The following is a 60,948-nucleotide window of genomic DNA, read 5'->3' as shown; positions in this document are numbered from 1 at the left end:
ACCAAAAGCTCTATACAGATTTAATGCAATTCTGATCAAAATTCCAATTACATTCCTAATAGAAATAGAAAAGGCAATTATGAAATTTATCTGGAAAAATAAGACACCTAGAATAACTAAAGAAATCCTTAGCAGGAAAAGTAGAAGCAGGTGGCATCACTATACCAGACTTTAAATGACACTACAGAGCGATAGTAACAAAAACAGCATGGAATTGGCACCAAAACAGAGTGGTAGACCAATGGTACAGAATAGAGGACACAGAGACTAACCCACAGAACTACAATTATATTAGACAAAGGTGCCAAAAACATGCATTAGAGAAAAGATATCCATTTCAACAAATGGTGCTTGGAAAACTGGAAATCCATATGCAACAAAATAAAATTAAGCTCCTATCTCTCACCAAGCACAAAAACTCAACCCAAAATGGATCAAGAACTTAGAAATACAACTAGAGACTCTGTGTCTAATAGAAGAAAAAGTAGGCCCTAATCTCCATCATGTGGGATTAAGTCCCAACTTCTTTAATAAGACTCCTGTAGTGCAAGCTTTAAAATAAAAATAAGAGATAAGAGAGCAAATACAGGTAGCAAAAGACTCAAACTAAAAAGTTTCTTTTCAGCAAAAGAAACAATCTGTGAGGTGAATAGAGAGCCTACATGTTGGGAGCAAATCCTTATTCCTCACACATCAGATAGAGCACTAATCTCTAGGGTATATAAAGTACTCAAAAAGCTAAGCACACACACACAAAAAACCCAAATAACCCAGTCAATAAATGGGCCAAGGACCTGAACAGACATTTCTCAGAAGATGATATACAATCAATCAACAAATATATGAAAAAATGTTCATCATCACTAGCAATTAGAGAAATGCAAATCAAAACTACTCTAAGATTTCATCTCACTTCTGTCAGACTGGCAGCTATTATGCAGACAAAGAACAATAAGTGTTGGCGAGGATGTGGGGAAAAAGGTACACTCATACACTGCTGGTGGGACGGCAAATTGGTATAGCCAATATGGAAAACAGTATAGAGATTCCTTGGAAAATTGTGAATAGAACCACCATTTGACCCAGCTATCCCTCTCCTCAGTCTATACCCAAAGGATTTAAAAACAGCATACTACAGGGACACAGCCACATCAATGTTTATAGGAGCACAATTCACAATAGCTAAAGTGTGGAACCAACCTAGATGCCCTTCAATAGATGAACGGATAAAAAAAATGTGGCATATATACACAATGGAATATTACTCAGCAATAAGAGAATAAAATTATGGCATTTTCAGATAAATGGAGGAGTTAGAGAAGATAATGCTAAGTGAAGTTAGCCAATCCTCCAACCAAATGCCAAATGTTTTCTTTGATATAAGGAGGCTGATTCATAGTGGGGTAGGGAGAGGGAGCATAGTGGCATAGGGAGAGGGAGGAATAGATGAACTCTAGGTAGGGTCAAGGGGTTGGAGGAGAAGGGAGGGGGCATGGGGTTAGAAATGATGATGGAATTTGATGATCATTATTATCCAAAGTACATGTATGAAGACACGAATTGGTTTGAATATACTTTGTATTCAGAGATTTGAAAAATTGTGCTCTATATGTATAAGACTTGTAATGCATTCTGCTGTCATATGAATTTAAAAAATAAAATTAAATTAAAATTAAAAAGTTTTTAAAAAAAGAATGGTGACATGGCTTAATTTATGTTTTGACAACTCCCCATGACTGCAGCAGGTAGAATGAATTGGAGATGGTAAAAAGTAATAGTTCCTGCCAAGCCATCAGTGCTTACTAAAATCCCACAAATTTAGCCTATAAAATGACCTGCGTGTTTGTAGAAATGCTTGAAAGAGTAAATGTCGTATGCTTGTTCTTGAACAACAATAATGGGAAGAGCTGGAACTCTTAAACATGTTTCTTTTTCTTTTCCTCCCTCCAAATTGCCCACAGTATTATTGCACAGAATTCTTCTCTATGGGGACAAGAGGTGAGGCTTTACCTCTTGTCCTCAGGAGGTAAAATGGCAGGAAAATAGTTTTTACTCAAGACCAACTTTGATGGAAGATAGAGGAAACCTTTTCATTTTAAATTACCATCTTCAGAAAACTCAAGGGCAAGGGAAGATTTTACAAGGGAAGTGATGGCAAAGTGGGACAAAAGGCAGTAATAGATTTTAATGGTAATGGAGTATAGATTTAGCTAGTCAGTGTTATGTGGGGAAGTTAGAAAAACTTGGAGCTTTATTTTTCAGTATGATAAAGTTGCTCTTACTTTTAGAGGGACTGTGTTTCAGCACTGTGTGCCTGCCTGTGAACTAACTGGGAGGTATAGGAATTTTCATAATAGTTTTTTTTTTCCATTATCCTCAAACACTAGACACTACTGAAATGTTTATCAGCACTTGCATGGATAAATATTATGATATACTTACAGATGGAGTACTTAATGTCAATGGGAGTCAGTGATCCTCTAGCCATGCACAAAAGTGTAGACTAATGTCAAAAGCAGCATATTAAAAAACCCTAAATATAGTTGCTGGGATTGTGTCTCAGTGGTAGAGCGCTTGCCTAGCATGCATTAGGCACTGGTTTTGATTCCTAGCACCACATAAAACAAACAAACAAAACAAAACAAAACAAAAACTAAATAAACAAAATAAAGGTATAAAACCCTGAATACTAAAGAGTACATAGTTTATTATTTATTTAGATAAAGTGCTAAAGTAGGGTGGTGCTGCACTCCCAAAATCTCTCCAATTTGCACAATCAGCAATAATGTTAAGAAATAGTTATATCATAATGTTGACTTGAGATGATTGTGGTTTAGAGATAAAGATTAAAGGTGAGAAAATGAAAAATAACAGGTGTGTGAGAAGATTCTTTGCCACAGTCTGGCTGGGCACAAATCACGAGCCACTCAAGCAGGAACAAACTTTATTTCCAAACTCCACCAGCACACTCCCCGGGAACTCTCCCGAACACCACCCACGGGGCTCCTCCAGGAACCACCAACCGGAAATCCCTCCTCCGGCACTTCCCCAACCAATGTGAACTCTCCAGGAATCCCTGCGAGAACTCCAAAGTAGCAGGCCGAGGTGGATAGTAAAGATCTAATATATAATTGAATCAATCCAGCATCATCTTAATGGCTCGCCTCTCAACCAATACTATTGGCAAAATGCCAGGGGCCATTCCGACTCAGCTGGGGCTCTCAGCAATTCTTCATTCACTTTGGCTTTAAGTCATAATCTGTCATCTGTTATAAGACAATGTTACATGGTCCCCTCTGGCCTTCCAGAGTCCATGTGGGCACCAGCAGAGTGGGTAATCAGCACAGGAGGCTTTGTTACATTTGGGTTAGGTTTGAGAAGATCCACCTTTCAAGATAATCCTGAGTCTTATGTGAGCTCCAGCTGTCCATGGCTTGCCAGAGCTTTCACATCTTTCTTGAGCTAGATTCTTGTTTTAGGATTTCTCTTCATGTAACATGTTTAATATCCCATTTCCTTGCAGACTTGTAACTGTGACTACTTAAGTCATCCTCTCTCCTGGAATGGGGGTGTAAGTTAGATTCCCTTGGAGGGGATGAGTCCTGATTGCACTGACTGGACTCTTGGAAGCTCTGAACTCTTCTGGATTCCCAGTGTGCCTGACATCTGCCCCTGAGGGCTCTCTAGCTTTTCACCTTAGTCCTTTGAATTCTGCTGTGCTGACTAACCACGTGGCCTATTATGAGATGCTGGGTTCTTGTGTTGATATTTGTAGTCCCTGGTGCTTAGAAGTCATGGACCATGGATTCCCAACGCCACATATTTGACAACCTGATTTTCAATGATAGTCACAAGAGCTTCAGATTAAATTTTGCCAATGATGTACACATAGAATATGACAGGGAGGTGAAAATGTTCACAGTACATCTGTAGCCTAGAGAGGTGCTTCCTATGAAGCAAGACTCAGTCCAGCATGGATGCTGTAAGGTCTATGGTGGGATCTTCTGTGGAATGAGTAGAGATGGGTCAGGGTTTGTAGTTTTGGATTGTGTACAGCTGGCATGAGCAGATCTGTGCCTGCCGTGCCTCCTGCCTTTTCAGGTCATATATTTTTTTTTTTTTGGCCTTGCAACCTTATCAAGTGCTTGGTTTCTGCTCACACCATGAGGGTGAGAACAACTAATCATCTAAGTAGCCTTTCACATCAGCCCATCTCAATGTCAATAATTCAGATGTACCTAGGTATGACCTGCTGATTGTCTGAGTATTGAATGTAGCCAGTGTCTATGGAATACTTTTTAGCACATAAATGACCAATTGCATTGCAACATATGATATATAAAACTTGCCCAAAAACTATTACTTGAAAGAAATAACTTTTTTGAATTTTGCTACTAGAAATCTTAAGTTTATTACTTTTCAATTCCACATTCAGACAAAAATTAAAATGTATGTCTACAAGGAACATTATTTCCTTTGGAAATTCAGGTTATCCACTAGTCTTATGAATTCAGTTCTCTAGTAGATTAACACAATAAAGATGCTTTGATTATCTGCTTGTTTCTAATTGTTAGTATAGTAGAAGATTTTCTAAATCATTTTTATATCCTTTGCAAATAAAGATGGCAATTTGTTGCTTCTTTGTGTTTTGCCAATTCCACTAATGTTCATCGGACACCAGATTTTGCATGCTTTGATTCTCTCTTTTGCATATTTGTTTTCTTATTCATTAAATTTTTCTCTCAGATTTATTTTTTTCTCCTACTTTTGGCTTAGTTTTCATAGTCCTTGATTGATAGTGGCTTTTAGATAGCCTTCTGCTTTAATCCTGTGGAGAGCAGCCTGTGTCCTTCTGTGAGTCCATCCATGATGAATAATAGAACACGGTTTTCAGGTTGTGCCCAGCTCTGAATCACTCCATTTTCTGCAGCAGTGGTTTGCCATGTGTTGTTCCGTTTTGAGCCCAAGTGCCAACATAGATTGACTCCTAATTTTTGCAAGTAAACAACCACAAGTTGCCTAGCACCACTATAAAGTACAAACGTATTTTTTTTTTTTACTTATAAGCTGGAGTGGAGGTGTGTAGTCCATTTGGACTGCTGTTTATTAGCCACCCATAGACTGGCTAATAAACAAATATGTAAGTTCAAGATCAAGTTATCAGCAAACTTCATCCTTAGTGAGTGCTCACTTCCTCACAGACTGTTGCCTGGTTTCTTTAATATGATTTTGATGCACTCATGAATCCATGTACTTCTGATTTAATTTTATTCAGAATTCTGTACTGAAACTACTTCAAGTCTGTGCTTCTCTGGAAGGGCTGTGACATCTGTGGTTTTGTGGTTCCCTCATCAAGCTTTGAGTAGTGTGATAGTAAACAAGAATTCCCACCTGAGGATTTCCACCAAACTCCAAAGCTGAGTACAGGCACTAAGATAAATGAATGAATAAAAATAAAGAAAATAAAATTTTAAAAAAATCACAATTTCTAAACAATGATGTTGGCTCATCTTTTGTAGAGTTGTCTTACTAGACCACTGAAACATGAAAAAGTTCATTTCAGTTGTAAGTCTCATTCCATCAATTTAAGAAATCATTTTAACAATACTGTCCTTCCCCCAATATTGTATACTTCCGACAGGCTTACAGAATTTTTTTTTTAAGTATTTTTCCTTGAAAAAGTTACCCACCATAAAATCCAAAAGATAAGCTCCAAATGTGTTTTTCTTCTATATTAAAAAGAATAATAACTAGAATCTTCCACCAAAATATATATAATAAATAATAGTTATTAAAATATGATAAATACTAATAAAATAGCAATGCTACAAATTTTAACTTAAAGACTAAAATAACAAGTTTTATATTCTTCATTTCTACAATTGTATCTTTTAAAACTCATGAACAAAATAAAAAAAGAAAAATAAGAGCAAAAGACAGAAGGAGAGAGAGGGAGAGAGAGACAAAGAGAAAGAGAGAAAGACATTTGATCGATCTGCTGAGAGAGAATTTGGATGGAGGCTTGTTCCTAGGATTATCCCCTACTATTCTGTATTTTCTGCTGTAAAATATATTTTCTTCAAGATCTTTTTGCTAAACTCTGAGTAATTTTTCAAGATCCACTTGATATCCATTGCTTTTTGCTATATTTTATTAGGTTTTTCCCCATCAGTATACAAACTGATTGAAATAATAATCTTGTTTTTTTTCTCCATCTTTAAACACCCAATAGCAATGAGTTCCACATTTGTATTATCTGTATGAGTAATTGTACTCCTAAATGTTGCAGGCAAAAGAAGTATGGTTCAATTAAAACAAAAGGAAACAAAGATTATTTATGAAAACTGATAAAACTCATTTCACAAAATAATAGTGTATTTTAACTGTGAAATTAGGAGGTGCTAGTAATAAGCTCATATAAACATAAACTTTCAAATTGGTAGCACTTCAGGACACATCAAGGAAAAATTAGAAGATTCAAAATTACCATTTTGAAGTTTATCTTCTGATATTGTATTCAAAGTAACAATGTTGGATAATTGTTATTTTAGATGATATTATAAAAACGGAGCTGTGACTTCTAGCTATCAGTACTTAGTTTTTGTCATGTTATTGTCAAAAAATAAATTCTACACAAATATACTGCTGAAAATGGGAGGGACACTCTTGATATCTTTTTGAGGAGCTCAGAGCATTCTAGGTAGAGAAATTAGCCAATGAAACATCCACATCTGTTTTTTTTTTAATATTTATTTTTTAGTTCTCGGCGGACACAACATCTTTGTTGGTATGTGGTGCTGAGGATCGAACCCGGGCCGCACGCATGCCAGGCGAGCGCGCTACCGCTTGAGCCACATCCCCAGCCCCCCACATCTGTTTTAAGAACACGGTGTCTATTTATTTGCACCTAGAACCATGAAGGCAGCATGTACAGGCAAAGAGTAATCTGATTATATAATTTTGTCCTATGATTTAACACATCAGACTTCCTTCCTTAAGTTAATACATTTTTAGTTGTTTAAATTATTGCTCATACTAAAATTTAAATGTGAGAAGAAGTTACTTAATCCAAGATAAAGACAACCAACAGATGATATTTGTGGCATTTGTCAGCTTTAGAAAATTGCTTATGGTTATGATTCTTTGCTAATTTTCAAGAAGTAGTCCCCATTTTTCTTTCTTTTTTCCTTTTTCTTTTTTTTTTTTTGTTGGAGATTGACCCCAGAGTCTAACACTGCAGCCCTCTACCACTGAACTCTCTTCTCCTACAGACATCACTAATCATTTTTATTTTGTGTTTTTGTCTTTTATTTAAAGCAAAGATCCAAAATATATACATTCTAGGTCTTCAAGACTTAGATCCAATCTAGTGGATACATTGGAAGACTGTTTCAAAGGAACAGTAATCATATCTGGAATGTGAAGTTGGAGGACATATATCCGTCTATCTATGCACACACACTACACGTGTGTGCATAGATAGATGGATATATGTAATTTTATTGCTAATGAAGAAATGCTGATACTCATGAGGAGAATACTTAAAAAAACTGAGTGAGAGGGAGAGCAAGTGATGAGGGAGTAAAAATTTAAAACAAACAAAAAATTATTTTCCCTCCCCGAAAAGTACAACTGAGAGAGAGGGTATTGAAATACTCAGTCTCTGGTCACTGTTTTGACATTCCTGCCTGTTGTTCTACATCTATGGTGGGGCCAATGACACCTAAGCCACCTGGGGAGGAGGGACATGCCTTGGCTTTTGAAGCCAAAGTCCTTGTGTGGAGAAACAGGGCACAACCCGCCTGGCCTCAGCCACTCACTGAGTTTCCAGCCAGGGGTGAAAATGTATAAAACAGTCAAATCCTTGAAAAGATCTTGTATTTTGGAATGCAATTTTCTTTGTCTCAAGTCAGCCATCCCTTAACTAGCTGGCTATAAATCAGATTTGTTTTCCAGTTTTTGAAAATCCTGGGTTTTGGAAATAGCCAGACACAGAACTTGTGGAATCAGGGTGGCTGAACACTTGTCCCCAGACTTTGTTGCCCTGGCCAAGTAAATCTTCTCCTAAGCTGGCCTTCCATTCATTAACAATATTGAAACCCCAAGTGCACACTCAGCACGTGGGGTGAGGAGCCCATATTGGAGGGTGGGTGAAGGCAGCAGAAGGACAGCACAGGTGGCAGGAGGTTGCAGCCTATGTTACGCTGGGCTGCACTGGGTTGTGTGTGTTGGTTTTGTAAAGAGGTAACTGCATAGCGAAAGCACATGCCCTGCATTTCCTTCCTGTGCTGCAGCTTCTCTGACATCCACCTTGGACTACCCCAAAGAATTTCTGCATGAACGATTCAGCAGTGATTTACATCCTCATCTGCAGAAAAATGGGTTTTTTAAACCCAGGGACTGAAATTCAGCAGCCTAGCTTGATTTAATTAATTTATTAAATTAAAGTTGTGAATTTGAATCTTCTCTTTTTCTTTTGTTTAATTTGATAAGGGCTTATGAATCTTGTTTATCTTTTCAAAGAACAAACTCTTCATTTCATTGATCCTTTTATATTTTTTTAAAACTTTCAATTTCATTTATTTTAGTTCTGATCTTATCTTTTTCTTCCCCTTTACAGATTTTGGAATTGGTGTGTTCTTTTTCAAAGGCCTTAAGGTGCATCATTAAATTGTTTATTTCAGATTTTCTTCTGTGAGCACTCATAGCTATACACTTTTCTCTTAGAATTGCCTTCATGTTGTTCGAGAGGTTCTGGTTCAGCTTATGACTGTCTTTGTCAGTATTCTCTTTGCTTCTGAGAACTTTCTAATTTCTCCCCTATTTCTTCTATCACACATTCATCATTCAAAAGTGTATCATTCAAGCCAGGGGCAGTGGTATACGCCTGTAATCCCAGTGGCTCAGAAGGCTAAGGCAGGAGGATTGCAAGTTAAAAGCCAGCCTCAGCAATTTAGGAAGGCTCTAAGCAGCTCAGTGAGACCCTGTTTCAACATAAAATATTAAAAGGGCTGGGGATGTGGCTCAGTGGTAAGCATCACTGAGTTCAATACCAAACCAGTCTCCCCCAACAACAATACCAACAACAAAAACCAAGTGTATAATTCAATATTCACACATTTATATAGATTCTGCAATGTTTTTTGGTATAGATTTTTAATTTAATTCTACTATGATCAAAAAAGATGTAAGGAATTATATTTTTTTTGTATTTTATAAGTGTTTCTTTGTAGTATCAAATATGGTGTATTTTGGAGAAATTTTTGTGAGCCACTGAGAAGAAAATGAATTCAGCTGTTGTTGGATGAAATACTCTATAGATGTCTGTTAAGTCCATTTGGTTCATAATTTTTTCAAATTCAAAGGGTCATTACTGAGCACATGTCTGGATGACCTATTTATTGGTGAGAAAGGTGTGTTGAAATCATTCTATATTTTTGGACTGGAGTCTATGTGAAGCTTCAATTTGAGTAGTGTCTCATTCATGTAATTGGCTGCATCCATATTTGGGGCATAAATATTTATTATTGTTATATCTTCTTGTTGGATTGTTCTCTTTACCAGCACGAAGTGACCTTCCTTGCCTTTTCTGATTAGTTGTGGCTTGAATTCAGCTTTGTCAGATATGAGAGTAGCCACTACTCCTTGTTTTCATATTCCATGTGCATGATATATCAATTTCAACCCTTTTAATTTCAGCTTATGACTGTCTTTGCCAGTAAAGTGGATATCTTGCAAAAAACATAGTCGTGTCCTCTTTTTACATCCATTCTTACATCTATGTCTTTTAGTGGGATAGTTAAGATTATTTGTAGTTAATAAAATTATAGAGAGTTGTTTATTGACTCCTGCCTCTTTGATTTATTTCTAATGTTTAATGTGATCCTGTTTCTCATTTACTTGGCTGTTTTTGAAATGATATTTGTTCACTTGTGAGCTCTGGAGTTTGCTTTTGATTTGAGTGAAGTATTTTCTTTCTTTTTTCCAGTTCATTTCCCTGTTTTTTAAAATTTTTTTTACCACCTTTCTTTTGTTCTATTTTGGATATATGTAACTGTAGAGTATATTTTGACATAGTATACATACATGAAGTAATGAAATATAACTTATTCTTCACTAGGATTCCATCCTTGTGGTTGTACATGATGTGGAATTTCACTGGTCGTATATTCATATATATAGCATAGGAAAGCTATGTCAAGTTCATTCTACTGTCTTTCCTCTTCCTAGCCCACTCACTCCCTTCATTCGTCTTTGTCTAATCCAATGAACTTCTATTCCCAACCCCCATCCCCCATCCCCGCCTTTGTATTGTGTCAACATCCACATATCAGAGAGAACATTTAGCCTTTTTTTGGCGGGGGGGATTGTCTTATTTCACTTAGCATGAGAGTCTCCAGATCCACCCATTTATCTTCAAAAGTCATAAAATAATTCCTTTTATGGCTGAGTAATATTCCATTGTATATAGATACCATATTTTCTTTATCCATTCATCTACTGAAGGGCATCTACGTTGGTTCCACAGTTTAGCTAATGTGAATTGAGTTGGTATAAACTTTGTTGTGGCTACATCACTGTTGTATGGAATCCTCCTCCTCCATCATCATCTCCTCCTCCTCCTCCATCATCATCTCCTCCTCCTCCTCCATCATCATCTCCTCCTCCTCCTCCATCATCATCTCCTCCTCCTCCTCCTCCTCCTCCTCTTCTTCTTCCTCTTCTTCCTCTTCTTCCTCTTCTTCCTCTTCTTCCTCTTCTTCCTCTTCTTCCTCTTCTTCCTCTCTTCTTCTTCTTCTTCTTCTTCTTCTTCTTCTTCTTCTTCTTCTTCTTCTTCTTCTTCTTCTTCTTCTTCTTCTTCTTCTTCTTCTTCTTCTTCTTCTTCTTCTTCTTCTTCTTCTTCTTCTTCTTCTTCTTCTTCTTCTTCTTCTTCTTCTTCTTCTTCTTCTTCTTCTTCTTCTTCTTCTTCTTGGAATTAAACCCAGGATCTTATGCATGCTAGACAAGGACTCTACCAACTGAATTATATCCCAGCCCCTATATGCTATTTTTAAGTACTTTGGGTATATACCAAGGAGTGGGATAATTGGGTCAAATGGTGGTTCCATTCCAAGTTTTCTGAGCAATCTCCATACTGCTTCCAGAGTGGTTGCACCAATTTGCAGTCCCACCAGCAATTTATGAGCATACCTTTCCCCCCACATCCTTGACAATATTTATTGTTACTTGTATTCTTGATAATTGCCATTCTGACTGAATTGAAAATAAATCTCAGTCTAGTTTTAATTTGCATTTCTCTAATTGCTAAAATGTTGAAATTTTTTTCATATATTTGTTGACCTACTATATTTCTTCTTCTGTGAAGTGTCTGTTCAGTTTCTTTGCCCACTTTTTGATTGGGTAATTTTTGTGTGTGTGTGCTAGGTTTTTTGAATTATTTATATATCCTGGAGATTAATGCTCTGAGGGGCAGGTGGCCATTTTGTGGACTCTCTCTTCACATTCTTGATTGTTTCTTTTGCTATTAAGAATCTTTTTAGTTTGATACCATCCCATTTATTTATTCTTGATTTTACATCTTGGGCTTTAGGAGTCTTGTTGAGCAAGTTGGTTCCTAAGCTGACATGATGGAGATTTAGGCCTACATTTTTTTTCTAGTAAGCACAGGGTCTCTGGTCTAATGCCTGGTTCTTAATCCACTTTGAGTTGAGTTCTGTGTAGGGTGAGAGATTGGGGTTTTGTTTTATTCTGCTACATACAAATTTACAGTTTCTGAAGACACCATTAAAAGCCTATCAACAAAGAAAAACCCAGGATCAGATGGATTTTCAGCTGAGTCCTACCATCTTCCAAGAACTAATACAAATTCTCCTCAAATTATTCTATGAAACAGAAAAGGAGGGAACTCTTCCAAACTCATTCTGTAATATTAGTCTCACCCTTATACCCAACCAAACAGACACATCAAGGAAAGAAAACTTCAGACCAATATCCTGATGAACATAAATGCAAAAATTCCCAGTAAAATTCTGACATATCACACACAAAAACATATTTAAAAGACAGTGCACCATGATCGAGTGGGGTTCATCCCAGGGATGCAAGGTTGCTTCAATATATGGAAATCAATAAATGTAATTAAACACATAAATAGACTTAAAGACAGGAGTCACATGTTTATCTCAATAGATGCAGAAAAAAGCATTTGACAAAATACAGCATTCATTCATGTTTAAAAAAGTAAGAAAATTTGGATAGTAGGATATGTCTCAATATTGTAAAAGCTATACCTGTTAAAACCAAGGCCATCATTATTCTAAACTGAGAAAAATTGAAAGAATTCCCTCTGAAAACTGGAACAAGACTGAAATGACCTCTTACATCACTTCTATTCAACAGAGTCCTTGAAATTCTAGGCAAAGCAATTATACAGAAGAAAGAAGTTAAAGGGGTATGATTAGGAAAAGAAAAGCTCAAACTGTCTTTATTTACTGATGACATGATTCTATATTTAGAACCCCTTCACACACCAAAAAAAAAAAAACAATCTCCACCAGAAAATGTCTAGAACTCATAAAGGAATTCAGCAAAGTAGTAGGATAGAAAATTAACACCCATAAAGCAATTGCATTCCTATACTAATGATGAATCAGCTGAAAAAGAAATTAGAAATGCTATTTCATTCACAATAACCCAAAACCTACCAAACCAAAACAAAAAAAAACCTTGGGTATCACTCTAACCAAAGAAGTGAAAGATCTGTACAATGAAATCTACAAAAGACCAAAGAAAGAAATTGAAGAAGAATTTAGAAGATGAATTTAGAAGATGTTCTTGGATAGGCAGAATTGATATTATCAAAATGGAATATTATCAAGAGTGCTATACAGATTCAATGCAATTCTTATTAAGGTTCTGATGACATTCATCACAAAAATAGAAAAAGCAGTCATGATATTCATTTGGAAAAATAAGTGGAATGTCTCCTTATATAAGTTCTGCAGTACTGAGTTAGTAGCCATGAATTCTTTTAGTTTCTTCTTGTAAACTGTTTATTTTTCTTTAGTTTTGGAAGAATTGCTTTGTTTTATGTAACAGTCTAGGTTGACAGTTATTTTCTTTCAGGACTTAGAACACATCCTTCTGTTAGGGTCAGGCAAACGTCGGAGGAAGAGACCACCAAGAGACTTGTCTCATGCAAAAGCAAAGGGTTTATTGCGGGGGAGGGACCAGCATGCTGGGGCCCAGAGTTCTCCTGAGAGAAACTGGAGCCCTGAGTACAGCTAAAGCAGAGTTTTTATACAGTGTTTAAACAGGGAAGTTTATATGGCAGTTAGGGTGGGGTTGTTACAAAATAACCATTACAGAATAATCATGCGTTTTGGCAGGGGGTGTTGGGCCAGGGTACATTTTGACGTAAGTAACTGTTTTTAACATAAGTTTCGGGTTCCAGGAAAACAGAACTTAAACTTACAGAAAAGCAAAACTTAAACTTAACAGGAGAGAAAAACTTTAATTTAACCTTTACACTTCCAAATCTATCTGTTGAGTTTGCTGAGGAATCAGATGGCTTGATTCTAAATGTGACCTGATGTTTTTATTTTGAGGTTGAAAAATTCTATTCTTGTTCAGTATATTTTATAATAATGTATTGTGGAAAAGTTATTTCCTTCCTTCCTTCCTTCCTTCCTTCCTTCCTTCCTTCCTTCCTTTTTTCTTTCTTTCTTTCTTTCTTTCTTTCTTTCTTTCTTTCTTTCTTTCTTTCTTTCTTTCTTTCTTTCTCTCTTTCTCTCTTTCTCTCTTTCTTTCTTTCTTTCTTTCTTTCTTTTCATATCATGGAATTTTACCCAGGGATGCTTAACTTCTGAGTCCATCTCCAGCTCTTTATATTTATTTTTTTAAATTTTGAGACAGGGTCTTGCTAAGTTACATAGGGACTTACTAAGTTGCTGAGGCTGTCTTTGAACTTGTGATCCTCTTTCCTCAGCCTCCCGAGCCACTGGAATTATACATGTGTGCCACAAGCGAGAGCTTTTTTTTATGATCTTATATATTTGTGGTTCTCAAATATCTGGCTGTTCATCTCATTTCCAAGATTTGGAACATTTTCTGTTAGTATCTTCCTGAAGAGGTTGACCTTTCTATTCACCTATATCTCACACCCCAATTCAATTCCAAATATTCTTAAATCTGATCTCATAATGTATCTAAGAGTTCTTTTAAATTATTATCATGGTGACTTATTTTCCTTTCTTTAATACGGTTTGAATGTTCAATGCTGTCCACTTTACCTTCCAGCTTTGAGATGTTGTCTTCAGCATGATCTACTCTCACTCAGTAGTTTTTTTTGTTTTCTTAGAATTTATTGATCATTTTAATAATTATTCTTTTGAATTCTTTATCAGGTACTTCATCCACTTCGATACCTTTGGAGTCAGTTGTTGGTGAATTGTGACCTTTAGAAGTTATAATTTTACCTTGTTTTTTTCATGTTTCTTGTATACCTGTATTGTGTTTTATGCATCTTTTGTGATGAATTTCTTCTCTACTCTTCTATATGGACCTTTTTAGGTCACAGACTTTTCCTATTAAAATGTCCAAGAGTGATCTAGTTTGAGACCCTCTCATAGGTATGGTATCTACAACTTTTGTGTTACTTTTTTTCTGTTTTTGTTGTAAGAGTGGATGTCCATGTATGGGTCCTGAAGGCCCACTTCTAGGTATTCATACCTGAAGCCTCGTCATTAGTTTGTGTTTTTGTTTTTTCTATCCTTTTAAATAAGATATAGCTGAATCTTGAGTGCTTTTAATTTGTGTGTAGAGCAAGATCCAATGTTTTTTTTTTTTTAGCTGAATTTAGTTCAGAAGCAGAGTCTGTACCCTATGAACTTGTAGTGTTCCTTTTATGATTCCTAAGACCTCACAGAAAAGGGGAAAACCAGCAGTATGAACATCCAAAGCAAACAATAAACAGCATTAAAATAAATACCCAACATGTATGGTGACTTCTACAACACTAGCTACCACCAGAACAGCAATGATGAAGCCAGCAGTTGTCAACAGCAAAAACCAGTAACTGTGAACTAAATCTGGTATTAAAGTGAACAGCAGGCTTCAATTCTGTCATCTACAGCAATAATAATTGCAACAACTTGAATGCTGGGGGCAGGAGTTATGTAATACTAATCATTCTGGAAAATGGTGAAAACACACTTCAAAACAAAATTGCACGTGGCTGGACACATTTCCAGGAGAGGATGAAAGCGTTTAATACTACTAGCAATAGCATAAGTCAGATCAACAGGAAAAGTCTGCTCACAAGAATAGGAAACTAGAAAGCATGAGACTTGAACCCCAATACCTACACATTAGTGGAGAACTTCTGCCTGTTATCGCTGAGGGGCTGGACACTCATGTGCTTTATATTCTTCAAGCTTCCCACTCACAGTAGCTACCCAGGAATGACATCACTATCTTTAGTTCTTAGCAAAACTATGAGGTTTACCATAGTAAATACATGCCATAATCATGCAAACCTCACTCCTACCAGAGTTCTTCTCTCAGTCCAGGCTAGTTCTGAAATATAGCTTTTCAGTTTTTTATTATTATTCCTAATAATAATAAATATTATTATTCCTAGAGCTACGTAGTGATACAGAGAAGTTGGGTTCCTCCTGACAAACTCATGCATGCATGGAAATCTGTTTCAGTTCTTTCCCTCCTATTTCCCTTCCTGTCCTCACTTCCCTCTCCCATTCTCTTTCCTCTACTCTACTAGACTTTCTTTTGCTCATTATTAATTTGTATTTGTGTTATCTTTCTCTTCCCATTCTCTTTATTTTACTCTGGCTTCCACATATGAGAGAAAAATTTAGACTTTCGAATTTCTGAGCTTGGCTAATTTCACTTAGCAAAAATTCTACATTTCTATCCATTTACCAGCAAATGCTATAATTTCATTCATTTTTTTTGGCTGAGTAGAACTCCATTGCCCGTGTGTGTGTGTGTGTGTGTGTGTGTGTGTATTTATATATATATACCAGTATTTCTTAATCCATTCATCTATCAAGACACATCTGGATGGATTCCATAATTTAGCTGTCATGAATTGTGCTGCTACAAACAGTGATGTGGCTCTGTTGCTGTACTATGTAGATAAACCATACATTTTATATGAGGATCAAATTCTCACTGAAAAGGATACCCACAGTGTAAGAGGGATCTGCATGTTGTCCACAGAGCCACAAGACGACAACATTGTGAACTCTCCTTATTTCCTCCTTTCACTGAGGTCCTAAAAGCATGCCTCTGCTTTCCTCGGGATTTTAAAGTAATGTTTAGTTGCCTTCCAGTTTCCCCACCCCAAAAGCACTGGCAAGGGCTGGAGTGTTGCTGTATTGAAAGAAAGCGTGACTGGCATATGTGTGTTCTGTTTCCAGCATCACAAAAGGGAAAAAAAAACAAACAACACACACACACACACACACACACACACACACACACACTTTTCCCACTGGCAACAGAAGGCCTGTGGATAGCCAGTCGCCAAGGACCTGCTTCTGTCAATCAGAGGAATGCCCTGAATACTGCACATCTGGATGGTCTGGTCAAGGGCAAAGAGCACCAAGAACTCTGGTGCCCTATCACCTCTCCCCAACACACGTGACCATCAGTGGAATATGAAACCATCAATCAGGAAAAGTTGGTATTCAACTGTAGCTATTTCATAATACAATAATGAAGGATTCAGGAGTGAGGTAAATAACAATAAAAGCAAAGTAATTATTCTCCTCTCAGTTAAGTTAGGGCATAAGTTATCATCTTTTTGGTTTGTGTGTGTGGTGTGTGTGTGTGTGTGTGTGTGTGTTTGTGTACATAAATATGTGTTTGTATGTATCTATCTATTTCAAATAGTTTTCCAAGCAATGATCTCTCCTGCATTTGAAGATTAATAAATAGTTGTTGAATTTTTGAAGGTACAACAGATCTATTTCAAATACCTTCTCAACAATTTTGTAGGAAGACAAATGCACACCCAATCCTCTACATGGTATTTAGCCATTTCTAAAACCCCTTGTGCATATTCTCAGACTGTATCCACAGCTAAACTTGCTAGTGCCACCTTCTCATGTGTTGGGCTGAGTTTGAACAATCCAGAATTAACCAGTCCTTTGGGAAACTCTCCTGTTGTGGAGTAGAAGTTAGGGCTGGGAAATCATTAAAAATATAAAGAAATGTAGTCGACCTCTGTCCCAGAGAACTGGAAATAATGTGAGGAAACAGGTTAGTTGAGACAATTGCACAGTCTCCTTCTGGACTCCTCAGTCTCAGATTACATTGTGTCACAGAAGTATACATCCTTCAGAGGGAGGAACTAAGAACATATAACCAAGCTGTCTAATCCCAGTGAGAGCCCTCTGTGAAGCAAAACCTCACTCAAGGGGGATTTAGGAAAGTTCTAAGGCAGGTTCTCTGCCTCAAAGTGAGATCAAGAGCTGCCTCCTTTCTGGAGAGAGGAAGTGGGCAGCAGCTCTAAACCCTGGAACATGGCACAACTGCCATGGGCTTGTAGGACTGTGGTACCTACACAGGCTTGTAGGTCATGGTCATGAAAGTGAACAGGCACCTGCTTGCTTCTCATAAATAATCATGTCCTTTCAAGCTGATTGGTGTCATTGCTTCTATCATATCCTTTGCAAAGTCTTCAAGCCTTTCTTGTTTTTTACAGAGAGCAGTGATTCCTGGGCTAAATCATCTGCTATTAAGGTGATCACTTCAGATCAGGCCAATTCATCTGCTCATTGACCGCCTCATCGCTGTAGTTTGAATCGGTTTTAAACAGCTATAGCACAGCACTTATTCTGTGCAATGGACTGACAGTTTATGTTGCCCCAAATGGACATGTTGAAACCTGATCCCCAGTGTGATGGTACCAGGAAGGGAGGCCATGGGAAGTGTTCAGACCATGAGTGTGGAGCCCTCAAGAATGAGATTTAGTGCCCTCCTGAGGGCACTAACTCCTGTACCCAGGAGAACAGAGTTTTTTCCTTCCACCATATGAGGATGTAGCTAGGAGCCACCATCTGTGGATCTGAAGGTGGGCCCCACCAGACACTGCATCTGCCAATGAGTTGATCTTGAACTTCCCGGACTCTAGAACTATGAGAAAGAATTACCTATTGCACAAACAAACCCAGACACTCTATGGTATTTTGTTCTAGCCACCAGAAAGGAAGGACTAAGGTCCCTTGAAATAATTTAAATTATATTTTTACATGGACAAAATAAGAATTTAGGCTTATCTTATTTGCTCACCAGGAAGACAAAAACCAAAAACATCTTTATTGTCTCCCACAACTATACCAAATGAGTCTAGATTCTTTCTATACGGAGGGAATGAGTATAATTTATCTTTCCAGAGAACACTTTCCTATGGGATCCGAGACACTCTGTGTGTATAGAAGTTTATTTATGAATATTATTGTTGCAAGCAGTCTCTTCCAATTGGAAGATTCTAGTTGAGAAATTGTGTCAAATCTTCCTCTTTATGATTGTTGAGCAAATGCTTCGAATTCAGTACTTTCAGTTTCCTCTTCCTAGATTTTTGCATAGTTTGCTTTATTATTTAAAGGTTTCCTCATTGGGCCACTGGAAGAATTGGATTCAGTACTTTCAGTTTCCTATTCCTAGTTTTTTGCATAGTTTGCTTTATTATGTAAACGTTTCCTCATTGGGTCACTGAAAGAAGTCTATAAAGTCCAGGAAGTCAGCGCAGTATATAAGCAAAGTGACAGGTGAAACAGAAGGGGAGGAGCTCATCAGCACTCATCACCTCCTGAAAGCAGCCTTCTTCCCAAAGGATCCTTCTCTAAAGGAGCCTTGCTCCAGGTGAGACTGGGACACAGTTTACGAGGTGAATTCATTCTTTCTGAAATAAGCATCTCCCAAGAGAGGCTGCTCCTGAGCCAGATGTGGGATAGGAGCTCACTTATAATCCTGGGGATATCAGGAGGCAGCTGTCCATTAAGTGCCCACTGCTCTTCCTGTGTTGAATCTGACTCCAGCAAAGGTGGAGCCCACAAAGGGAACTGGGAAGGTTTTAAGATTGTCATTTCTTTCTTGACACTTAAATTACCTAATAAAATTCAAATGAAATCTTGCTTTATTGATTATTTTCATAGCTCTAGGTAGATAAAATTTAACAACTTGGAATTTGCCTAAAAAGGCCATTGTCCCAAATTTGGGAACTTTTAAAATCTTGTGCAGACATTTTTTCTGGGCCAGTTTATTAGCTTGGTGGTAATCTCGGTGGGGAATTGTAAGAGGAAATGGGTTCTGATCAGAGAAAAATTAATGGCTTTTTTGTGGTGGGGCTGGGGGGAAGACTTGGGAAGCTAGAGTGATTGATTAAAATGGAACAAGTCAGAAGTAACCAACATTTTCAAGTTAAAGAATGAAAACTCGGGTGCTTATGCTAAATATTTGTTTGTATCTCAAAGAATTTACTCATTTCATTGCGAACTCTTTGAGTAACAGGGATTGTGGTGCTGACAAAAAAAATCAGTAAGTTAATTCATTAATAATGGAAAAAATTTAATTTCTAATATATTCTAGATGTATTAAAATTTATAAATACATTCTAGATATATGTAATTTTTAATACATTCTCAGTGGTAAGATGAAGTGACATTTTTTCCAACTAAATCTTTTTGAAAACTCTGATTTCCCCTCTCCTTTTTTGGTACTGGGGATTGAATCTGGGAAGTTTTACCAGTGAGCTACATCCCCAGTCCTTTTTGACTTTTATTTTGAGACAGTGTCTCACTATGCTTAAAGCTCTGACTTATAGAACCGTGGTGTTTCACATAGTCTAAAAATAAACACATACTGAAAATTAATGAATACACCAACATATGAAGAAGGCCCAAATGAAACAGAAACAGTAATGAGTGAATCTGAGTGTGCTACAAATGAATTGAGCACACCTCAGAAAGTAAAAAGTGGAAGAAATTGTCTAAGCAACTTTGGAATATAGTGTTCTGATCATGTGCATAAGTCTAAAGACAAAAAAAAAAAAGAACTATCTGCTAAAAATGTACTCTAGTTAGTAAATGTATTTTTTTTTGTAGAGTTCTGAATCATCAACTTTAAAATTACTTTCCGTGTGTGCTAGATTGGAGCAAATAGGTAAATTTATTGTGTATAAAGATAAGCAGCCCTCTCATAGTCAGAAAAATGAGTTAAAAATGAAGAAGGGGAAAGGTTGAATGAATTCAGTTCTCTTTCTCTTGGAGAAGAAATCTAAATAAAAACACATTATCCCCACATGAGCTTAAGAACTTAGGCTTCTTTCACCATCCTGAGACAGGAATTTGGGAATAAAGGGTGAGATACCGAGTCTCAAATGAACTACTGAGATGCAAAAAGTGCCCAGGAAAAATCATAACTCCTGAACACATGCCCTTGGCTCATGCCCTTGAGCCATGCCCTTGTACCAGGAGGGCAGAGAAAACTGGCACAAACGTATGTAGGTCACTCTGGTTTCAGCTCTAATCCAGTCTCTAGAACTGGGCCTCTAAAAATATTAGCACCCCCACCCACTAAAAATATTAGCACTCCCCTCTGGAGAGAGCCTTCACTCTCCCTTGAATGTGCATTCCTGCCTTTACCCAAAAGGCCTCTCTCTTGAGATTATCCCCATTCTCCCTTGAATGTGGATCTACACTGGCAGGGACTGAAATAAATAGATAAATTTTTTCCCATTTAAAAATGTTTTAAATCCAACAAGATAGTAATTAAAATAATAAATGATAAATTAATAATAGATGTTAAAATATAATAAATACTAGCAAAATAACAATAATAAAAAATGTAAAGGCAAAAGAATTAACTAGTCTTATATTTTTCTTCTCTAGAATTAAATCTTTTTAAGCTTGTGAACAAAATATAAAGTAAAATAAGAGCAGGAGTGAGGGGGAAAGAGAGAAAGAGAGAGAGAGAGAGAGAGAGAGAGAGAGAGAGAGAGAGAGAGAGAGAGAGAGAGACTTTGATCCATTTGTTGGGTGCCCATATCTCACTTTATATCACCAATCTTTGTGTCTGAGGAAGTTAAGGCCACTTTATTAGGTCAGCAGTTTCAATTCCTTTCAGGATTTTAAAAAAAATATCTGTTTCTGATACTGTTGTGCATACTTGACAGTTATGACAGAATATTCAGCTTTAAATATTGTATGGTTCTATTTTATAAGCTGAGCCCAGGCAGAAATTGGATTTTTTTCTAGCTGCTCTTGCAACTGAGTTGTCCTGGTGATTATATTTATACATGAGATTTCATCAGAATTACTTTTATGTTACTCTGTAGGTCTTATCTAGAGAACTCTGAACCATTATTCAAGCAGTATCTCTTTTCTGTTCCTGTTTACTCAGGATACCAGATGTGGTAGCAGTCAATCTTTGATCTTGCAGATGAATGCAGTGCTTTAGTATGTAGGAAACAAGGGGGAGGCAGGAATCTGAATCTCTGAATGACCATGTGAAGCAAAGCTTCCACTCATGTCTAAGGTGGAAGGGTTAAACATATCTTTCAAGTTGTATCAATACCTCTTTAAGCAATCTGTGTCACCAATGCCATAACCTTATTCTCTGTTTCTTCCTCCTATTAGAAAGAAGGAGCTCCAACACAGCTGAGTACCTAGTAGTCTTGAAAGTCTCTTCCTGTGTGTGCAACAAAGCCCAAGACTGGGGTCCCCAATGATTTTTCTACTTCATCCTCAGTAAGCCTGTTCCACTGGCTGCATTGGACCCAGGCTGTTTCCCAGCCTTTAGCTCCTACCATGGTGGATCTCCTGTTCTAAAATATATTTTCTCCAAAATCGTTTTGCAGAACTCCAATTTTTAGATCCAATAGAAATGTCTCTTCTGTGAAGCCAGCTATAATGCTTACAACTAAAACTATTACTTGGGTAGAGACCACACCTTATTTGAATCAACATTTTAACATCCATTGCTTCTTGCTATATTTTACAATATTTTTTTCCTATCAAGACAGACTGGCTGAAGGAAGAAACTTGTTTTGTTCATCTTTAAGTATTCAATAGCAATAGGTTCCACATTGCTATTGACTGAATGATTATATGTCATCTAAGTATTGAAGAAAAAAATAGCATTTCCCATTTAAAAATTAAAAAAAAAACAAGTAAAGACAATTGATGAAAATTGACCAACTAATTTCACAAACAATAGTAAATTTTAACTGGGAAGTTAGGAAGTGCTAGAAATGAGCCATAAAACCACAAGTATTCCAATAAAAACACTATCTATAGCGTTGCATAACATAGTGAAGAAAATGAGGGGTTTTGAAAAATTCACTTTGAAATTTATTCTTGTACTGTATTCAAACAATAGTTGTGAATAACTGTTATTTTAGCAATTTATTTTGATGAAGCTATACAAATGGACATCTAGCTGTTGGTACTTAGTTTCTGTCATGTTATTGTCAAAGATTCCATTCTATTCAAATATGAAAATGGGGTGGATACTCTTGATGACTTTTCTAGCAACATAAAACTTTCTAGGCAAAGAAAAATACCCAATGAAACTAAGTTGACAGCAATTCTAATAACCCAGTGCCTAGTTATATGCATTCAGAAGGCAGCATGTATAGCAAAAGATGTAATGTAATGTAATATATAATCTTATATAATTTGATTACATATGATTTTTTCCTATAGGTTAACATAGTGAAATGATTTAAATTACTACATTGTTTTCTGAATGATTGCTCATACTGAAACTTAAATATGAGAGGAAGTGCCTTAATTAAAGATCAAAAACAAGAAGTAGAGATGATATTTGTAGTATTTGTCAGCATTTTTTTTTTTCTGTACTGGAGATTGAGCTCAGGAGCACTTAATCACTGAGACACATTCCCAACCCTTTTTATTTGTTGAGATAGGGTCTCACTAAGTTGCTTAGGGACTTGCTTAATTGCTGAGGCTGACTTCAAACTTGTGATCTTTCTGTGTCAGTCTCCCAAGCCTCTGGGATTACAGATGTGTACCACCACACCTGGTGCATTTGTTAGCTTTTAATTGTTCATGGTTCTGACTCTGTTAATTTTCAAAAGATAATCACTTTTTGTGTGTGTGTGCTAAGAATTGAACCCAGAGCCTAACACTCTAGTCCTCTAACAATGAACCAACACCCACAGCCCCAGTAATCACTTTTTAATTAATATTTTGTCATGTTTACTTAAATAAAACACCCCAAATATATAAATTCCAGGTTCCCATTGTCTAGATTTACTCTAGTGAAAAAATTGGTAGAATAAGCTTGGAAATAATAGGAATGAATTTGGAATGTAAAGTTGGAGACAACATACACATGTATGATTTTAGTCTTAATGAAGAGTGCTGATAACACTAGATAATAATAACAAGAAGAGAGAGAGAGAGAGAGCAAGTGAGCAAGAGATGAACAAGTAAAAATTTAAAATAAACATCAATCCTTACCCTACTAAAAAAGTACCACTGAGGTAGGATGTTGAAATGCTCTAGTCTTTGATCACTGTGGTGACATTCCTGCCTGCTGTTCTATATCTATTGTGGAGATCAAGGATCTCTAGGCCAACTGGGGAGAAGGGACACACCCAGGGTGTTGAAATCAAAGTCCGGGTGTGCAGCAACAGAGGAAGGTTCACTTGGCTTCAGCCATTCACTCCAATTTCCATTTTGGTTAAAATGCAATGAAAAGCCCCCCAAACAGTTGAATCCTTGAAAAAAAATCACATACTTTTGATTTTGATTCTCTTCACCCTGACCTTAACTAGAGACCAAAATCCAGCATTCTGTAGACAGGTGGCTGTGGAGTAGCTTCCTCCTGCCCATTCTCATTCTCTAAAGTTTCCTGACTGTACTCTGTTGACCACTGGGAAAACAGTGAGAAAGATGATCTTTAAGAGAAACTACTGATCTTAAGAGATTGTAATTATCTGTCAGTCTTTTAATCAACAGTTAAAATAATTATTATTAAGATTTGGATTATATGGTGTCCCCTAAAAGCTCATGTGTGAGATAATACAAGAAAGGTTAGAGGTAAATGATTGGGTTATGAGAGCTCTAACCTAATTAGTGCATTAATGCAACTGAATTGATTAACTGAGTGGTATCTGTACGCAGGTAGGGTGGAGAAGATAGGTCACTTGGGACGTGCCTATGGGTTTGTTGCTGGTGAGCAGAGGTTGCTCTTTGCTACCTAGTATCATGACCTGTGCTGCTTTCCTCCTGCACACTTTTCTGCTATAATGTTCTGCCTCACTGAGTTCCAGAGCAATGCTGTTGGCTATCTAAAGGACTGAGACCTTTTGAAATTGGGAATGCCAATCAAACTTTTCCTCCTCTAAAGTTGTTTTTGTCAGATCTTTTGGTCACAGTGGTGAAAAAGCTAATGAAAAAAATTACTAAATGGTTTAAACTTGTGGTTTCTCTCAATGTGTCATCCAAGCAACCAAACACAAAAATTACTTTCACTTTCAAGTTCAGTTTTTCACTCTGTTTTCCTTTGTGAGAATGAAACAAAACAAAACAAAAACATCCTCAGTATGTTTACATCTTCTATAAAATAACAACAGAAAATTGGGTGGAAGAAAGGGAACAAGATGAGTGGACAACAATTGGCAGTTTTTTTGGATCACACTGCCCTGCACAGAGAGAGAGCAGAAATGCTTATTCAAGGACTTTCTTTTACATATAATTTAGTCTTGAGCTTAAGTTCCTTAATTTCTGACTTAAAGTGGCATATGAGAAATGGGGAAGTGAGGGAGAAGATAGTCTGATGGCCTGGATTGCAGGGTGCAGTTGCTAGCTTTAGTTGTTATTAGTCTAAAAGCTAGTCTCACTGCTAGTTTGGAAGTAACAGATGGGAGACTCCTCCCCTAAGATCAGGAATAAAACAAGGATGCTCTCTTTTTTTACTTCTTTCCAACATAGTACTGGGAAGAACTAGCTAGAGAAAATAAGCAAGAAAAAGAAAGAAAAGACATCCAAATTGGAAAGGAAAAAATTAAACTTTTCTGTTCCTAAGTAATGAGATGTAGAAAACTCTGGTAATTTCATAAAAATGTATGTAAAGTGGCAGGCTATAAAATCAACACTCAAATATTAGATGCACTCCTATATATTAACAATGAATATACTGCACAAGGAAATTTTAAAAATACAATTTCATTTACAATGGCTTAAAAAACTGAAATAAAAAAACACAACAAAATATTACTGAAAGAAATAAAAGAAGACATAAGATAAATAGGCAACCTAGAGAATGGGAAACAATATTTGTAAATTGTATATCTAATTAAGGATTAATATTCAAACTATATAGTGAACTTCTAAATCCAGCAGTGCAAAACTAAACTGAAGCAAAAATGGCAGTGTATTTGAATTAACATTTTTCCAAAGACAATATACAAATATACAATGAGAACATGAAAAGATACCCAGGATTACAAATTATTATGAAAACATAAATCAATACTACCATGAGAAACCACCTCATACTCAGTAGGAAGGTTATTCACATAGAATATAAGGATTAGGGATGTAGCTCAATGATAGAGCACTTGCTATCATGAGTGAGGTCCTGGGTACAATTCCCACCCCCCACCCCTCACCCCGCAAATGAAATAAGTAAATTAATAATAAAAGTTAATAAAGGGAGACAAACACACATATACACAATAACCAGTGTTGAGAGGAATATGGAGAAACTGAAGTGCTTCTGAGCTCTTGGTGGGAATGTGAAAGGGTATAACTGCTGTGAATAATGATAATGATGGTTCCTTAGAAAATTAAAAATGTAATTATCATATAATTCATCAGTTCCACTTGTGACTATATTACTACAAGTATTGAAAGCAGGGTCTCAAAGAGACATTTGTTCACCAGTGTTCAGAGCAGAATTATTTGTAATGTGTAAAACATAGAAGCCACTAGTTATTCATAATTATGCATGAATTAATAAGCAAATCGTGGTATATGTATTTGATAGAATATTATTTAGCCTTTTAAATGAAGAATATTCTGACATATATTATAAATATGAATAAAGCTTGAGGTCACAGTGCCAAGTGGTTTATTTGCCAGTCACAAAAAGATAGTTGGTGATTCCTTATTTGAACTATTTTGAAACTTCAAGTATTATAAAATCATAGAGACAGAAAATAGAATGTAGTAGCCTAGGGATGGGTAACAGAGATGTGGGATTATATTGTTTAATGGATACAGAGTATTAGTTGTGCATAATGAAAATCATCTTGTAGATGGATAGTGGTTTTGGTGCAAAAACGACATAAAGATATTTGAAACCACTGAGCTGTATGTTTAACAAGGTTTTATGTTGTTAACTATACCACAATTGAGAAAATAAAAAAAAGGAAAATTTTAGTTTTCCTCAATGACCTTCCCGATCAAATAGCATCCCTCACAAAGATGGTGGTTTGCAAATACAGAGAAAAAAGAGTTTGTCCCTAGTATTCTATCACTATTATCATTGGAAAAGATTGTTTCTTATTTATACTGGTGGAAAAATTAAGTACCTACTACATCTATTCCCTTTAGGTCAAATAATAGCTCTGTAGTCAAAACTGAGGTTTTTCTTTTTCTTTTCCATAGATTTATTTTCTTTAGGGATATCAGGATTAATCTAAGGTAATCCAATGTGTATCAATGTGTATGTACCCCATGTGTGGTGACTTTTTTACACACATTGATTCTTTTTGGGGGGTGGGAATGCAGAATCAAATTCAGGGGCACTCACTCAACCACTGAGCCACATCCCCTCCCTTTCTTATATTTTATTTAAAGGCAGGGTCTCACGGAATTGCTTAGTGCCTTGGTGTTGCTGAAGTTGGCTTTGAACTCATGATCCTCCTGCCTCAGCCCACCAAGCTACTGGGATTACAGGTGTGTGCCACCATGCCTGGCCACACATTGATTCTTAAGTTTGGGAATCTGGGTTTTACAACCACTCTGAGTGATACTCTTCTGTCTTACATTTTGAAAAAGACTTTCTGAGCAAGAGTGAAAAACATTATTCTGATAATGTGAAGCTACAATTTGGGTTCTTTAATAATAGAGGCATGACAGGCCTGGATTTTATAAATAAATTCTGCTATCAAATTCATATAATTTTGCAGTCCCCTTAATCTGCTCCTTGAAAAAAGGAAAGGAAATCCAGAATTCTAATGTGGCCAAAAGGAGTTCTTATTTTCCATATTCATAGATCCTAAAGGTTCTAACAAAATAAACATAAACATAAACAATGTTCTAACAAAATAAACATAAACATAAACATAAACATAAACAATTAGCCTACTAATGTCTCATTCCAATGAAAAATTTATTTTACACTGTATGTCTCTTTAACTTGCATTTACAGAATATTTTGAAATACATTATCTGGTAGACCAATCTTCATGGTAGTTTTTGCAGATTCATCTTTTTAAAAATTAATTAATTAATTAAATTTACAATAGAATGCATTTTGACATATTGTGCACAAATGGAGATTAATTTTATCAAACCAACAATCTGTTGATTAAATAATGTTACAATAAAGGTTACATCATTCCATTTAAATCTCAAAACAAACTTGAGGTAGGAAGAATTTTTTTTTTAACCTGTAACCCTCATAAAATGACGAATGTGTTTTGTTTTCATTCCTTGACACCCAGCTAGCTTAAGCTCTTTGCACAAGTTACATGGGTAGATGTGTTAGTCAGCTTTCCAGTACTATAACACAGATCTGAGATTATCAGCACACAAGAGAAAAGGTTTCTTTTGGCTCACAGTTTTGGAGCTTCCAGTCAATGTCAATTGGTTTCATTTATTTGGGTCTATGATGACACTAGCATAACACATCATAGCAAGAGTGTGTGGCAGAGCAATACTATCCTCCTTATGGCCAAGAAGCAGTAGAGAAAAAAGAGGAAGTGGCTGAAATCTGCAGTTATTTTCAAAAGCACACCCCAGTGACTTGAAGACCTACCATGAGGCATCACATGTTCAAGGTTCTACCATCTCCCCACAGTGCTACCTTGGGGAGCAAGCTTTAACACATGGGCCTTTGAGGCACATTCAACATACAAACTGTAGCAGTAGTAAACTGTGGTGCTGAAAAATTTTGAAAGTCATAGATACATGCTAAATATGTAGCATTTAAAATATAAATATATTTGAGTGACTTCAACAGAATGTTCTTACATATTAATACAATAAAAAATTGGACATATCATAGAAAGCCACTGATATACAAAGCTAAATAAATGCTTGCCAAGAGATTCATACAATTATAGTACTTTTAATGCTTAATAAGCTCTAATTAAATCTTTGTTTTAAAAAAATAATTCTGAATTATAGAGAAAGTTTAAGACTACATGAAAGTTCAGATATTTCTTCTCTTAGATTCATTCCTGGTGATATTTTGGACATCATTTATGTGATTTTGTTTTACAAATGGAAGCATGGTTTTTCTATTTTCATTCCTATTCCAATTTTTAGTTGACAAAATAGCAGAGAACAAGACCTCTCATGTGTGCAGGCCTGACTCTTTGTGGTATGCAGGCCTGACTCTACAGGAATAAGTGGAGTCCATTCCATCACCCTAATGGATCAGAGCATCATGCTGTTGGTAAAGGAGTGTCAATGGAAAGCCCCTGTATGTTACTGATTAAGGAGCACAGGAAGCAATGTTGTTGACAAAGATCATTCTGCCAGAATGAGTGGTCACAAAGCATGGTGTAGGGAAGTGACATTCCTGGCTTCAAACGTTGGGACTCCCACTATTCACTAGATATGATGAAGCAAACTCCTCAGTCTTTCTGAACTTCATCTTGTACATATGCAAAGTGAGTATAAATAGCATTAACTTTCAAAATTCCTGTAAATATCAATGAGCTCAGGTATGTAACACATACGTGACAGCTTTGTATAGACTGTCAATGCATGATAAACATTGCTTGAATTTTATTTTTATTATGGAAGTAAAACCACTACTTCATTACTTCAGATTTTTTCATTTTACTTTTAACTTCAGATTTCTAGTAGAGGAAGCCCTATGCAAATGATATCCTACATTTTGTGCCATAGAAAAATATGGAAATCCTCTGAGCTCCCTCCTGTCATAACATGTTTGATTAAACTTCAGGGCTTGGGGGAACTAATTTGCGATCTTATTTCTACAGTGAGGCCCTTTTATTTTTGTAGATCACCATGACGTCTGAACCAATTATGTTGGTCCCAGTGTGTCTGGTAGAAAACAACAATGAGCAGTTAAGGGTGAACCAGAAAGCCTTGAAGATTCTTCACAAGATTTCTCAGCCTGTAGTGGTTGTGGCTATTGTAGGGCCTTATCGCACAGGAAAGTCCTACTTGATGAACCGTCTTGCTGGAGAAAACTTTGGTGAGTGAGGTCCCTCGGCACGACTGTTTACTTCAATCCAGCTCTATCTCAGTTTGTCACTGCATCTTCAGGGTAACAAGGAGGGAGATTCTGAATCTCCTCTCCAATAAATCTAATTTTTTTCAGCAAAATTGCAGCCTTGTCAATGTGTCCAATGCTTTGATTTACATCTGTCATTTCAGCTTCCTGTAAAAGGGATATCCTTCATTTCTAGCAGCTTAGGACCTGAGCTCTTACAATGACCTTCACCCACCCGTGGTTTTCCTTTTTCCACTATCTTATTCTTATTAACTTGATGCTCTCTCTGAATTCTGTATCTCATTATGGCTGCCATATCACTGTTTTTTTTTAAACTCTATCACAAGCAAAATTATATTGTCTCAATTTCCTTTTTCTACTTTCTTCCCACTTTTCAATCAACTCCTCTCTTTTCTTAAAACCCAACATTCCACTGAATTGCTCTTTCTCTTTCAATATATACCAATGACCCTGTCTTTTCTGATTCAAAATGTCTCTTTTTATCCATCCCAGACCCTTGCTTAGCATCACTTCTCCTGTTTCACCAGCTTGCTCCTAAAAACACTTTCCTTTCTTATTATCTCTATACCACACACTCTTGGTTTCTTTCTATCTCTGAGTCTCCATCTCCATCTTTTCAAGGTACTCACAGGCTTTAGCCTCAGAAGGGCAGGTATTTCAGCCTCATTCAGTCCTATTGTATCTCCTGGAGCTTTAACTTATCTATAGTACCTGGAAAATAATAGTTACTTAATAAGTAATTGTTGACTAAATTTCTTTGTTTATTCCTCAGATGATTAAAAGGACTTGATCTAATTACAATACCATCACTAGCTTAACTTCCTTTTGAAGTCAGGGTGGTTGGACAGCTAAGAATCAAAGCATCTTTGTGTGTAGTGTAACTTCTTTCAACCAGTGCACTGGTGGGCCACACCAACAGGAAGGCATATTTTCTTACAATGGGAAGAGGAATTAGAAATTATGAACAAACCAAACTTTAAAATGTGGGAGAAGCTGACAGAAAAATATGAGGTGTTTATGTGACACTAAGTTGGATATCCTCAAAGAACAGAGAAGCATCATCTTTTTTTTTTCATTGCAATAAGTATTATCATTGTAAAATAAAACATAAATATACTATATGCAACAACATATCCACACCCACTAAAAACAAATATTCACACACACACATATACGTATGGATATACATGCTTATACTTTATAAATATATGAAACGTACATGTAAATATATAAAATCAGAGAAGTAGTATCTCGTATCACCGGCTCTTATGATCCTACAAGTGCGATTGATTCTGTAGTTCAGGAGGTTCCTGAATATCTGCTCTTTGCTTGCAGGCTTTCCTCTGGGATCCACAGTGCAATCTAAAACCAAAGGCATCTGGATGTGGTGTATGCCCCACCCCAACAAGCCAAACCACAGTCTGGTTCTTTTGGACACTGAGGGCCTGGGAGATGTGCAAAAGGTGAGGAAGAAGCTCAGACAGATCTTTTTTATTCTGGTATTTTTTCTTAGCTTTCCATGATACTTTTTACTTCAACTTCTGTATTTCATTCCTGAAATCCCCAAATGCTACTCTATGGAATGAGACTTACTTCGATCTCTTTGAATTTATACCATATAATGTGATACGTTAGGTAAAATTGTATTCCTGAGAAGTGAATTGAACAGTTTCATCCATTTTAGTAAGCCTTTATGGAGAAGCTGAGATATAGGGTCTTGGGCAAGTACTGTTGATGAGGTAAAGGTCCTGCTCTCTCAGAGCCTTCAACTCTGTTGAGGAGATGGTTTGTGTAAGTCAGCTAGAATACCACGTGATCACTGCTTGGGTGTGAGTGAACCAGGTGAATTTCCTAGAAAGCAGACTAAGAGACACCAACAGGCAGGAGGTCTTTTAATTCAGGTTTTAGTTTGCCTATTCTTATGTTAGAGTGAAATTAAGATACCATGTCTATTTCTGTATCTGTCTCTCCGTCTTTTCCTCCTTCCCTATTTAGAGATTAAATTGGAAACAAGATCTATATTTCTGTAGGGTTCATTTCCTCCCAAGTTTAAGCAGATATTCTGTCCTTACTTATAAAACAACATACCAAAGATACGGTCTTGGTGCCAAAACCTATTGTTGTTTCTCTAAGTCCAACTTGTTCTGATCTCAGTCAATTTACTTCTTAAATAATTAGAATTTGGGAAATGCAGTATATTCATAATATTTTTTTTCTTTTCCAAATTCCCATATTCTGGATTTGAATTTCAGGATTTTCATTTCCTCAAGCAGGTAATAAAACATATCAGAGTTTTACTACAACTGACTGCTGGCTTCAGTGATTCAGTCAACACAAAAGCAGCTTTGCCTCTTCAAGGCTTTCACCATCTTGCCACAGAGTTAGCTTTGAAATCACATCTTCTGTATCTACCCTTGGCTCTGAGACAGTCAGACCTAAGAACTCTATGCTTATTTAATTCTAATGTTGATTTGGCTTCTGCAAGTATTTCTATTTTGCATACCCTTTTGTTATGTCCACATTTTACAAAAACTTCAGCACTCAGATGTAATTTCCAGTTATATTCTATGTCACATACAGTCATTTCCTACTTTCAGTAACTTTTGTTCTCATTGACACTTTCATTATTTTTATTCAATATAATAACTGTTCTTTTTACTTTAGATCCATTACTAATATGTAAATGCTTTAATTATGTTATTATCCTTGTTTGTCATTGTTTTTAAATTAATGTATTATTAGATAATCACATAGATTGTAAAAATTGCTGTTCTTAAGTATGTTTTTCACCAAATAAACAAGGTGAGCAACATTTTTTAGTAGCCCACACATATGTATGCTCTGTGGATTTGACTTAAGTGCTCAGTGGTGATTAGCACAGCATGGATTATGTGGCCCTCTTATTGTTAAGTGAGACTTGGTCTCTTACTACTAAGCAACTAGTTGCAATTGGACTCTGTTTTTTCAACCTGTATTTTCTTATTTCATCTCATTCAGAAAAAGAAGGATCATTTGAAGAAAGTATTGTTAGAATACTTCCATAGATGAGGAAACAGAGGTCACAAGAAATTTCTTTGCTAGAGTTGAGATTTAATTTTTTTCATGTTTTTTTTTCTTTGTGTCAACACTGTGCTGTCTGTAATAACAAATGAAAAATAACTGAACAACAACAACAACAACAACAAAACCTGAATGAACATTGAAGGAAAAGATCATTCAGTACTTGTTTTAACATGTTTTCCAGGGTGACCCTAAGAATGACACGTGGATCTTTGCCCTGGCTGTGCTTCTGTGCAGCATGTTGGTGTACAACAGCATGGGCACCATCAACAATGATGCCTTGGAGAAGATGCAGTATCCTTTCTAGTTTATTGAGAAATTGTGGAGGGAATGGAGACCCAGCTGAATCCTTCCCCCAGTGGCTGAGTTGCCTTTGGTAGGGCAGAGAGGACCCAGGGGAAGGGAGAGCAATTGTAATAATTTTTTAAGGGGAACAAGGAAATTCTGCTTGGCCGCTCCTTTTCCTTAGCCAAGTCTTAGTTATGTGACAGAACTCACAGAACTAATCAGGGTGAAGTATTCCCTGAGACTTGATGGAGTAGAAGATTCCACAGAATTTGTGAGTTTCTTTCCAGACTTTGTTTGGACTGTACGGGATTTCACTCTGGAGCTGAACCTACATGGTCACCCCATCACAGAAGACGAGTACCTGGAGAATGCCTTGAGGATGATTCCAGGTAGGTGAGCATGATCTGGGTGGGGAGCTGACTAGTAAGGGTTGATATTTGATGAACATTGTCCATCATCTCTGGGGTTGCATTGTACTTCAGACTAGCTCAGGTCTACAGAAATGACTGGGTTCTGGGTTATTACTCTTTGATAAGTTTTAATGACTAGAGTTAACTTACCCAGTGACAGTAGGGCATGAATGTTTACAAAGTTATTCCAAACCAATTTTCACTTAAAATAATTTGTACTTTAGCATTTAATTTATGTCAGGCACTAAACCTTTCCAGATACCTGACATTGCTCTTTCTTATGCTTCTCCTTTTTTTTTGTGGAAAAACAATGAGAAAAACAATGTACTAGTTAATTGTTAGTCATAGAATTTCAAGGCAGAATCTACTTTGTTCAGTTTTATTTATTCTCCTTTCAGACATTGTTTTAGTCAGCTTTTTCACTGCAGTGACTAAAGGTCCTGACCAGAACAACTGTCAATGAGGAAAAGTTTATTTGAGGACTCATGGTTTCAGAGGTCTAAGTCTATAGAAGGTCAGCTTCATTCCTCGGGGCTTGAGGTGAAGCAGAACATCATGGCAGAAGAGTGTGGAAGAGAGAAACAGCTTACATGATGATCAGGAAGCTGAGAGAGAGACTCCACTTCCCAGATACAAATATATACCCCAAAGTCAATCCCCCAATGCCTACTTCCTCCAGCCACACACCACCTGCCTTCAGCCACATAACGCCTGCCTCAACTCCATTAGGTGATTAAATCACTTATAGATTAAGGCTCTCGTAAACCAATGATTTCTCCTCTGAACCTTATTGCATTGTCTCACTCATGAATTTTTGGGGGACACCTCACATCCAAACCATAACAGACATGTATTAACTTTTCAGAGAATGGCTAGTTATGTCTTCCATAAAAGCAACTTTACACTCCAAATAGGCCTCAACAGTCCCTTCCAAACTTTTTCAATACTTCTACTGTCTGCCAGAGCCTTCATTTGTTTCCCTACCATGTCATTCTCTTCATATTAGCACCTATGATGATACTGTTCTCAGTTAATAAATTATTCTAATGTATTGCATTTAGGTGGGTGAGTGTCTGATAAATCCCATGAGTTAATTAAGTAGAGACAAATTATATAGCTTACATTTTGAGAGTTTATATTCTTTAGAGTTTATACCCAAACTACATAATCCTATTTGTTGTGTGAATAACCGTGATTACAGTTTTCCTTAACAATGTGTCATCTGTCTTATTTTAGTTATTGCTCTACTATCTTTATTTGTGGCTCCTCTTCATTCAGTCTTACAGTTGGACTTCCACTATCAGTACTATCATACCAGAAATTGATATGTAACCATCTACCAATCAAATCACTCCTGAAAATCTTATAAGCCAGGTGCTGATCTTGGTTCAGTGGATACCAGCCCAAGTTTTTTTTTTTTTTTTTTTATTCCTGGGCACATGCCTCCCACAATTCATTTACAGAGATGCATCACTGATATGAGTTTGATTTGCACTAAGCCATTGAATGAATATATAAAATTGGAGCTTTAAGAAGATTCCAATGAACAATAATTCCAAGTCATGATATGCTTGAGATGCCTTGTCCCTAGTTTGTGCTCAGGGTGACTCTGCTTTTCCTCTTCCTCAGGTGATAATGATAAAGCGAAAAATACTAACACATCAAGGAATTGTATTAGGCGTTTCTTTCCCAACCGGAAGTGTTTTGTCTTTGACCGGCCAAAATATGAAAAGGAGCTCCTAGCTCATATTGAGGATGTGTTGGAAAATCAACTAAATCCTGAATTCCAGGAACAATCAAAAAATTTACGTTCTCACATCTTAACCCACGCAAAGATCAAGACCCTCATGGAAGGAGTCAAAGTCACTGGGAATCGTGAGTTTACTTTTCTTAAATGATACTAATGTGTGTCTAATATTTGTTGAATCATAGTACATGCTATTCAGTTTTTTATTTCTCTTTATACAGAAGCGTATAGACTATTTATCAATATTCATATACCACATGAAAATGTGTAAGTGTTCATGTCATAGGATTTACAAAATCCTATTATTTATTTTATTTTCCAAAACTTCAAACATCACTGGTATGGACAGTTCCTACATATATGAAGGGACCCATCTTGGATGAAATAGAAGTGATAGGGTTAAAAACAGACTGCATTGTCTTTTCACGGCAGGTCCTGTGAAAAGGGAGACTATCTGGCAGTTTAAGCCAGTTCAAAATAAATGTTAGCTTATGAGGCCCTGAAAATCCTTTGAATGCTTAATAATTAGAAATAAATGATTTTTGGATTCCCCTGCCTCCTTAGTCTATCTGTTTATCCTACTTTTCTCTTCAGGTATGTAAACAAAAAATAGTTTCTTTTTTTTCCCTGAACAACCATGATTATTTTATTTTATTTTTATCTTTCAAAAGAAAAAGAAGAATCACAATATTATGGTATTTGTAAATAATCACAATTCATTACTAATGGGATGTGGGCTTGAGGAACCTGCCTAGATCCTACCTCCTTTAGTCCCTTGTCCACATTGATTTTCATGGTTTAATTGCTTTCATCACCATAACCACTTAAAACTAAGCTTTGTAAAGATCTCAGACCATATCTTTAAAAATTTTTAGAACATTATAGTTAGTATAGTAGTTGGGTTCCTCCCAACAAAATCACACATGCATCGAGTTCAATTTCAGTTCATGTCTGCCCTTCTTCTCTTCCCTCCTCCCTTCCCCCATTCTCCTTCCTCTTCTCCACTGATCTTCCTATCACTCACCTATTTATTCATATTTGATTAATTCTTTCTATTTATATATAAAAGTGAGATTCCCTGTGGTATATTTATGAATGTACTTAGCATGATTTAAAAAAATTCATTCCACATTTCTCTATTTCCCATCTCTTTTCTCTCCCTCTCAATTTCCTTCTTCTATTCCATGATCTTCTCTATATTTTTATATATTTAATCCTCCCTCTTTCATTTCTTTATTTTTCCCTAGCTTCCCCATATAAAAAAAATTTTGACTCTTGATTTTATGAGACTGACTTATTTCAGTTAGCATCATGTTCTCCATTTCCATGAATTTACCAACAAATGATATAATTTTATTTATTTTTTGTGGCTAAATACAACTCCATTGTATATATGGAGTTGTATTTAGCCACAATAGGTATATATACACCATAATTTCTTATCCCATTTATTAATTGAAGGATACCTGGTTTGATTCCATAATTTGGGTGTTGTGAATTTTGCTACTATAAATATTGAGGTGGCTGTATTGCTATAGTATGCTGATTTTAGTACTCTTGGATTAACACCAAGAAGTGGGATAACTGGATCATAATCATCTAAATCAGATTTTAGATGAAGGTTGGTATTCAATATTTTAAACTGTTAAGTCCCAGTGAGTAATAGAATGAAGAAAAGGTGTGAAATTGTATGTACTGATAGAAAAAGTATGCAAGGCATGTGTTTGTTTATCTTTGTCCTTTGGACTATTATTTAAAAATATCTTAAATTGGGAGTATGAAACAACATACATTTTTTTTCTCCAGGTTTTGTAGGCTGGGAACTCCAAGATCAGGGTGCCAACATGGTAGAGTCTTTGAGAACTCTTCCAGGTTGCAGACTGCTGAGTTCTTGCTGTGACCTCACATGGTAGAAGGGGCAATTTAGCTCTCTGGGGTCTCCTGTAACATACTAATTCTATTCATGAGAACTGTTCCCCCATTGTCTCTAATCACTTCACAGAAGGCACCACCTCCTAGTTCCATCACCTTCATGGTGGGAATTAATAATCAGTCCATGGTGTTATGTGTGATTTTAAAAAGTCTCAGACCCTTGTATCCTATTGAGTGAGAACTTGACATGCATACCTATTCTCGGCCTTATTCAGGGCTGGGGAGTTTGGTGGAGACCTATGTGAATGCCATCAACAGCGGAATGGTGCCTTGTTTGGAGAATGCAGTGACCACTCTGGCCCAGCGTGAGAACTCAGCAGCTGTGCAGAAGGCAGCCAACCACTACAGTGAGCAGATGGCCCAGCGGGTGCAGTTCCCCACAGACACACTCCAGGAGCTGCTGGAGTTGCACGCAGCCTGTGAGAGGGAAGCCATTGAAGTCTTCATGGAGCACTCCTTCAAGGATGACAAGCTGGAGTTCCAGAAGAAGCTGATGGTAATTAACCTTAGCTTATACCTTTCCTGATCTTGTCCTGGAATAAGGTTGATAGTCTTTGTGTGTGTGTGTGTGTGTGTGTGTGGTGCCAAGGATGAAATCCAGGGCCTTAAACATTCTAGGCAATCACTCCACCACTGAGCCACATCCCAAATCCCTAGGCCTCACATTTTTATTCCAGGGTTTGTATCCTTCTTATCTCAGAAATAACCTAGATTTTTGTGGGTAACAAGACTCTGCAGGCTACAAGTGCTCTCTTTATCTAAAAGATGACACTTTGTTTTCTATTGCTGCAAAACAAATGATCATGTACTCAACAGCCTAAAATAGCATGCATTCATTAGCTCACAGTAAGGTTAGATCCCAGCATAGGGTATGTGGGGGTTCTGCTCAGTGCCTCATAAGCTGAAAACAAGATATAAAATGGGCTTAGTTCTCATCTGGACACCTGGGTACCCTTTTCATCTTCAACATACCAGTGATGCATCCCATCTTTCCTTCCTTTCTAGTCTCTCTGTTTTCCCTTCTGTCACAGCTGGAAAAAACTGTTCTAATGTGCAGATGTGGTTAGGTTCAATAGAGTACTGTTCATTTATTATATTTATCCTGTGTAATGCCACATGTTGTAATCATAGGATTACTAACCATCATATTCACAGACCCGGGGACAAGGCAGGAAGTGGACATGGAGGAGAGAACTCTCAGGTGACAACTTAGTTCGGCTGATCAGATGCACCTTCACTGAAAGTTTTTCTTTCAGACTGTTTAGGACAGATCTTAATTTGACAAAATTCTCGTATTTCATATTGAGGAAAATCCAGCTGGATTGTAATTTCCAAATAGAAACAAACAAACAAATGCACCTATTCTTATATCCTCACACACTGAAACTGTCACGGAAAGAACTTGCAAAGCAGTCAAAACTCTGCTCAGAATATACTTAACTTGTTTCTGGTGGGTAGGTGTGCCATGCATATATTTTCATCTGTAGCAACCCGAATTCTCTGAGGGGAATTTTACTTCAACCAGAATTAAACATTAAACATTTTATTAGTGATTGTTAGGATTTCAGTTGCTGTTAATCATACTATTACTAAATAAACTATAGAGTTTATGTCTTCCAACTCCATCATTTCACATATATTGAGACTGACATTGAGGTAAGAGACTGATTTTCAGAGTCACACAATGAATTGGCCAGACCTGGGACTGAAGCATGTCTCCTGACTCCTTCTATGTTCCAGTCCTCTCTGAGGCGGTCAGACTGCTTTTTCTGAAGGGATACCAGTTGGGCCTTCCTTCTAACAACTTCTTTGTATTTTACTTCCCTACATTTCCCTTCCAGGACACCATAGAGAGAGAAAAAAAAGCTCTCCTGCTGAAGAATGAAGAGGTATCTGTCAACTGCTGCGAGGCTCTGCTGAAGCAGCTTTCAGGGCCCCTGATGCAAAGCATCCCAAGAGGAGCATTCTCTGTTCCTGGAGGCCATAGGCGCTACTTAGAAGCAAAGAAGAAGGTAGAACTTCAGTACAATCGAAGGTCCAGGAAAGGAGTGAAGGTGAGGAGTAAGGGGAGGGGAGAGGGCCAGTATGTAGTCAGAGGGTCTGTGCTGCTCCTTCTAAAACTAAGCTGCCACCATTATTTGTGAAACAAAAGCAGAGAATGGCTATATGTTGACATTTATATAATTTTATATCCCCTGTTAGTTAGATTCTCTTAAGTAAACCAGAAACAGTTCTTCCCAGAGAGGGTTTAGAACCAGGAATTCAGGTGAAACCAACCATTTCTTTTACTTATCAAAAAAGCGGTTTTAATTTTTTTTCTGCTAAAACACAGAAGGTACAATATGAAAGAAATGACTTTGTTCTTGTGAGGCTTAACATATTTCAGTTGGACAAATAATAGTCAATGGTATATGAAGTGATAAGTTTATCATAAGTTAACGGTAACTGGTGTGTACTCATAGTAGCAGAGAATGATGATGGCCGTAGTTGTTAGGAAACATTGAACATTCTCTTCCTACACCAGGTACAGGTTCTGGTGATTTCCTTACATTACCTATTTAATTCTCAGAATACACAAAGTACATATTACTATCTTCCATATTAATACCCTTAAGAAAAGTAGTGCATAGAAGGCCTAATATGTGACCTAAGATCATAACAGCCTGCCAGTGACAGAGCTCATGGGGAAGCCATTTTAAACTCAGAATTTATTTTTAAGGTGGGGGGATAGGGGGTTTCTCCTACTGCACCCCTTCAGATTCTTTCAGCTATTCTACAAGGTTCCATTTTTTCCCACATCCTCAGCAACATCTCTTGTCCTTTGACTAATTGATAATAGGCTTCCTCACAGATGTACTAAGATCTCATTGTAGTTTTCATTTGTGTTTCACTGGTATTAGTGATGTTGAGCACTTTTACAAATATCTGATTAACATTTGAATTTCTTCTTTGAAAAATGTTTATTCAGGTCCTTTGCCCATTTTGTAATCAGGTTATTTATTTTTTTTGCTGTTGAGTTATGATTTTCTAATATGCTTTGTATATTACCCCTTATCAGATATATGGCTTACAAATATTTTCTCCCATTCTATACATTGTCTTTTTCATTTGGTTAGTGGTTTCCAGGCTGTGCTGAAACTTTAGTTTGTTGCAGTCACATTTATTTTACGTTTTGTTTTTGTTGCCTGTCTTTTGGTTTTAAATGCAAGAAATCTTTGTAAAGGCAAATGTCAAGGTTTCCCCCCTAAGATTTCTTCTAGGAGTTTTATAGCTTCAGGTCTTATGTTTAAATATTTAATAAACTTTTAGTTCATTTCATAGAAGGCATAAGATAATGGTTCAATTTCATTCTTTCCTGGCTCTCTATTCTGATCCACTGGTGTATGTGTCTGTTTTTATGGTAGTACCATGCAGTTATGAATACTAAGTAATACAATGATACATATCATATATGTGATAGAATATCATTCAGTCTTAAAGAAAAGTACTGTCAATGACGACAACATGGATTAACCTAGGGACATTGCACTATATGAAATAAGTCAGCCACAGAAGGATAAATGCTGCATGGTTCATGTTCAGTGGTGCCAATCAACAAAAGGAGCAAAAAGCCATTAAGCTCATATTAACACAGTGTTCAGTTAGAGTAGAATAGTGATTAGCAGGGCCTGAGAGAGGGGAAGGGAGATACTGGTAAAATATATAAACATGCAGGTATAGATGAGTAAGTGCTGCCCACCTGAGGTACAAATGTGACTGTAGTTAAAATACTCTATTGTGTACCTTAATGTTACTAAGATAGTAGGCCTTGTGCATTCTCATGACAATGGAAAATGTAACTGTGTGATGTGATCAGCATGAAAACTGGCTTGATTGTAGGAACCATTCAACAATGCAGTCATATATCAAACATCATGTTATATAACTTCAAAGTATACAATTTTTATTTGTTAATCTCAACAAAGCTGAAAAGAAACTCAGAAGGCAGCCTAGAAAAGCTTTCTAGTATAGGAGGTGGAAGACACAAGTCAAACAAACTGTAGATATGATGCTAGTTAAGGAAGGCTAGAAAAGATCCAGAAAAAGGATGTGCACAAACCATAAACAATGGAGAGGGTACGTGTTTGTAGAACTGCTCTTACATATGACTGGGGTGGCTGGTGGACAGCACTCAGGGGAGAGGAGTCTGCTGTAGAGGGTTTTCATGTCTCACCAGAACACGGACTTTTGTTGTGTCCTTAGAAGGATAGGAATCTCTATGGGATCCTAACTAAGAATGATGCAAAATAAAGTCCGTTTTGTGGTCTATTGAATAATAACTTCCTTATCAGAAGACTAGATCTTTGATACCTAAAATGTTTTTGTTCCTTCTTGGTTCCCCAGGCAAACGAGGTCCTTCAGAGCTTCCTGCAGTCACAGTTTGCTGTAGAAAAATCCATCCTGCAGTCAGATAAAGCCCTCACTGCTCAAAAGAAGGCCACAGCAGGTACAGGGGAGATCACAGCTCTCAGAGAGTGGGGAGGTTCCTGCATAGACTGACTGACTGGACAGGAAAACCTTCCTGAAACCAGAAGATTCTTCCTGCTGTGGACAGCACATGCTCTGCTAAATCTGAGAGCAACAGGGGAGGCCAGCAAATCAGTTTTTCATCACATTTGGAAACACACTGTGGCTATCATGGCTAAAGGGAGGATTCAGATATCCCTCTTGCTTTTTCTGAAATAAGTTTGGTTTGTGAAGCTAGGATAGTAGAGCTCAGACCTGACTGTTTTTGTTTTTTGTTTCCCTCCCTAAAACTTTTGTGGAACAGTTGAGCGGCTCAAGAGGGAGGCAGCTGAGAAGAAACAGGAGCTGCTAAGACAGCAACAGCAAGAGGAGCAGGAAATGATGGAAGCACAAAAGGGAAGCTTAAAAGAGCACATTGCTCAGCTGGAGAAGAAGTTGGTCAGGAAAATGGAGAACCTTCTGAGAAGGTTGGAAAGGAATCTGGACCATAAGCTAAAGGTGAGCCTGGACAGGGCCTGGCAGTGCCTGACAGACAGTGCCCTGCTTCCTCAGAAAGGGAAGTACCAACATGTTAAGCATGGACATGATTTCAAAGGGAAACTCAAAAGGTGCATGTTTCACTAACTCCTCATGTATACCTGCATCCTCCTGAAGTCTGTAAATCTCTGAGACTCCTGCACCTTGTATATTGATAGAATTCAGAGTATACAGTGTTCCCCAGGGTGATGGATTAAGGTTTGTTGAGATTATAGGGTGTTCTTACTGTGTCCCAGTTGAAATTCGTGTTTTAGTCCATTGGTCTTTTTAGGACTCTTGGCACAACCATCAAAGAGATCAAAATTAGATCCATCTGAACTGCACATATCATCTTTGACCTGATATAAAGTGGAGGATCTTTGAAAGCGCTGAATTTGCTCCATTTATTTCTATAGCCTGATTCTTTCTACAACAAAAATAAATTAAAGTCTTTGTCCCAACCAGGAGCTTGATAACTAGTGTTCTTTACTAAGTATTTCCTGTTATTTGTTACAAGATCATAGCCATGCTACTTCAGTGGAACTGATAATTCATTAGATCTCACTCTGTGTGCTAAGAGGAATTATTTTTGGGGGGGATTTTTAAATCATGAACAATGGCATATATTAATTGTACAAGTTAATGGACTTTACCATGATATTTCCATACATGCATATACTGTGCATTGATCAGGTCCATAGATCCTTCCTCTAGTCTTTTCCTCTCTCCCTTCCTCCCTCCCAGCACCAATCCTGATCCCTAATATTCCCTCTTCTACTTTCTGGTCACTTTTGTTGTTGTTGTTGTTTCCACATATGAGATATTTACCCAGGAGTGGGATAGCTAGATCACATGGTAAGTTCTAAGTTTACTTTTGGGAAACCTCCAAACCATTTTCCATAGTAGCTGTACTAATTCACATTCCTGCCAACCACATGTAAGTGCTCCTATTTCTCCAAATCCAGAACTTGCCATTATTATTATTATTATTAATCATTATTATTTATTTTGACAATTGGCATTCTAATCAGAAGGAGGGTAGTTTTGATTTGAATTTCCCTGATAACTAAAGATATTAGTACTTTGTAACATATTTATTTGCCATTTGTATTTCTCCTGTTGAGAAATATCTGTTTAGGATATTTGCCCATTTCTAATTGTATTACTTAGGGTTTTTGTTGTTGTTGTTAAGATTTTTAAAATTATTAATCCTATGTCAGAAGAAAAGTGGCAAAGATTTTCATGTAAGGTGCCTCTTTAGTGTTCTTACTTTGCTGTGCAGAAACTTTTTAATTTGATGTAATATCATTTGTTAATTCTTGCTTTTGTTTCCTCTTGTTTTTGTGATCCTATCTAAAACACCATTGCCTGTGCTAATATCTCAAAGTGTTTCTGCTGTTTTCTTCTCGTAGTTCCTAAATTTCAGGTTTTATACATTAGTCTTTGATCCATTTTGGGTTCTTTAGTATACAGGGTGAGAGATAGGGATCATTTTCAGTTTCCTACGTGTGGATATTCAGTTTCCCAATGCCGTTTGTTGAAGAGTCTGTCCTTCCTCCGTTGTCTCAGTTTTGGGCACCCTCATTGAGAATCAGTGAGGGGAAGGTGTGTGGATTCATTTCTGGTCCTCTGTTCTATTAACTGGTCTACATGTTTGTTTACATGCCAATATGGTGTGGTCTTTGTTGCTATGGCCCTGTAATATCTCTTGAAATCAGGTATTGTGATACCTCCAGCTTTGCTCTTTTTGCCCAATATTGCTTTGCCTATTCAGGATCTTTTGTGCTTTCATATGAATTTAATTTTTTTTCTCTGAAGAATGTCATTCATATTTTGATGGCCACTGAATCTGTAGATCACTTTGCTTGTCAAAGAATATTAAGTCCTATTACACAAATGCTAAGGTTGCATCACCAGAATGAAGATAAAACTACAAACACTTCTCTGATTTGGTCAATAGTAGGTAATACGGCTAAATTAGTGAAAATAGCTAGTAACCTTTTGGCTGCTATAGAAGGAAGAAATGTTTATAACCCTCAAGTTAATAATACAGTTTATTTATAGTTTGAGTCAGCAAGGCAGGATAGTATTGATGGTGTGAAGCTATAGGCAATGATTAAGGCTGTGGTTCCTGTAGAACTTCATGATGTTGGAATAAGAATAACTACAATTGTTATTAATACTATATGATTTATAGGTTATTAAGTAATTAATGACTTTTGATCTGATGAAAGAAAATAAATTTTGTTATAATTATACCTCATAAAGATGATATAAAAATGGCTAGGCTAGATGATCTGTTAGTGGATTTAGAACTGTAGTGATTCATACTATACCATAATTTTCCTAGTATCCACAATACACCCAAAAGGACCACAGATCTGCTGATTGGAGTCTCTGTTATGCTTTTGATAGTCATAGGTGGAGGCCACAATGTGTTTTTATGTAAAAGCTTTTATACATGTTAATCACAAAATGTTATTAGATCAGTAGTGTGGATGTGGTTTAGCTTTGCAAATTTAGTCAGCTTTTTGCTGCTATGACTAAAGAACCTGACCAAAACAATTGTAGAGAAGGAAGGGTTTATTTGAAGGCTCACAGTTTCAGAGGTCTTAGTCCAAAGAAGGCCAATTCCATCCCTCAGGGCTTGAGGTGAGGCAGAATATCAGGGCAGAAGAGTGTGGCAGAGGGAAACATCTCATGCTGATCAGGAAGCAGAGAGAGGTTTCCACTTTCCAGATACAAATATATACCCCAAAGCCACACCCCAATTCCCATCTCCTCCAGCCACACCCTACCACTACAATTACTACTCAGTTAATCCCTATCAGGGGATTAATTCACTGATTGGGTTAAGACTCTTACAACCAGTAATTTCTCCTCTGAACCTTCTTGCATTGTCTCTCCTGTGTGCTTTTTGGGGACACCTCACATTCAAATCATAACACTTTGTGATGGTCAGCTAAAAGCTTTAGTGATTCTACTGTATTTTGAGTGTAGATTAATGCTATAGGAAGTTGTGGAGAGCAACAGATATGTACAATAGAAAATAAAGTCTTGCATTTAATTGTTCTGTTTGATTTCTTCACTGGATAATATGATTAAAGTTGGGATTAACGTTGCTTTGAAGAGCATACAAAATATAGTGGCTGTGAATGTTACAATTGAAAATATTTCTAAGGAGATTAATATTGCAACAAAGTTTTTGTAGAATTGATTATTTAGTTGATATTGACATGCTAGAATTATTAGGGATAGAATTCAGGTTGCTGCTATTAATAGGGTGAGTGATAATGAGTAAGAAAAATACTTTAGTGAAAAAATTAAAACTTTCTGCAGAATTAATTGAGAAGAAATAAACTCCTGGATATCTTTTTGGGGGGTGAGTACTGCGGATTGAATTCAGGGGCATTCAACCACTGAGCCACATCCCCAGCCCTTTTTTGTATTTTATTTAGAGACAGTGTCTCATTGAGTTGCTTAGCACCTCACCATTGCTGATATACATTTATCCAAAAATTAATAAATAAAACAAATGGGGTGGGGGAATGAGAAGGTAGACAAACAACTATGAGATACCAAGGAGAGAGAAAAGTATGACCAAAGTACAAGAAGAACCATAGCTCAAATACCTCCAATGAACATGACTATAGATTTAATTCAATTTCCTGGGGGTGGGGGGGTTGTCAATATGCACTGTATACTACTCCTCTATTTTCCTTCAGTATTTTCTTTGCTATTTTGAATGGGATTGTTTTCCTGATTTCTTTCTCATCAAAGTTATTATTGATGTATAGAAGAGTTACTGATTTTGCATATTGATTTTGTATCTTACTACCTTCCTGAATTAGTTTATTGGTTAAAAAAATTTTTTGGTAGAATCTTTAGGTTTTTGTATATATAGAATCATATTATTTGTACATAGAGATGCCTTTTTCCTCTCCTGTTTGTATCTTTTATTTCTTCCTGTTGTCTAATTGCAATGGCTAAATTGTCTAGCACTGTATTGAGTGAGAGAACTGAGAGTGTATACCCTTGTCTTGTTCCTGATCTTAGAGGAAATACTTTCAGTTTTTTTCCATTCAGTATAATGTTGGCTATGGATTTCTTACATACGACCTTTATTATGTTGAGGTATGATCTCTCTATATCTCATTTATTCAGAGCTGTTATCATGTAGGTGTATTGAATTTTATCAAAGACACTTTCTGCATCTGTTGAGATAATCATGTAATTTTAAAATTTTATTTATGTGATGCATTACATGTATTGATTAGATATGTTGAACCATTCTTGAATCCCTGAAATGAAAGTCAACTTAATCATCATGTATGAACATTTTATTGTGTTGTTGAATTCAGTTTGCAAGTATTTTATTGAAGATTTTGCATGTGTGTTTATCCAGGATAATGATGTATATTTTCTTCTCTTCTTGGTGTGTCCTTGTAGGATTTGGTAGCAGTGTAATGGTGTTCTCAAAGGATGAGTCTGGAAGGGTCCCTCTCTTCACTGCAGTGGAATAATTTTGTGAATCATTGTTGTTAGCTCTTTAAAAGTTTGGTAAAATTCAACAGTGAAACCATGCAGTCTTGAGTTGTTATTTTTGGAGGGGTCTTCTAAACTGAATCAGTTTTGTTACTTGTTATTTCTCTCTTTTTTTTCTTTTTTTTAATTAGTTGTTCAAAACATTACAAAGCTCTTGACATATCATATTTCATACATTTGATTTAAATGGATTATGAACTCCCATTTTTACCCCGTATACATATTGCAGATTCATATTGGTTACAAATCCACTTTTTTACATACTGCCATACTAGTATATGTTGTAATCTGCTGCCTTTCCTATCTTCTATATCCCCCTCCCCTCCCCTCCCCTCCTCTCCCATCTCCACTCTCTAACCATCTACTGTAAATCATTTCTCTCACTGTTTTTTTCCCCTTTCCCCTCACTTCCTCTTACATGTAATTTTTGTATAACAATGAGGGTCTCATTCCTTTACCATGCAATTTCCCTTCTCTCTCTCTTTCCCTCCCCCCTCCTGTCTCTGTTTAATGGTGATCTTCTTCTCATGCTTTTCCTCCCTATTCTGTTCTTAGTTGCTCTCCTTATACCAAAGATGACATTTGGCATTTGTTTTTTAGGGATTGGCTAGCTTCACTTAGCATAATCTGCTCTAATGCCATCCATTTCCCTGCAAATTCCATGATTTTGTCATTTTTTATTGCAGAGTAATACTTCATTGTGTATAAATGGCACATTTTTTTTTATCCATTCATCTATTGAAGAGATTCTGGGTTGGTTCCACAGTCTAGCTATTGTGAATTGTGCTGCTATGAACATCGTTGTAGCAGTATCCCTATAATATGCTCTATAAGCTCTTTAGGGAATAGTCAAAGAAGGGGAATAGCTGGGCCAAATGATAGTTCCATTCCTAGCTTTCCCAGGAATCTCCATACTGCTTTCCAAATTGGCCGCACCAATTTGCAGCCCCACCAGCAATGTACAAGTGTACCCTTTTCCCCACATCCTCGCCAGCACTTGTTGCTTGACTTCACAATGGCTGCCAATCATACTGGAGTGAGATGGTATCTTAGGGTGGTTTTGATTTGCATTTCTCTTGACTGCTAGGGATGGTGAGCATTTTTTCATGTATTTGCTGATTGATTGTATGTCCTCCTCTGAGAAGTGTCTGTTCATGTCCTTGGCCCATTTGTTGATTGGGTTATTTGTTATCTTATTGTTTAATTTCTTGAGTTCTTTGTATACTCTGGATATTTGGGCTCTATCTGAAGTGTGAGGAGTAAAAATTTGTTCCCATGATGTAGGCTCCCTATTTACCTCTCTTATTGTTTCTCTTGCTGAGAAAAAACTTTTTAGTTTAAGTAAGTTCCATTTGATGATTCTTGTTGTTAATTCTTGTGCTATGGGTGTCCTATTAAGGAATTTGGAGCCCAACCCCACAATATGTAGATCGGAGCCAACTTTTTCTTCTATCAGATGCAGAGTCTCTGATTTAATATCAAGCTCCTTGATCCATTTTGAGTCAAATTTTGTGCATGGCGAGAGAAGGGGATTCAGTTTCATTTTGTTGCATATGGATTTCCAGTTTACCCAGCACCATTTGTTGAAGATGCTATCCTTCCCCCATTGCATGCTTTTAGCCCCTTTATCAAATATAAGATAGTTGTAATTTTGTGGATTGCTCTCTGTGTCCTCTATTCTGTACCATTGGTCCACCTGCCTGTTTTGGTACCAGTACCATGCTGTTTTTGATACTATTGCTCTGTAGTATACTTTGAAATCTGGTATTGCTATACCACCTGATTCACACTTCCTGCTTAGTGTTTCTTTTGCTATTCTCTGTCTTTTATTTTTCCATATGAATTTCATGATTGCTTTATCTATTTCTACAAGAAATGCCATTGGGATTTTGACTGGCATTGCATTAAACCTATAGAGTACTTTTGGTAATATCGCCATTTTGATGATGTTAGTTCTGCCTATCCATGAACAGGGTATATTTTTCCATCTTCTAAGATCTTCTTCTATTTCTCTATTTAGGGTTCTGTAGTTTTCATTGTATAAATCTTTCACCTCTTTTGTTAGGTTGATTCCCAAGTATTTTATTTTATTTTTTTGAGGATATTGTGAATGGAGTGTTTTTCCTCATTTCCATTTCAGAAGTTTTGTCGCTGATATACAGAAATGCCTTTGATTTATGCGTGTTGATTTTATATCCTGCCACGTTGCTGAATTCATTTATTAGTTCTAGTAGTTTCTTTGTAGACTCTTCTGGGTCTTCTAGGTATAGAATCATATCATACACAAATAGTGATAATTTAAGTTCTTCTTTTCCTATTTTTAGGCCTTTAATTTCTTTCATCTGTCTAATTGCTCTGGCCAGTATTTTGAGAACTATATTGAATAGAAGTTGTGAGAGAGGGCATCCCTGTCTTCTTCCAGATTTTAGAAGGAATGCCTTCAATTTTTCTCCATTCAGAATGATGCTAGCCTGAGGCTTAGCATAGATAGCTTTTACAATGTTAAGGTAAGTTCCTGTTATCCCTAGTTTTTCTAGTGTTTTGAACATAAAAGGATGCTGTACTTTGTCGAATGCTTTTTCTGCCTCTATCAAGATGATCATAATGTTCTTATCTTTATGTCTATTGATGTGGTGAATAACAATTATTGATTTCCGTATACTGAACCATCCTTGCATCCCAGGAATGAATCCTACTTGATCATGGTGCACAATTTTTTTGATGTGTTTTTGTATCTGATGCACCAGAATTTTATTGAGGATTTTTGCATCTAGGTTTTCTAGAGATATTGGTCTGTAGTTTTCTTTCTTTGAAGTTTCTTTGTCTGGTTTCGGAATCAGGGTGATGTTGGCCTCATAGAATGAAATTGGAAGAGCTCCCTATTTTTCTATTTCCTGAAATAACTTGAAAAGTATTGGTATTAATTCTTCTTTAAAGCTTTTGTAAAACTCTGCTGTATACCCATACGGTCCTGGGCTTTTCTTGGTTGGTAGTCTTTTGATTGCTTCTTCTATTTTATCCATTGATATTGGTCTGTTCTAATTGTGTGTATCGTCCTGACTCAGTCTGGGCAAATCATATGACTTAAGAAATTTATGGATGTCTTCACTATCTTCTATTTTATTGGAATATATGATTTCAAAATAATTTTTAATTGTCTTCTGTATTTCTGTAGCATCTGTTTTGATATTGCCTTTTTCATCCCGTATGTTAGTAATTTGAGTTCTCTCTCTTCTTGTCTTCATTAGCATGGCTAAGGGTCTGTCAATCTTATTTATCTTTTTGAAGAACCAACTTTTAGTTTTGTCATTTATTTCAATAGTTTCTTTTGTTTCAATTTCGTTGATTTCCACGCTGATTTTAATTATTTCTTGCCTTCTGCTACATTTGCTGTTGTTTTGCTCTTCCTTTTCTAGGGCTTTGAGATGAAGTGTGAGCTCATTTATTTGTTGGTTTTTTTCTTTTTTTGAGGAATGACCTCCAGGCAATGAATTTCCCTCTTAAAACTGCTTTCATTGTGTCCCATAGATTCCTATATGTTGTGTTTGTATTCTCATTTATCTCTAAGAATTTTTTGATTTCCTCCTTTATGTCTTCTGTAACTCATTGATCATTCAGTAACATATTGTTTATTTTCCATGTGATGTAGGATTTTTCCTTTCTTCTTTTATCATTGATTTCCAGTTTCATTCCATTATGATCAGATAAAATGCATGGTATTATCTCCACCCCTTTATATTTACTGAGGGTTGCCCTATGGCATAATATATGGCCTATTTTTGAGAAGGATCCATGTGCTGCTGAGAAAAAAGTGTATCCACTTGATTATGGTTGATATATTCTATATATGTCAGTTAAGCCTTGGTTATTGATTCTGTTATTGAGTTCTATAGTTTCTTTATTCAACTTTTGTTTGAAGGATCTCTCCAATGGTGAGAGAGGTGTGTTGAAATCACCAATAATTATTGTGTTGTGGTCTATTTGATTCTTGAACTTGAGGAGAATTTGTTTTATGAACGTCGAAGCACCATTATTTGGTGCATTAATATTGATAATTGTTGTGTCTTATTGGTTAATGGTTCCTTTTAACAGTATATAATGTCCTTCCTTATCCTTTTTGATTAACTTAGTCTTGAAGTCGATTTTATTCGATATGAGGATTGGCACCCTTGCTTGCTCACGAGGACCGTGTGCGTGATATGTTTTTTCCCAACCTTTCACCTAAAGCCTGTGTATGTCTTTTCCAATCAAATGTGTCTCCTGGAGGCAGCATATTGATGGATTTGTTTTTTTAATCCATGTTACCAGCCTATGTCGCTTTATTGGTGAGTTTAAGTCATTAACATTTAGAGTTACTATTGATATATGCTTTGTACTTCTAGCCATGTTTGCTTGTTTATCTTTTTAAATTTTATTTTAATTTGATTTGTTTCTCCATGATTAGCTTTTCCCCACCCTCTTGCTTTACTGAGGTACTTCCCACTGTTGGTTTTGGTTATTGTTTTTCATTTCTTCCTCGTGTAGTGTTTTGCTCAAGATGCTTTGCAATGCTGGTTTTCTGGCTGCAAATTCTTTTAACTTTTGTTTATCATGAAAGATTTTTATTTCGTTGTCGTACCTGAAGCTTAATTTTGCTGGATACAAAATTATTGGTTGGCATCCATTGTCTTTCAGTGTTGGAAATACATTGTTCCAGGATCTTCTCACTTTCAGCGTCTGTAATGAAAAATCCGTTGTTAACCTTATTGGTTTACCCCTGAATGTAATCTGCCTCCTTTCTCTTGTAGCTTTTAATATTTTCTCTTTGTTCTGTATATTGGATATCTTCATAACAATGTGTCTTGGTGTTGGTCTACTATGATTTTGTATGCCCGGTGTCCTGTATGCATCTACAATTTGTACATCCATTTCCTTTTTTATATCTGGAAGGTTTTCTATAATTATTTCATTCAACAGGTTGCTCACTCCCTTGGTTTGAACCTCTATACCTTCCTCTATCCTGATGACTCTTAAGTTTGGTTTATTTATGTTATCCCATATCTCTTGGATGTTTTTCTCGTGATTTTTTACCAGCCTTTCTGAGTTGGCTAGACTCTTTTCAAGATGATATATTTTGTCTTCATTATCTGATGTTCTGGCTTCTACTTGCTCCACTCTGTTAGTGATACTCTCATTTGAGTTTTTAACTTGGTTTATAGTTTCCTTCATTTCTAGAATTATTGATTGATTTTTTAATAATCTCTATCTCCTGATAAAGATGCTTATTTGGTTCTTTTATCTGTTTATGTAATTAATTTTCAATGTGTTCTTTCAGTGTTTGAATTTGCTGTCTCATATCCTCTTTAAGATTCCATTCCATCTGTTTAAGGTATTCTTTGAGTTCTTTACTTGACCATTTTTCTGATGCCTCTAGGTCCTCCTGAATATTTAGGTTGTCCTGCATTGTTTGTACTCCTTTTCTTCCTTGCTTTTTCATGCTGCTCATGTTACTTCTTGTTCTGTTTGACTGCTGAGTTACTGTTTACTCTTATAAATTTATTTGATTTTGTGTGTCTCTGGGGTCTCTCTTTTGTGATGGGAGACTATGACTAGAGATGATGAGTTTTGTTGCACTTTAGTGCAGATTCATTAGTTTCCTAAACTGTGTATGGATTCTGATGGCATATAGTGGTCTGTGATTTGGTCTTCGGACTTATATTTAGGTAGAATGATGTGATGGTATTGAGGTTGGTATCTCTTGGCAACCTTGGAAGGTTGCTCTACTGATGAGGGATATTAACCTGAGAATGGTCTGGAGTATTTGGGGGTAGCTAGGGACTTGATAGCACTATATAATGCCTCATAACATTTACCTATACATATTTAGTAAATTACACATAAACAGCATCATGATGCTTGGGAGGAAAGGTATTAGAAGGGAAGGGAAGAAGTCACTAAAGAGAATGAGAGTAAACAGGTAGAATTCAAGGAAAGGGGAATAAGGAAATTGAAAAGAAATGAATAGACAAAAGAAAAAAAAAGAAAATAAAAAGAAAAAATTAAAAAAATTAAAAAATAAAAATTAAAAAATAATAAAAAATAAAAAATAATAAAAAACAATAAAAAAATCAAAAAAAATTTAAAAAGTGCAGTCTTAGAGTTCAATTAACTTCTCTTCCAGTAGGTGAAGCTGTGCCCACCGGGCCAAGCTTTTCCTCTCAATATGCGGGAACCAATCACTGTGCAGCAGCTCTTCCTCCCGACTGGGCGGGTCTCCAATCCTGAGTGCCTAGGGCCCTTTCTTGTGTCTAGACACTTCCCCACTTTTCCTCCAGCCAGGCTCCGCTCATTGGTGACGCTCACCACAATACTGGCGACATGCCAGGTCTGCTGCTCCCAGGAGCCCTATTTTCTTGAACGACTGGGCACACTCTCCCTGTTTGCCAGTCCCTCAGACCCTAAGGTTGTGGAGCTTGAGGCTGAGAACCCTCAGCGTATTTTGCTTGCCCTCCGGTAGCCATGCCCCCGGTAGCTGGTGCAAGAGACCTCAGTTGTCAGCGCTGCTGGGAGCGGTAGCCGGGGGGTCCCGCACTGTGGGTCCCGCCGCTGTTCCCTCGATCTGACTATCGCGCTCACGGGAGAGCTGGGAAGGGCCCTTGAGGTTTCCTCGCTGTGTGGAGTGGGTGGCTAGGGGGTTACACACCTGCTGCAGCTGTTTTCATTGAAGTTATCTCCTCCACCGCATTCTGGTGACGTCAGTTCTCTGCCATGGTTATATCCCATGCGAATAGCGACAGTGCATTCCCTTTGCTGGGTGACCGATGCAACGGGTGGGTCCTGACGGGCTCTCCCAAGCCCCGTCTCAATCCTGTGGCCACTGCCTATGAAGGCTCCGCAGGATCAGGAAAAGCTGACAAGTTGTCTCAGTGGGATTGGGATCCTTTAGTGCTGAGTCACAGCGGTTTGTGTGTTCTGAGAGGCGCAGATTGTTCACCCCAGATCCACGTCAGCTCAGCATTGCCTAGTGCTCCTGAGCAAACAGCATTTTGATGGTTTAAGACTCTCTATGCCCGTGCAGCTGAAGAGGTCAGAGACTTGATCTCTCTGCGCCCCCCTGCCATGTTGCACTTGTTATTTCTCTATTTAGGTTTTTGTATCTTCTTGTTTTTTAGTTGTTTGTTTTGTTTTGTTTTCACCAGAGATTGAACCCTAGGGCACTTAGCCACTGAGCCACATCCTCAGCCCTTGTTTTCATTTTAAAATTTGAGACAGATTCTAACTTGCTTAGAACCTTGCTAAGTTGCTGAGGCTGAACTTGAACTTGGAATTCTCCTGCCTCAGCCTCCCAAGCCACTGAAATTATAGGCATGTGCCACACACCCACCTTTGGTTCAATTGTGGCAGATTGCATGTGACCAGAAAGTTCTTCTTTTCTTCTAGATTTTCCAATTTATTATCTTATATCTATAGGTCTCACAAGAGTGAGGCCATTCTGGTAATTCATCCAGGAGTTGTGTGGACATAGTGTATGCATTTCTATGTTTACTATTACAGTGGGATTGATTATTTCTATCAAGTGATGGGGGTTGATATTGGCTCTGTTTTTTTAAAATATGATTCTGATACAGATGCTCCAGTCATGGTACAGGGCACGAAGCTCTTGTCCTCTGATTAAATATTGGTGCATGTCTAGGTGATTCATGGGGAGAAGTGGGAGTCAGAATCACAGTTCTCCTCTAGTGGCATTCACATCTAGTCTTATCAACAATGCATGTTCTGACAAGTTGCAGGTGCAGCCAATGCAGAAATAATGCATAAAAATGATGTCAGCAAAAGTTCTGTAATTCTTCTCTTCACTACTGTGGAGTGTCTTCCCAGGAGTGGGAACTCAGAGCCTCCCTACTTGTACCCACCTGAAGTGTCTGTCAGGTTTCAAGTCTGTCAAAGCTGGAGCTGGATACAATTCCTCTCAACTGGCCTGGGAATGCAGCTCATCAACTGAGCAGCCATGCAATTTGTGTAAGGCTCTGAGCTCAATCCAAAAATAAAGTAAAATAATAAAAATCACAAAAATAAAGTCAAGGAGAACAACAAGGAGAAAAGAGAAAATATTACTTAAATAAAACATTAAATTTTAATAAAAAGAAAACAAGAAAAGTTAAATAAAAGATAAAAATAAATAATAGCAAATGAAAAAATAAAAGAAAAGATTTTTTTTTTTTAAAGAAGAAAACAAATCCTTCCACTTGAGATGCTTGGAAAAGTAAGAAAAGCCTATTTTAAGTCAGCTTCTCTGCTAATCTTAGAGTGTGCTTCCCAGGGGTGGGTTTTTTTCATTCCTCCCCACCATTCTTTCACTTGTGGTAGCCACCAAGGAGCCATAGGCAGTGAGACCCATGAAGCTAACTGAAACTCCTTTTAGCTAGATGCAGGCCAGAGCTAGATCCTGTGTAAGATGGGTTTTGCCAGGCCTAGATTCCCTCTGGCATGTCTCAGGCTGTGTGTCCTGAGGCAGGGCAAATTTCTGAGCAAAGTTTCTCAGGGCAGGTAATTGGGAATGAAGGTGTCAGGGGCAGACTGGACACTAGAACAATACAGTTTTGTGATGGGAAGGGAACAGTGGGATCCACATAATCTGCCATCGTAATCCTGGCATCTTCAGGCCTGGTAGCCATGAGAGACCACTTGCAACTGCTCAGTCCCTTTTTTCAGAGGACAGGTTCCCTGGTCAGACGATTGTAGAGGGTGACAGCCTCTGCTCCCCTTAGCTTCACAGCCTGCAGTCCACAGAATGGGACTCTTAGTGAGTTTGTGTCAGAGCCAGTCCCCTGAGCCAAGGCCCTCTCAAAAAACAGTCACCCATTGAAGCAATGCAGTGGAAAGTCCATGTTGTCCTAGAAATGGGACTATGCCCCTCCTGAGCAGGGAAAACTCAGACAATGGGACCCTTCTCAAGATGACTCCTGGCTTAAGCACCCTGAGGGTTTGTTGGGAGATGGAACAAACCTAAAGTGTAGACCTCAGGTCTCTTACTTATTTAAACTGTATGTCTGCAACATATTGACCTGTGCACCAGTGGAGCTGGCTGGGACTCTTTCCCCTTTATTCCCATTGAGAGAAGATCCTAATACCTGACCTCAGTGATGGGCAGTAGGTACTGGGGCATTCTGTTTCTCTTGCGATGCTGTTATCCCAAGATTCTGTGTTTTCACCAGGTCCCCATCTCTCTGCTGCTGAACTCTAGCGCTCTCCCAGGGCCACTCACCTCCACATGCAGTTCCACAACTATTGCTTTGTTTCTAGTCCACAGAGGAGAAGGCAAGCACTGGGTGCATCTATTATGACATCATATGGCTCAGGACAGTCTCTTGGCTTGAACAAAACATCTCTCCAACATAGCCCGGTGGTGCTGAGGAAATCTCACAAATGTATGAACCATGGATTGTCCCATTATCCAAGTCCAAATGTCTAGAGACATCAAAAAACATTCTAAGGTGGTAGAGAAATGAACACATGATTATTAACTGCTGAAGTTGTTCAACACAAAACTCTGTCTGTTAGTAATGGGATTTTCAAAAGTGGACTTCTTCTCTTTCACAGGTCCAAGAAAAACTTCTGACTGAAGGATTTCAAAAGGAAGCTGAGAAGCTAAGAAAAGAGATAGATCGACTACGAGATGAACTAGATGACATCAACACCAAAAAATCCTCAATTGTCTCACAGATCCTTGATTTGGTTTTCCCTATGATAAGGGTAGGAACTTCTGCTGAAACATTCTTGGATATAGTGAGGAATATATATGATCAATTACGAAGGCACTTCTCCTAAGAAAATAATAAAATGAAATTTTAAATTTTAATTATACAACACTGTTGTTCAATATTTAAGTAAACAATATAAAGAAATGGGAAACAAATAAGGAGATAATGAAATTGTTAGTAGAAAAGTTTTGAGTAAAGCAAAGACAAATGCCAAGATGAAGAAAACATTTGCAGTTTGATTTTAGACATGATGATATTATAACGAATGATGAGCTCTTGTGAGAAGAGACAAACAACTACATTTCTAAATCAGCAGAGATATGATAAAAATTTTTACTTTACTGATAATAAAATTTGTGCAAAATGAAATTAGGAAGTTTGTGTTTCACTTCATTTATGGGTAAAGAAGGGTAATTTTTCCAGGACCCTAAGCTAACAAGGGTTTGGTGTAATCAGTGGCCTCTCTTACTTACTATTGGGATTGTGAATGGCTGCTACTATACATTAAAAATTAGAATGCAGATATCTTTGATCTAGCAATTACCCATTTAGTCATTTCTCTTATATACTTATTTACCCAAGATGAAATTGGCATTGTTAATGGTATGCTGTAATGACAAAAGACTGAAAAACAAAACTTTGAAGTCCCTCAGTCACTGATATTGTTTTGATCTTAAATGTCTCCCAAAAGCTCATGTTTGAAATCATGATACCCAATCCAGTACAGTTTGAAGGTGGAGTTTTAGGCAATGATGAGAGAATTAATCCATTTGATGGGTTAATAATTTAAATGAACTCCTATTAACCGTAGGTAGGTTGTGCATGCCTGGAGGAAGTAGGTCATTGAGATTGTGTCCTTAGGGATTATATCTTATCCCTGGCTCCTTGAGTGTCCTCTGTCATTCTCTCTCTTTGTTTCCTGGCTACCATGAGCTGAGCAGCTCTCCTCTGCTATTTCCTTTCCACCATTTCCATCTCAGGCCTAGAGCTATAGAGTTGACTGACCACAGACCTGACCTCTAAAACTCTGACCAAAATAAACTTTCTCTCTCTAAGTTGTTCTTGTTAAATGTAGCCATAGTGCCATAGAGCTGACTGACACAATCAGGTATTGATAACGTAAACCTTGGGACATACTTTCAGAAGAATACTCTGCATTTTCACTGATATGAAAGGCAAAGCTTTATTGGTATTGATATGAGGAGTTCTCCAAGATATATAATAAGTGAAAAATAAGATTCAGAAAGTGTATATACATATTATCACTGAATTAAGAACATACTGTATGTGCACACATGTTATTGTCTACCTCTGGAAAAACACAAAAGAAACTAGTATCCATGGTCACAATAGATTGGGACTTAGCTGAAATAAGAAATAAGAAAACAACCAACTTTATATTGTATATTCTTCCACAACTTTAACACTTTAGGTGAATTTGTCACCTATTCAAACAAATAAGTACAAATTAAAAAGCTCCCAGGACAGGACGAAAGCTTTTAATACTACTAGAAATAGTAAAAGTAGGCCCAACAGGAATAATTTACTCACAAGAACAGGGAACAAGAAAGCCCAAGACCTGCATCTTGATTTTGTTTTCATTGTGGCATTTCAATTGTCCTTAAAAGTTTATTCACCAGTATATGTTCAGATACAACTCCTCTAAGATATTAAACTGGAATGGTCTTTAAATTTCCTCCCAGATTTATAAAGATGGTGAATTAGAAGGGAAAATTTTCTTCAGGGTTAACTCAGTATTTCAGGAATTCTTTTCAGCTGTGTAACGCTTAAGACTTCCAACCAGAATGAACTGTGTGTTAGTCTACAATTTTGCTAAATACTAGGTATTGGCTGATTAATCACATACGTTTTTATCCAATAGGGCACCAACTGATAAGGTCCTCACCCTGTTCCTCAGTCTCTAGTGCTCTCAAAATGAAGGACACAATTGTAGGAACTAGTGCTGAAAAAACTCATTGAAGCAAAGGGACCTGTACCCTAGTGTGAAACTGGTGCCTATTTCTCTGATGAACTGGATACCCATGAGCCCTGAGTTCTTAGAATTTCTCACTCGTAGTAACTACCTAAGAATGGCTTAAAAGTAGGATGTTTAAAATAGTAAACAAAGTATTCATGCAAACCTCATTCCTGCCATAGCCCTTCTATCATGCTGAAATAAAACCACACATTTTATATGAAGATCAAATTCTGACAGAGGAATCTGCTTAGTGTCCACAGAGCCATAAGACAGGAACATTTGTTCCTTCCCTCTAATGTCTTAAGAACACATCTGTGCTTTCTTTAGGATCTTAAAGTAATGGTCAGTCACCTTTCAGTTTCCCCAATAAAAACCACTGATAACAGAAGTTCTATCACTGAACCAGTCCCCAGGGACCTGCTGCTGTCATTCAGGGGAATACGCTGAGTAGTGCACACTGGGATAGTCTGGTGAAGGGCAATGAGGGGGTAGGCTAGAGTTCTGGTGTCCCATCACGTCTTCTCAATACACATGACCAGCAATGGAAAGTGAAACCTCAATAAGGAAATGTTGGCATGAAATTATATCTATTTATATATCATAAAGAAGTCAAAAGGGAGGTGATAAAACAATGAAAGCAGAGAAAAGTGATTCTCTACCCAGTGTAAAGTTAGTCATAAGTCATCACCTGTTGGGTTAATGTTTATATATACCACGAATAAGTTTTCAGGGAAAAGACCTCTCACATTCTTGAAAATCAACATATATTTGTTGAAATTTTGAATGTATAATGGATCTATCTCAAGGACCCTCTCAATAACTTTTTTAGGAAGACCAGTGCACAGCCACTCCTCCTCCACATGGTATTTGGGCCACTTCTAAAACTCCTTGTTCCTGTTCTCAGATAGTGTCCACAGCCTGCCTTGCTAGTGCCACCTTCTCACCTATTGGTGCCAAGTCTGAACAACCCAGATTAAATCCGTGTCTTCAGGAAACTCCTCTTGTGGACTAGAAGTTAGGGCTGGGAACTTGGAAATACAAAGAAATGGAGAAGACCTGTGTCCTAGAGAACTGGAAATAACATAAAGAAGCAGGAAAGCTGAGGAGAGAGTTGCATGGTCTCCTTCTGGCCTCCTCAGTCTCAAATTACATTCTGTCACACAAGCATATATTCCTCAAAGGCAGGAAGTAAGAACATGTAACCAAGCTGCCAGCATCCCAGTGAGAAGCCTCTGGGAAGCAAAGTCTCACTAGGAAGGGGTCACAGGGAGGTTCTCAGGGAGGTTTTCCAGCTTGGAAGAAAAACCAGAAACAAGATCCCCTGTAGTGAGGGAAGCAGGCAGCATCTCCAGTCCCAGAAACATGGCCTGGCTTCTGTGGGCTTCTAGGACTGCCATAGCTTCCTATGTCATGTTCATGAAGGAGAACGGAACCTATTTACTTCTCTTAAACAATCACATCCTTTAAGAACAAATCAACACCAAAAGCAGTAGAACACAGGAAATAATTAAAATCAGAGCTGAAATCAATGAAATCAAAACAAAAGAAACAATTTAAAAAATTGACAAAACAAAAAAAATTGGTTCTTTGAAAAAATAAATGAAATAGATAAACCGATGGCCATGCTAACAAAGAGAAGGAGAAAGAAAACTCAAATTACTAACATACAAGATGAAGAAGGAAATATCAAAATGGAAGTGTCTAAAATACAGAAGACAATTAGAAGGTATCTTGAAAATTTATATTCCAATAAAATAGAAAGTATCGAAGATGTCAACAAATTTCTAGAGACATGACTTACCCAAACTGAATGAGGAGGTCATACATGATTTAAACAGATCAATTTCAAGTAATGAAATAAAAAAACACCCTCAACAGCCTACCAACCAAGAAAAGCCCAGGACCAGATGGATTCTCAGTAGAGTTCTATAAGACATTCAAAGAAGATTTAACACCAATACTCCTCAAAATATTCTATGAAATAGAAAAGGATGGAACACTTCTAAACTCCTTCTATGAGGCTAATATCACCCTGATACCTAAACCAGACAAAGACACATAAAGGAAAAAATCTTCAGACCAACATCCCTGATGAACATAGATGAAAAATTCTCAATAAAATTCTGGGAAATTGCATACAAAAACACATTAAAAAGATAGTGCACTACAATCAAGTGGGGTTTATCCCAGGGATGCAAGATTGGTTCAACATATGGAAATCAATAAAAATAATTCATCAAATTAGTAGAGTTAAAAACAAGAATCATATGGTCATCTCAATAGGTGCAGAAAAAACATTTGACAAAATACAGCACAACTTCATGTTCAAAACTTGAAAAACTAGGGATAGTAGGAACATACCTCAACATTGTAAAAGCTATCTGTGCTAAACCCAATGCCAGCATCATTCTAAATGGAGAAATATTGAAAGCATTCCCTCTAAAAACTGGAACAAGACCAGGATGTCCTGTTTCACCACTTCTATTCAACATCATCCTTGAAACTCTAGCCAGAGCAATTAGATAAAAGAAAGAAATTAAAAGGATACAAATAGATAAAGAAGAACTTAAACTATCACTATTTGCCAATGACATAACTCTATGTTTGGAAGATCCAAAAAAAAAAATGCCACCAGAAAACTTCTAGAACTAATATATGAATTCAGCAAAGTAGCAATATATAAAATCAACACCTACAAATCAAACATATTCCTATACATCAGTGATGAATCCA

At 37.0% G+C, this 60,948-nt stretch overlaps 1 protein-coding gene across 1 annotated transcript; it reads left to right on the top strand.

Annotated features, from left to right (window-relative positions):
* The first annotated feature begins 18,815 nt into the window (after positions 1-18,815).
* On the top strand, positions 18,816-56,493 carry LOC113176956 (guanylate-binding protein 6-like). Its single transcript, XM_026381507.2, has 11 exons — positions 18,816-18,888; positions 29,259-29,454; positions 30,829-30,956; positions 32,738-32,847; positions 33,034-33,230; positions 34,881-35,126; positions 37,146-37,426; positions 38,772-38,984; positions 41,314-41,416; positions 41,741-41,934; positions 56,077-56,493. Exons 2-11 carry the CDS (start codon positions 29,265-29,267, stop codon positions 56,302-56,304), a joined length of 1,890 nt encoding a protein of 629 aa, XP_026237292.2. The 5' UTR covers positions 18,816-18,888; positions 29,259-29,264; the 3' UTR covers positions 56,305-56,493.
* Positions 56,494-60,948: the final 4,455 nt, after the last annotated feature.

Source organism: Urocitellus parryii, chromosome 11 (assembly GCF_045843805.1).
Source record: "Urocitellus parryii isolate mUroPar1 chromosome 11, mUroPar1.hap1, whole genome shotgun sequence".
NCBI lineage: Eukaryota > Metazoa > Chordata > Mammalia > Rodentia > Sciuridae > Urocitellus > Urocitellus parryii.
The sequence above is the reverse complement of the archived record's forward strand: the minus strand, read 5'-3'. Positions and strand labels throughout refer to the sequence as shown.

Coding starts and splice junctions, on each gene's coding strand:
- LOC113176956 (XM_026381507.2), top strand. CDS start 29,265: ATGACGTCTGAACCAATTATGTTGGTCCCAGTGTGTCTGGTAGAAAAC. Junction 37,427..38,771: donor AGTTCCAGAAGAAGCTGATG/GTAATTAACCTT, acceptor TTTCCCTTCCAG/GACACCATAGAGAGAGAAAA. Junction 38,985..41,313: donor GGTCCAGGAAAGGAGTGAAG/GTGAGGAGTAAG, acceptor TTGGTTCCCCAG/GCAAACGAGGTCCTTCAGAG.